The sequence below is a fragment of the Anabrus simplex genome, chromosome 1 (assembly GCF_040414725.1).
Source record: "Anabrus simplex isolate iqAnaSimp1 chromosome 1, ASM4041472v1, whole genome shotgun sequence".
Lineage (NCBI taxonomy): Eukaryota > Metazoa > Arthropoda > Insecta > Orthoptera > Tettigoniidae > Anabrus > Anabrus simplex.
Genome location: NC_090265.1, coordinates 937118226 through 937190314, shown reverse-complemented (window position 1 = coordinate 937190314; position 72089 = coordinate 937118226).

Genomic DNA, 72089 nt, shown 5'->3' with positions numbered 1-72089 from the left:
TTAGTGGTATCATCATGCAAAGAAAAAGCGCGATCCCTCTTTTACTTTTGAATGTGAAATCACAAACAATTGGTGGTTATTACAACAATTCCACCCGCCTTATTCCAAGGGACTTCAATGTATCTTGTTAGACTAAGGATTGAAAAATGCAATGTTAACAAGTTCAAAGAGGCAATTTCGGTCCAGTATCCACCGACTCGGAGGAAACGTGCATATTAACAAATCAAATGGCGTCCACCAAGCCATCTGCGAGCCCCCTTATTGTACGCAGAAAAACAGAAAGGCAATTGTTCACGCTAGCGTTAAGAAACGCGCCTGAAACATTTGTAATATGTCAGTGTGTATAAACCCTATGGCACTTAACGCCCTTGAAAGGGCCTTGGCCTGCCCAGCGACCACTGCCTAGCCCGAAGACATGCAGATTACGAGGGGTCGTTTGGTCATTACGACGCATCCTCTCGGTCGTTATTCTGGGCTTTGGAGACCGGAGCAGCCATCTCACCGTCAGATGGCTCCTCTATTTTGATCACGTAGGCTGAGTGGTATCAGTGTGTATAGTTACGTCGTTAAAACCGTTACTTGAAATAGCTCATTACGACATACGCACCTTCAGACTAACTGTTCCAAACTTCCTTTTCTCTCCGTTTAATGACGAACAAAAGCTGCACAACCTATTACATTTAACCTTCACGTCCGGTATTTTGTTATTTATTTTGTCCTAATATCAATCATAGAAATTATTATGTTGTCCATCTCCTTGGCTGAATGGTCAGCACTGAGTTCTCCACTCAGAGGGTCCCGGGTTCTCTCCAGGATTGTGGACTTTACCTCCGCCTCGTGGGTTGGAGAGTGGATGATTATAGTTCGTCCTAATACCCATCTCTTAATTTACATACGACATCTCGCACTACGAAACACCACAGAAACGCTCATAATGAATATACACCCCTCCACTTTGGATTAGTGTCAGAATGGACAAACAGCCGTAAAACTGGACTAGGCCAACATCAGATGTGTGACATCCATTGCACCCACAACACCAACGAGATCAATTAAAAGCGGCTTTAAAAGAGATAATAATAATATTGCTGCTTTTGCTCTCTCAGGTTATTGGGGATGCCAATATGTCGGAAATGTATTCCTCTGGTATTCCTGTATATGCCAATAAATCTATCAACACGAGGCAGGCTACCTTAGCACCTTCAAGTACCACCGAACTGAGCCGGAATCAAACCTGCAAACGTGCACTCAGAATAACTTTGAAGATAATGACTAAATTGTTATAAAGAGAAGAAATAATTAATAAAAATAATGCCCACAAATGTCCTTAAACATTAAAGTGTATATATCTCTACTCTACCCATTAATTATCTTCATACAACTTTTTGCAATGAAGGATGTGATGTCGATCGCACTTCTCAGCACACACAGTTTTCGTTCGCCTCGTGAAATCACGTGTGTCGTACATAATAGAATCACGAACTACCATTCCTGTGACGTTGTTTTCTTCAGCCCATTTATGCTCTATCATTGCGTCTATGGGGTAGAATTCAAGCCATACATGATCCCCTTTCCTACTACTTTCTTCAAATAAGCGGGCAAGTTGGCCGTGCGGTTAGGGGTACGAAGCTGTAAGCTTGTATCCGGGATATAGTGGGTTCGAACTCCACTGTCGATAGCCCTGAAGATGGTTTTCTGCGCTTTCCCATTTTCACACCAGGCAAATGCTGGAGCTGTACCTTAATTACGCCCACGGCGCTTCCTTCCCACTCCTAGGCCTTTCCTCACCCATCATCGTCATATGACCTCTCTTCGTCGGTGTGACATAAGGCAAAATTGGAAAAGAAAATCTTCAAATAGTTGAGCACTCTTCCTATTGAATGGGAGCGGTAGACGGAGTCTTAAACCCACTACATATATATACTTAACAGAGCTCGTACACTAATCCCGATTGAGAATTCAAATGAAGTACGCATATTATTCGCTTATCTTTAGCTGATATAAGAACGCTCCAGAAAATAAAGTTAACATTCATGATAGAAAAAATAATAGAAAGATATGGTAGAGAGGAGACGAAATAGCCGAGTGATATTGACACTGGCATAAGACCAAAGCGGCCGTAGTGTGTAACCCAGTCAATGCATGTGCTTTTTCCTAATGTCACGTCAATACGGTTCGTGTTTAAAGTAAAACTGGATATACCGTAGTTATTATTACGGTATCAAAATTCAGGCGAAGCTCGTCTGTTTTTTTTTTTTTGCAGTGGCTTTACGTCACACCGACACAGATAAGTCTTATGGGGACGATGGGAGGGGAAGAACTTAGGAGTTGGAAGAAAGCGGCCGTGGCCTTAATTAAGGTACAGCCCCAGCATTTGCCTGGTGTGAAAATGGGAAAGCACGGAAAACCATCTTCAGGGCTGCCGACAGTGGGATTCGAACCCACTATCTCCCGGATGCAAGCTCACAGCCGCGCGGCCCTAATCGCACCGCCAACTCGCCCGGTCGTCTGCTTTTTAAATGATTAGGGAACGTTCTGACGTTGGTTGTATAAAAGAGTATGGCGCATTTTAAATTTCTTCTGAAGGAAATTTGGACATATTGACCGAGAGTCTTTTTATTTGTATTTTTACAAGTTGATTTTCGTAGCAGCAACATGGACAGGCCATACGACGACGCTGGGATAGGTAAGGGCTAGGAGAGGGAAGGAAGCGGCCTTGGCCTTAATTACATACAGCCCCTGGTATTAAAATGGGAAACCACGGAATACCATCTTCAGGGCTGCCGAAAGTGGGGTTCGAACCCACTATATTCCGGGTGTTGTGAATCTGAGTAATGTGACGATGTTAACAACTTAGAAGCCAACAATATAAATAGACTTCTTAAATGTTATCTATTACACTTCAACATTAAAATAAAATCCATGAAAGCATGAATAATTATCATCAACAGAATATACAAACAGAATTATGTAAACTAAGTAAATGCTGGCATGAGGAATTAAAAATTTACTTTCAATACATTCATACTGCATTCATTTAGGATAATATATGCGTGAATATTTTTTAAATAACAGCTTGTTTGTATAGTGCGGGGAGTGGAAGAATAAGTAAACAGTTGATATGGATCAAAATAAACAACATATGGGTGGTTTACCAAGTTTTAAAACGCTTTTACTGTAACTGGTAAACAGAAGTGAAATATCAGAATAATAGAAGTGATTCTGTCGGTATTTCAATCATCAGTAAGTCCACCACATTACAACAACCATTGTTAAAAAGGATCAAATATTTAATTGTAGCTTCACATAAGAGGTATGTGAGATTTTGGTATCATCTTCGTGTATTTATGTGAAGATAATACCGGCCCAAAAGTATAGGAGTAGATTGCCAGCCTCTTGCTCACAGGCCTCGTGGTCGATTCTCGGACAGTTAACCAAGTTTTATCTAGATCAGAGGACTGGTTCTACGTACAGTCATAGTAAAAAGTATTCGTACACTTAATACTGAAACAAAAATTCTTTACATAGTAGGCTACACCAATTGTCATGTACGTTGTATAACATCAATAGGTTAGCTTTCTATACACTATCTAAAGATATTCATATCATAAAACATACAACTGAGAGATGTCTCTGTCATTAATACATAAATAAATGAAAATACTACAATTTCATACTCATAAAAAGTATTCGTACAGTCCGGTCTTACTTTCATTCCCCACTGATTTTTGTGCACATTTTGTATTTTTTTGGCAATCGTTTTGATTTTACAATGGCCTCAAGTCACCTAGGCATTGAATGAACTGGCTTGGAGGTGAAGGTGGGATCAATCTTACCCCATTTTTCCAAAAGAGCCATTTTCAAAACTGGCTTTGATGAAGTATTTTTCTGCTCAGTCTCTTTTTAGGATAAGCCCACACATGTTCAATCGGATTCAGATGCGGGGATTGAGGGGTGCAAACATATATTTCGGTGTGTTTCATATAATCCACAATCGTGTATCTAGGGCCGTATTCTTTGAATCATTATCCTGGATGAATAAATAATTACCAGAAGTCAATTTTTCGGCACTAGATGCTAGATGCTTCTTCAAAACTTCAATAAAGTATTTACAGTCCATCTTTCCATCTATGAATTCTAAGAAACCTACTTCAGCTGAGCTCATGCACCCTCAAACCATTAAACAATCTCCACCGCGCTTCGCTGAAGGAAGCAGATTTTTTCTTCGAGTTCTGTGTTCGTTTACCTCCACACCCCTTTGCCATATTATTGGCAACGGTAAATTTACTTTCACCCGTAAATGTTACTCGATCCCAGAATTCTAGAGGAGCATGTTTATAGTCTGTAGCATATTGTAGTTTTATCTTCCTATTTTCTGGGGTAATTCAAAGTTTTCGTCTGGCATTTCTACAATGATACCCAATCGTATATTAAAACTTTTGAATTGTGGAAGCACAGATATTAAGCTTTAAATCATTTCCTACTTCAGACCTGAGTTTTGCAGCACTGGTTCTAGGACTTTTTCTTAACTTTCCTGAGGATTAGTCTTTTAATTCGATCGTCTAGATTGCATGGACATCCACATCTACGTGCATTTTTGATAGATTTTCTCTCACCATACCTGTCAATAATTCCCTGAATTGTAGATCTTGGTCTCTTCACAAGTTTGGATATTTTCGAGAGCGTTTTACAAGAATTATGAGTCCGGATTACAATTCTTCCTTCTTCTTCTGTTGTTTCTTTCATTTTGCGGCCAATCTTACTGATTGACTGTATCACTTGTTTAGAACGATTGAAGCACAACTGACTTGGTACAAGACGTGACTTTTACTGCTTACCTGCATTGCAAGGGATGTTATCAAGGACTTCGATGTGAGATAAACCATCTGTACGAATACTGGGCAAGGCAAGGCAAGAATTACGATAAGTAAATGCACACCGCAGTGATGATGATGATGATGATGATGATGATGAATATGATGATGATGATGATGATGATGATGCTTGTTGTTTAAAGGCGCCTAACATCTAAGGTCATCGCCCCCCAATGGTACGATATGGACGTCATCGTATGATAATTACAATTTAAGTGTATCCACTCACTAGAATATAAAACAAATGAAGTTGAGCAACGATAGTGAATGTATAATAATCAGTGTCTATTCGCAATGCCTTATTTTCGGGAAAATGATAGATGATAGATTAAGGCAGAATAAAACATTGCCTTAAAATGCAATAATATATATCTTACAAATTAATATTGTAAGAAACACATAAAAATATACAAACACGAACTAAAACAGAGTCAAACTATTAAAACGCAGTGAACAATAATATAAAGACTAGTACGAAACACTGCGTTTGTATGCGATAAAGAAAACTACTATCCCTCATAAGACGGATGGCGAGGTCTGCCGTCTGCTCGCCATCTCGCAGGATGAGCGAGATGGTACTAGGGAGTTTTAGACTACGGCGCAGATCGACCAGGTCCACGCACTTCGTAAGGATATGTGCCACGGTAAGATGATTGCCGCAAGTATACACCAGAGGGGGTTCTCCTTTCAGTAAACAGGAGTGCGTTACTATACCGTGGCCGATCCGAAGACGACATAATACCACTGTTTCCATCCGGAAGCCCCGATGGTAAGTCCTCCATACCTTCGCTGTACCTTTTATCGCTCTCAGCTTATTTGGAAGTGGAGTGGCGTGCCATTCCATACACTACAGTGATGCAGATGTCGAAGTGGTCTGCGGTTGTTCCTCTGACCGGTGCGTAATTAGCATGTGCGAGGATCATTCCGTATCACCTCCATCGACGAGAAACTAGAGGAGAAAAAACTCCACTGGTACGGACCCGTCAAATGGCGTTAATGTGATCAGCCTGCACGGAAAGCTCTTTCCATTGGAGAGGCCGAGGGCGCTAAAGAACAACGTGGTGGCGAACATCTGAAACAGTCTTGACATCCCAATGGCCCAGATACAGAAAGGGAGTGAATACTTTCTTCGGATAAGAAAAACGACCCTGAGTGAAACTCCAAAATGAGAGAGAAAGAGAAATGTTTTTATTTCTGCTTCCTCCATTTGGAGGCTGCCAAAAAGACCAAGCTTACATGAAAAGTGGATTGAAAACTACAAGGATCGTGTAAAATATTTTGTCTATTGCGGTACCCTTGCTGGTGAGGCGGTTGAGTACATCGAAGTGTCGGACCCTTCCTTATTTTCTTTTGATTACTGTCAATAGAGGATGGTTCCCCAGTTGTACTTCTCAAAACAATAATCACCACCACCTCCACCACGCACATATATGTCTAGGGCGAAGCAGAGCGAGAATAGTAGTAGTAGTAGTAGTAGTAGTAGTAGTAGTAGTAGTAGTAGTAGTAGTAGTAGTAGTAGTAGTAGTAGTAGTAGTAGCCTTTTAGTCGTGGTATTACATGATTAATAGCTTTCAGAAGTTTGAGGTACAATTCATCACAATCTCTGCCAATGGAAGGAGCATGTGATTACTGCCTTATGGCACGTGTGCTGAACAGGTGATAAGGATTCATGTACAGTTGTCATGCAGAGAACACCTACCAGGCAAAGCTACTTTGTACTATATGGACGTTTGATTTGCGATATCCTAGAAAGCTTCCTACTGAATACAATCTCTAATAACCTATTAACACGTGAAAGGCTTCCAAATTTAATTTGTAGAACACATTGTAAATTACAAGTAGGTGCCATTTTAGTGGCTCTTTGAAAATATGTCTAAGCAGAATTATTTTCATGCACGGAACATGTTCGAGTTACCATGCTACAATGTTTTTCTTAAACTCTAAGCAGTTTTACATAGTGCTCGCCCGTGAAGATTGCAGTTCCGCAGACGTGTCTCTTCTGTTATTCGCTTGATCGTGCAGCGTAAGGTTCCTAAATTCAAACTCATACGGTGATACGCTTTAAGGGCCAGTGTATGATTTCCGCAAGCATCTTAAAATGCTGGATGTGTGTGAATTATCACTCAATTAGCGTGGTGATTAATCAAATTCATCTGTTGCAGTGTCAACTGAAAAGTTCGAGCTTGTACGAAGAGAATTTGTGTACGACACATATGTAAAAAACCGGCTCGTGTAGAGACATGAGTAAGGAATTTCAAACGGAATTCCTTGGTACTCCAGTTCAAGGTAGAGAAATTTTTAGGCTTCTTCTTAATAAACCGAGAATAACGGGATCACTAAACGTTACGATTCCTAAGCCGAAACTAAGAAATATGACGGAGGGAAACGGTAACGAAAACTGTGCATTGTTTACACGCTCTCCAAGTAAGTCTCTGCGACGTGTTGCGCAGATTTTATTTCAAAAACCTCGTGTTTTCCTGCTACCAAACGTCCTAAACTGGAATCTTACAGAATGACTATCGTGCATGAATTACAACTCCATGAGAACGAAAAACGAGTGAATTTATGTAGTTAAGTTTAGGTTTCACAATGTATTGTTTATGACATTGCTGATCCACATTTGAAGTTCCTTTCTGATGAGACTTGGTTTCATTTGCATGGTCACGTAGTTTCACAGAATAATAGAAAATGAAGCACAGAGAATCCCTGAGTAATTCATGGTTTCATTGTATGCGCGTGGTGTGCTGTAACTGCTACCTGAATAATAATGCATATATATATATTTAATGATACAGTAATTCAGGACAGATACCGGACAATTATACCAGTACCGTTTTTCAAATGTTGTCGGATGATGACAGAAACAACGGGTACTTCCAACAAGATTTTGCTACTGTCCATACAGTGGACCTTTCCTTAGAATATATATATTTTTTAAATGTTTTTGGTGACAGAGTTACTTCTAATTATAGCCCCTCGTTTCCCCGATCCTACTGTGTGTGACGTTTTATTTATGTGGAACTCTAAAAAAAACTAAAGTTGATAGTAAAATTCCTCTCACTACAGACGAACTGCAGGAGAATAATACAGCATTTGCTGTACAACGTACTAACCGTTGTAGGTATTGGTTTGAGTCAATATGTATAATCTCACCTTAATATTATTTGCTCCATTCAAATTATACGTTCGCTCCAACTTTTAAATCTGATGTGACATATTTAAAATAATTATATGGAATAAATAATTTATGACTTCCTCAGAAACATTTACAGCACCATATTATTGACAAATTATCTTGAAACTAATTATTATAGGCCTCTAGTTTTTTTAAGAACCACCGTTATGACAATATCCAAGTACATGACGATGTAATGAAAATCGGTGAACATAAATATTAGCAATACCAATACCGTATTTTAATTTAATTGTCTGTGTTAAACATTTCCAATTACATACAACTTCTATGTGTAAATATTTTCAAACAATTTAAAGTTTTTATCTGCCATAGAAACACAGCAATGTCGGATTCCAACACGAATTGGAATCAAGTACCTAAGATAATATAACTTTCCTCTTGAGGCTTCTTCCGATTCTGTTATGAATGTATCTCAGCTAACAGTGAAAGTGGTCGTAATTTGAGACTTTAGCATAACTTATACTACAGATACGTAACACAAGGCATTATAATTTTAAAGGTGACTCTTTAATCATTCTGCATTGCCTAAATAAAATAGAGAATATATATTTTAATGGATCAAAGTGAAGAGCTGAAGCTGGTTCCTGTTGCTTGCAGCACGTACTGGAGGTGCAACCTAGCCTTCGAATGAGGAGAACGTGCGCTGTTAACTTCGTTGGCTCTACTTCACTTCTTAATCTCTTTCTCGCACCAACTTTACTTTTTCCTCCAACTTTTACCACGTCTCATGTGTCCCCCTCGTATTGCCTCTCCTGTTTTTACCTTATTTCCTGACATTCCTCGTATCATTCACTTGATTTTCTCTTCACGCTTCTCTTCTAGTTTACTCAACTTTGTTGTGTTTCACGACCCGAGTTTTCTTTTTCATTCCCTCGAGGAGTAGTATCTCCAGTATTTTCTAATTTAACAAATTATAACCACAAGAACATAAACTGTAATGATACAAATTTCTGCGTTCGGAGTAAGCAATGAAAAGTAATATCTACATGTCCTCAAGAAGAAGATATACTGCACAACACACCCTGTTGACATTTCTTAAATTAAATATTTGAAGTGCCCAACTTCTGCACGAATGTAGGCATCAGCTAGTTTATTATTGAGTTCTAAACATACCCTGGAATTCCGGACGTAGAACATATTGTCTGAATGACTCCATCATTTGCTCACATAAACATGTAGCAACATCATTCATTCAAGTTAAATTAGTAGAAGTACAGGGTCTCCCATATAAATTAAGACCGAACGCACTGTGTTTGTACTCTGCGCTACGGCAGTTGCCTCAGCCGAACTTACACCACGTGCGGCCGCCCTGCTTTAAACGTGTATACAGTCTTATAAGAAATCCTTCTTTACAAAAGATGCTGGAAGTGTCGTCCTTCCTGGGTTATACGTGGACTGTACCTGGTAACAACATTCTGACAGATGCAAGTGAGTTATGCCACTGTTATTTTTTTTATTTCATTCGTAATTTTTTCCTTTAGTTCCTCCACTGGGAGAGGATTTGTTCGATACACTTTGTCTTTCAGTTTACCCCACAAGTAAAATGTACACTCTGTTAGATCTGGAGAACGAGGGGGAAAAGACTGACACTTCCGAGATTGTAAGAAGGGAATCTTCTGCTGTATGAACAGGGGCTGAATCTTGTTGAAAACACCCTTGTGATTTTTATTCTTCCGTTAACTAACGGGGGAACGGCGTCAAAATGTCATCTTGGTACCTCTATGCATTTACTGTCGTTTCGACGAATATAGGCCAAATTATTCGTCTTGCACTAACAGCACACCAAACACCAATCTTCCTATCATAATGAGGTACTTCATACATACATTACGATTTTGTGCACATAAATACCGAGAGTTATGACCGTTCACACGATCTATAAGATGAAACCAGGCCACATCCGAAAATAACACAAGTTATGGGTCGAATAAACGTTCGTTCAGTGGTGCAAGGTACCTCTCACAATATCTCACTCTTGTTGTTGGATCAGCAGGTTTTAAACAAAGGGCCCGTATAAACCTGTACGGTTGGATGTATAGCTCTGTGTGCAGAAGAAACCGAAACCTCTACCTGTTGTGATAATCTTGTGAGTGATTTATTCGGTGCCCTTTCAAGATTCCCACCAATTTCATTTAGCTTTCACTCTGTTAAAACTGTTCGTGTGCGCGCATGTTATCTATTGAGCACTGAGCCAGTAGTTTCAAATTGATTTACGATTACGTAAGCTCGGGATGGTGGCACATCACCAGATAATTGCTCACAAATGCATCGGGTATCTGTCGAGCCGACTCGTACTTCAAACAATTTTTACATTCGATAACTATCTCACCATGTTAACAGCTGAGATTCAGACTGGCGACTGATGCTTGCGAGGTCGAACACGTGCACGCTGCTTGCAAGGTTAAGAACTATGCGCGCGCCTCCAATACTGCAGCTTACTTGTCGGAGAGTCAAAGCACCGCTTGGACGGTCTTAGTTTTTATGGGAGGACCTGTATGTATTACAATATTTTAACTCCGGCTAATACTGTATATGTGTTCTGGACATTAAGTAGAACGTGAAAGTGGAATAAATAAGAAATAAGACAATCGGGACTTATGGATCATTGTTAAGAGAGCATGGTTGCTTAGTTCCTCTTTTCTTTTAAAAATTATTATCACCAACGTCATCACCAGTGTTCTGAACGCTATAGGTTGTGGTAGGTGGATCACGACGGGTGCATATGCAACGCGAACGGCGGAATAAACTATTCCAACAATCTACACGCCTCAGCAGAACATCTAAAAACTACAACTATTTCATTATTTTCTTTTCAGCTCCGTAGCTAACAGGTTAACATGCTGACCTTTGGTTCAAGGAGTCCCACGTTCGACTCCGTGTCTAGTCGTGAATTTTAACCTTCATTGGTAACTTCCTCTGGCTCGAGTACTGGGTGATTGTGCCATCTTCAACAACCTGGGTAGATCCCTGCCCTATCCTCACGGACACGCAGGTCACTCATGGGCATCAACATAAAAAGATGTGCACCAGATCTCTCCGGATTCCGCACGATATTATATTACTAGTTTCCTTTCCCAAGCTCATTTACCGTTTCCCATCTTTCAACTATCCGACTACGTCAATTGAGTTTAGAGCCTTGACCGTGCAGTATGGAATCGCATACTTTTGTCATTGATTAACAGAGAGACAGGCTTGGAATACAAGGATTGTAGCAAGAAAATGTCTCAAAATTTACGAGGATTTAAAATTGGGGTGAAAATTGAAGTGTGCAGTATTTCAACACTGGCCGTTGGTAAAATTATTACTATTGTAATGCAAAGTTATGTTGTAATTTTAATTTTTTCGAATATATTTCTTGATTTCTTTCTATATCTCTAAAGAATTATATCTTATAGATTTATAATTAAACTTACATCGCAGCGACACAAATAGATGCTGGGTAAAACAAATATAGATATTTCCTATAAACTTCACTCACCTTTCTACCATAATTTGAAATACTTGGTACCGGGCGAGTTGGCCGTGCGCGTAGAGGCGCGCTGCTGTGAGCTTGCATCCGGGAGATAGTAGGTTCGAATCCCACTATCGGCAGCCCTGAAGATGGCTTTCCGTGGTTTCCCATTTTCACACCAGGCAAATGCTGCGGCTGCACCTTAATTAAAGCCATGGCCGCTTCCTTCCAACTCCTAGGCCTTTCCTTTCCATCGTCGCTATAAGACCTATCTGTGTCGGTGTGACGTAAAGCCCCTAGCAAATAAAAAATAAGAAATACTTGGCAAAACCAATCCTTGGATTTGGAGACGAAAACTATGAACTGTTGTTTCCGACATCATCAAGGTTATCAAATTTCCTTCGTCAAAGATATAATGTTGTAGGGTTGCAACTAAACCAGACATCGGATAGACATCTAGATTGCATTCTTGATAAGATACATATTCTATTCGGAGGAATTTCTGTAAGATTAATCCTGCTTCATTTACTAGAATATTTGCCTTCCTCTAGTGTAGTGCACGTTCTATTGATTAAGGCATAACTGTGCTGTCTTAAAAGTTCACAAGCCCGAGTCAGTTGCTCACAATAGAACTCGGCGTCAACTTCATAGCTTTTCAGGATGAATGTGAAGTGAACAGCAACATCGAATCGCATCCATCGTAGAGTATTCCCTTTTACACAAAAGGATTTACTGAGTAAATCTATTTCCCACGAGATGCTTCCTGTTTCTTCTTCTCAGAATTATGCAGTAAGAACTATTCATCATCACATGCCACAACGTTTTTCCAGAATCAAGCACATAGGGGATTTCTGAGGGGTAGTAAAGGGATATCAAATAATCGCTGTATCTGAACAGCGATCGATATTCGTCGACATTTTTTGGACATTGTCGACACAGCAGAGAGGTGAAACAACATGGATTTATTTTAAAAGTTGCTTTACGTCGCACCGACACAGATAGGGAACCATTTTCAGGGCTGTCGATAGTGTGGTCTCTCGAATGAAAGCTCACAGCTGCGCGACCCTAACCGCACGGCCAACTTGTTTGATAAACAGCATGGAGTTCAACGTATCACTTTTTTATAACAGATGGCCGTCCGCGACGGGGTTTGTCGTTAGAGTTTTGTCTTCATTAGTGAAGTAATCTGACGTTATTCTAACTATAGCCTCCTGCTCTCACGTAACCTTATCTCAGCAACTGCTATATTTGCAGAAAACCCTTCTACCCAAGAAATTGATAGAACCACTATATTCACTAATTGTTAGTACTGATGTTGCGGGTAGTGAAAGCCTTTATTGCTCCGGTGAGGGGGAGGGGAGGGGGGGAGCAATGACCTTAGATGTTAAGCCCATTTAAACAACAAGCATCATCACATTGCTCCGGAGCCTACATGGACTGCCTAGTGAACTGTTTGCATGAGTTAACCAATTCATTACTTCATTCATTTCTAAAAAATATAGGACCAATTTATATGGATAATGGCATTAATCAAGGAATGGTCAGTTGTGAAACTTTCATTTCTTAAAACTGACACATTGAGGACTTTTAAAATTGAGAAGAATATCAAAGCCAATGAAAAGTAATTAAAATGGATGACTTCTATAATCCATTCCGGTCGATAAAATCTTCGTAACTCCACAGAAAACGGCATTCATATGTGTTCTTAGCTCACAATTCCAACAAATCTGAAACTGTACGGTACAACACCAGAATTCGTTATTCCCAATTAATTTTCACTTTACTTCTTCTTTTTTGTAGAATGTGTTTTACGTTGAACCGATACAGACAGGTCTTACCGGGCGAGTTGGCCGTGTGGTTAGGGGCGCGCAGCTGTGAGCTTGCATCAGGGAGTCGGTGGGTTCGAACCCCACTGTTGGCAGCCATGAAGATGGTTTTCCGTGATTTCCCATGTTCACACCAGGCAAATGCTGGGATTCTACGTTAATTAAGGCCATTGTCGCTTCCTTCCCACTCCTAGACCTTTCCTATCCTGTTGTCGCCATAAGACTTATCTGCGTCGATACAGCGTAAAGCAAATTATAGGATAGGCTTTATGGGGGCGATGGAGTGGGAAAGGGCTAGGGGTGGGAAGGAAGCGACCATATCCTTATTTATGGTACACCCCCAGCATTTTCCCTTGTTGAAAATGGAAATCACGGAAAGCCATTTTTTGGTCTACCAACAGTCCGGATTGAACCCACTATCTCCCGAATACAAGATCTTAGCTAAGTGACCCAAACCACGTAGCTAATTCTTTGTTCATGTATGCGTGTGTATGTGTGTGTGTATGTGTGTGTATGTGTGTGTGTGCGTGTCAAGAAGGTATTTCAGTGGAAAGTTATACCTGTGTCCTCCATATTTTTCTTTCTCGACTGCTTTTCCCACAGTCGTGGCGTCGCGGGTGCGAATTGTGTCGCACATATGTACACATGGCCTTGTTTTACGACTGGATGCCCTTCCCGACGTCCACCCTATTGGAAGGATGTATTCACTATTGCGTGTTTCTGTGGTGGTTGGTAGTGTAGTGTGTTATCCGAATATGAAAAGCGGACTGTTGGGATGAACACTAACACCCAGTCCCCGAGATAGGAGAAGTAATCAGACACGATATTGAAATCCCTGGCCCGGCCGAAAATCGAACCGGGAACCTCTGAACCGAACGTCTCAATACTGACCATTTAGTCAAGGAGTTGGACCCGTGCTTTTCATATTACTGTAAATGAAAGAAAGAAAGAAAGAAAGAAAGAAAGAAAGAAAGAAAGAAAGAAAGAAATTCTGTCGCCCAATAAGCACTGTAATACATCATTAGTTCTCTGGGAGATGAACCGTCAAATGTCCAACGAACGTGGATTATCAGCCACCTCAGGGAGAAAATTTAACGTGGCAATATAGGCCTACGTTCTGTAAGTGTCCTCCGTTAATCTGGTCAACGATAAACTCTATTAACAGCAATAGTATCTTAACTTACATCGGACACGATATGTTGACTAAACGTAGCCATGTTGGACGCATGGCATCTGCAGGGAAGGCAACATGTGTTTTATCAGAAGGCGAGGGTAATTGAGTGCATCAGAGATAAGCGGCGCCTTGGCTTCAATGCGGAGGAGGTTCTGTATTACCAAACATGCTGTACAAAAAAGGGGGGTGTGGAGCGTCGAGCTGATGATGTATAAAAGGTTACTCAGCAAGTTTAATATACTAGATGATAACCGGAACAAAATAATGATCTCATAAATAATATTACACCATGTCAGGATGAAATAACTTATACATGAATTTCATACGCAGACTGTTTTCCCGGTACTGAAATCGAGGAAATTTTAAACACTACTTCTACTGTAGCGATGTAAAAGACTTCCCGGTTCACTCATCCTGAGGATGTTAACACAGTACATGGGGAAAAGGGTGACAGGGTGCAGAGCTTTTATTACAAATCCGGACTGCTGAAAATTATTATTTACTACTTCTTGTTTAATTACAGTTTCAGTGGTACTGTAGGTCACTGTAGTTTAAATATAATGGACGAACATGGTGTAAAGAAGAGAATTTATCAATTAATATCTTAAAATTGAAATTCTAAATGAGAAACACCATGACGTACTTAGGCCAGACCACTTCATATATACTGTATATTGTACCTTTGCCTAGGACGATACTAGGATTACAGTGTCATAAGCCTACACTTATGAAATCTTAACTCAGGTGGTTTTTTCTGTTCGTTGTAGTCGCATCATCTTAAGATTGGCAAGGTATAGAAGAAGATATTAGATACTTGAAATGAAAGAAATAATTTCCTGTGTTATGATTCATTTTTACAAAACCAAATTGGAAACGGAAGAACAAAATTTTTAAAAAATACATCATGTCGACGAAGAAAATGACAATATCAGAGGAAACCTCATGAAAAAAATGTTATCAATACTTTGGTCTAGCCTAGTTATTGGCCTTATCTGGTTAAAATTTATTTACCGACAAATTGTGAAAATTGTGAAAAAGTAAAAAAACACGAACCTGAAAACTAAGTCGGATTTCAAGTTAACCGTAGTTTAAGCTGTCTGCGTGTGAAGGTTTGGTTTCCAGAACAATCGATTGCCAAACGTCGTCTATGGTAAGGGTGTCTAATGATTGAAGTCGCCAATATGGTACCATAAAATGATCGAATGAACCCGTAACTCCTACGGTCTAATGTCCAATCTAAATTTTTTCATCTCTAATTCGCTTAATCAACATTTGATGAAATCTTTGTGCTCTTAAGTTCGGTCTCTACTAACTGACGATCAAGATTATGCAATAATCTCAAGTTTAAATAAGCAACTGCCCTGGCGCCAAAATTCTCGCGTAATTATGTGGCGTTCAGGTTCCTTTCTCTATCCTGTGAGATATCTTTACTTTAAATTAGCTGGTCTTGTCCCAACAGTTCAGGTCATTGCATTTATGTTAGACACATACTATTTTTCCTCCGTAGGTTTTAGAGGAAACTCCCTGAGCGTGGGTAGATCTATTTCTATACCCCGATATGCACTGGTCATATCTCACCCAAACGCTGTGCAGCTGACCTCGGGGACACCTGGGATGCCACGCGCGGATATTAAGTTTGCAAAGGTCTTACTCTTACTTGTTTCTATAACCTAAGAAAATCATTATTAATGCTATTGCTATGCAGATCTAAGTTCAACACTAAATATTCCATTATATCTTAATATTTGGCCGAAAAAAGTTAATCAGCAACATGAATATAACGGATTATGTGTACCTTCTTCCCCTTTAAGATATATTTCGTGGAGAAAATGTTATTGCCTGTGAGATTTAGCACTCGGGTTGTCTCTCCTTTCCAAATAGTAAACACATGATCATGGAATATGGAGAAAATGTTACGTAATTATCAGAACTCCAAATGATGACACTCTACACATGTAGGAATTATGTAACGTGGTCAATGCATACATCCGTACATACATATATCTGCCTGTCTGTTAGGTCAACAGTCCATAGGCTGGTTCGATCCTCAAATAGCACCACCATAGGTTATGAGGTTATACTTAAACCGCAAAAACCGATGGCAGTGCCAAAGTGAGGCATACTAGTCAAAATGAGAAGTGAGGTAGTTTGTTGTACATATGCAGTGAGTTTCTCTCACGGGTTGGCCGGCAGGCGCGTCCAGGTTGTCTGCCTCCCGTTAACTCATCACTTCCCGTTACACAGGTCAGCGGCAGCACGGAATGCCGGCAATTCGTAGTTCAGGTCCGTGCTTAAAACGTGCATTAAGTGTTGATCTCTCGCACCAACTGTTCTCGAGTTGTGAAGTGTTTCTTCGGGGCATAATTCTCATAATACATCCACATGGGTATACTGTAGATAAAAGGGTATTTATGTACGACAATTATGTGAAAACAGTCTTGCAGGTAAGTCGGTAGGCAATATGCAACACAATTTCCAGATGTACGCCCTCCACGTAGAGAGACCGTGCGGAAACTCATAAACAAATTGAAAGGAACTGGTTCTTTACTCGATAAGAAGCTAAATGTTAAAAAACGTGTACTGTACTTAACGAGAGGGGTGTATTCTGCCCGAAGGCAGGTCGGAACCTCCGAAGAGGGGTGCCTGAGCCGGAGTTTACGTACGGTAGGGTGGCCAGTTCCTTTCCGCTCCTCCATTCCCTTACCCCCCACCAACAGCGCGTGGAAACTTATACAAATTTTCACCACGCCCAATGTTGTTTAACTTCGGAGATCTCACGGGATCCGGTGTTTCATCACAGCTACGGCCGTTGGCTATTTAACGAGAAAAAGTAGGTAAATAATATCGCAGAAAGATTAGATCATACATCTACAAAATCTCTAAGACGACTTGGACGAGAAGCCGGGGTTTCGAAGAGCTCAGCATGGCGGACTATGCGGAGAGAAATGGCCTCAATTACAAGATGAACTTATGCGGGTGAATCGGAGTTTCCTAAGACGATGCCAGAAATGTTTGGATAGAGGAGAACATTTCCAAAATCTCCTGTCATAAGGTACGAACTTATTTTCTTAATTTTAATTGTTATACCATGCATGGATAAAGTGAGCGAAGTGTTGGCCTTGTTGCTATGCCGCGGAGCGGGGAGTGATGAGTCAACGGGAGGCAGATAAGCGGGGCGCGCTTGCCGGTCAACTGATGAGAGAAAGTCACTATACATACATAGATATCTTTCCGCATTTCATATTGAGGGCCGATGTCTTACATGTCAGGTACATAAGAACGACATCCATCATCGCCATCAATCATCAATGAACTACACTGTATACTTCCCTAGCACTAACCTCTTCTTATTTATTGCGTGACCTTCATGAAAAGCCTAATGTAAATGAGAAATAAAATTATTTCTCCTTAGCCGGTTCCGATACCACGAGCATAAAACGGGATTACGGCGGGGTTTTTCTTACCTTCAGCCCCACTCACAATACCAGCCAGGATTCCTCCATTTTAGCTCGAATCACTCGGGTGCATACCGAATGCGTAAAATTGCCTGGCCAACACATATTCAGCTCCGCAAAAATTAAATGTCATTTCCACAGGAGGAAATTATTTTTAATTTCCACAACCTTTACTTACTGATGGCATTGCACAGTTTGGTAACCTTGCATTATTCTCTTCAATCGTGACTGTACAACTATCGGCACATGGAGTTGAAGTAAAAGTTATGTTGGATATTTAACCTAAACGGAATTCTAAATTCCCATGGAGGGAATTAGATATTTTTCCACCAATAGAGCATGTCAAAAAACACATGTAAGGCTTTTTTTCAGGTGTTTTGCTCTATCAACCAGCGTTTCGTCTTAGGTCTGACACTAGACTCATCAAAGTTGGATGTGTCAGACCCTACCCACTAACGCTGTGGTGTATGCAGGTGAACTTATCAGAAAAAAGCCTTACATCTGATTTTTGACATGCTTTATTGGTGGAAAAATATCTAATTACCTCTATGGGAATTTAGAATTTCCTTTCGGAATTGCTAGACGGGCAATTATTCCATTGTAGAGATTTATCTCCCGTATGCAGTTATCAGACTGTGCCTCTTATGATGGGCTTCTGGTAAGTTCCCCTTCACTCGTCTTGTTTTACAAAGAATCACACTCTCGAATTACTCAAATAATTCAGATGAATATTCCCCAAATTTCAGCCTTGATTACCAGAGAGGAATTCTGGAATATTACGTTATTCTTATTTCATAGTTGTGGGGTATCTTTCCGAATCGTATTCCGAGGTTCATTACAATTATTTATTTCTACAAAAGAGTATAGGCAATAACAGAATAATATTTCAAGAATTCGTGTCAATTTTCATTGTTCTTATCTCAGACCAAGCAAAGAGGAGTCAATGATCCTCCCCTTCTACATACTACTACATGCATCGTGGATTAACATAGCAACCATTATACTAAACATTTGATACTTGCTGTAATTTGAAAGATCTGTTTTACTTTATTGCTGTAGGATTTCCTTCCGTTACGTAAACAAACTCTCTCTGTGATTCAGTCACAGAGATAATGTACCGTCATCTGATCCAATTTATCGTCCTACTAAAGACAACAGCATTGAAATGAAAATCGTATATCCTTTACGTATAACGCCTCTTTTAAATAATGTTTCAAGCCTAACATTTATTTTTAAATATTGTCTTCCATTATTATTTCAAGTTCATCACGTTGTTATGCTCTAATATAGCGAAGTGTATTTGTAATATTGTTTGGCATATTCGCGAGTGACTGTCAAGTGAAATTAGGTATCGAACTTCCACATGTCACTGACGGTTTTAATCGTTTAAATGATTGGTTCCAATGAACTAAATTAAGTTATTATTATTATTATTATTATTATTATTATTATTATTATTATTATCATTATTATTATTATTATTATTATTATTATTATTATTTTACTATTTACTTTACCCCCTACCGACAGGATAGCTCTTATGGCGACGATGGGAGAGGAAAGGCCTAGGAGTGGGAAAGACGCGGCCGTGATCTTAATTAAGGCACAGCCCCAGCATTTGCCTGGTGTGAAAACTGGAAATTGGAAACCACGCTACTGGCATGGGATTCGAACACACTACCTCCCGAATGCTATTCTTATTCTTATTCTTATTCTTATTCTTATTCTTATTCTTATTCTTATTCTTATTCTTATTCTTATTCTTATTCTTATTCTTATTCTTATTCTTATTCTTATTCTTATTCTTATTCTTAGCTCAAAATATGGCTTATTTAGAGTTTAGGATGGAGTCTCAATGTTGAATGCTCTTCCTGTCGCCACTTGACATTCCACGCGAAATGTAATGCAGCAATATTTCATCTGGAGGCTATTGACACAACTATTGACAGTGAATTTAATTAACCCTGTAACGTCTAGGCTCATTACAAAGTAACATGATAATTTAATGTTTATTAGCAATACTTCCTATAAACTCAGTTTCCGCTGCTGTGTTAAATTTATACTCTTTCATATGTTTTTAAACTTCCATTTAAAAAAATTAATTTCGATATTCATTTGCGATGTATTTGTCATAAAAAAGCATAGTAATCAATTTACTCCAAAGTAATAGCGTAGTCATTCATGATTTCCTACTTAGAATCATATACATCATATCATGTTTTTCTGACCCCAAGTTGGCAGGTTCGATCCTGGCTCAGTGCGGTGGTATTTGAAGGTGCTCAAATACGTCAGCCTCTTGTTGGTAGATTGGCTGGCACGTAAAAGAATTCCTGCGAGACTAAATTCCGGCAACCCGGCGTCTCCGAAAACCGTAAAAGTAGTTAGTGGAACGTATAGCCAATAACATTATTATTCATATCATGCATATTCATTGATATTAAGCTTGAAACTAATTATTGCATGTATATATCTCCTTCTTCCACCGCGTTTCCCATACCATGGGTGAGGTCACGGGTGTGATCTGTGATGTGCATATGAACTCGGCCCTGTTTTACGGCCGGATGTCCTTCATGACGCCTACCCTATGTTGAGAGATTTATTCAATATTGTTTGTTTCTGTGGTGGTTGGTAGTGCATTGCATTGTGTGTATATTATGATTAGGAATGTGTTGGAACAATCGTCCAGTCTGTGAGTAGGAGGAATTAACTCGACGTTGTTAAAATCCCCGACGCGGCCTGGAATCGAACACGGGAACCTCTAAATCAAGTGTCCTGACGCTGCCCATTCAGTCCAGAGGTGGTAAGATTGCACGTTTACATAATAATAAGCACTATAAAGTGTATGCCAGCATAATGAATAATAATAATATACTCTCAATTGTATGTGGTAAAACTTCTCAATCACCGGGCTGAGGGGCTCAGACGGTTGAGGCACTGGCCTTCTGATCCCAGCTTGGCTGGTTCGATCCTGTCTCAGTCCGGTGGTATTTGAAGGTGCTCAAATATGTCAGCCTCGTGTCGGTATATCTGATCAATCAATCAATCAATCAATCAATCAATCAATCAATCAATCAATCAATCAATCAATCAATCAATCAATCAATCAATCAATCAATCAATCAATCAATCAATCAATCAATCAATCAATCAATCAATCAATCAATCAATCAATCAATCAATCAATCAATCAATCAATCAATCAATCAATCAATCAATCAATCAATCAATCAATCAATCAATCAATCAATCAATCAATCAATCAATCAATCAATCAATCAATCAATCAATCAATCAATACTGATCTGCATTTAGGGCAGTCGCCCAGGTGGCAGATTTCCTATCTGTTGTTTTCCTAGCCTTTTTCTTAAATGATTGCAAAAAAATAGGAAATTTACTGAACATCTCCCTTGGTAAGTGATTCCAATCCCTACCTCCCCTTCCTATAAAATCATTTTTGCCTCAATTCGTCCTCTTGAATTCCAACTTTGTCTTCATATTGTGATCTTTCCTACTTTTAAAGACACCACTCAAACTTATTCGTCTACTGATGTCCTCCCACGCCATCTCTCCACTGACAGCTCGGAACATACCATATAGTCAAGCAGCTCGTCTCCTTTCTCCCAAGTCTTCACAGCCCAAACTTTGCAAAATTTTTCTTTTAGATTTGCTGGCACGTAAAAGAACTCCTGCGGGACTAAATTCCGGCACGTCGGCGTCTGAAAAAACCGTAAAAGAGTAATTAGTGGGACGTAAAGCAAATAGCATTATTATGAAACTTCTCTCAACCTTCAACCACCACTGACCTGTGTTTAGACTTGTCGCTGAAGTGGTAAATACCCTACCAATTGTTTACGGAGTCCTTTGTTGAATAGTTTCAAATACTATGGAAATGTATCGAACATCTGTATCCGCTGGTGAATTATTCCAATCCGCGATTCCACTTCCTATAAATGAATATTTGCCCAAATTTGTTCTTTTGCATTCCAACTTTAACATCATATTATGATCTTTCCGATTAATAAAATCTCCATTAAAGCTTCGTCGTCTGCTAATATCATTCCAGAATGTCTCTCCACTGACAGATCGGAACATACCGCGTAGTCGAGTAGCTCGTCTCCTTACTCCCTAGTCTTCTCAGCCCAAAGTCTGCAACTGTTTTGTAACACTACAGTTTTGTAGGAGATCACCCAGAACAAATTGTGCTGCTTTCCTTTGGTTATTGAGTAGTAATCTGCCGAGGGCAGCATACACTGGGACCATACTTGGGGTCTTACCGGAGTCTTTTATGCTCTCTCATTAAATACTTACTACAACCACTAAATTCCCTCATAACCGTAAGGAGATATCTGTCAAATTTACTTACAACAACCTCGTTAATGTGACTACAACTAAGATCTTTCCTTATATTAAGGAACACCACTGATCTAGCCGGCGCCCGTGATTAGTACCTCTATGTATGAACACCATAGGTCTGTGTTGCCTGTGAGTAGTCCCGTTATGTTTGACATACCATGGGTCTACATTACCTGTGATTAGTGTCACCATGCGAGGAATACCATAGGTCTGTGTTGCCTGTGAGTAGTCCCGTTATGTTTGACATACCATGGGTCTACATTACCTGTGATTAGTGCCACCGTGCGAGGAAGACCATAGGTCTGTGTTGCCTGTGAGTAGTCCCGTTATGTTTGACATACCATGGGTCTATATTACCTGTGATTAGTGTCACCATGCGAGGAACACCATAGGTCTATGTTGCCTGTGAGTAGTCCCGTTATGTTTGACATACCATGGGTCTACATTACCTGTGATTAGTGTCACCATGCGAGGAACACCATAGGTCTGTGTTGCTTGTGAGTAGTCCCGTTATGTTTGACATACCATGGGTCTACATTACCTGTGATTAGTGTCACCATGCGAGGAACACCATAGGTCTATGTTGCCTGTGAGTAGTCCCGTTATGTTTGACATACCATGGGTCTACATTACCTGTGATTAGTGCCACCATGCGAGGAACACCATGATACTTTGTTTCCTGTGATCAGTACTACTACCGGAGGAACATTATGGTTCTGCTTTACCAGTGATTAGTACTATTTTGAGGGGCCGGTGACCTGGATTTTGGACCCCCATTGGACAACAAGCATCATCATTCCAGAAAGTAAGGCATTGTGAATCGGATCCACGAATTGGTTTGAATTCATGGTCATTTGTTCATCATTAGATTTAGATTCTAGTCGGTGGATATATTTTGAAGTTTTAATTACCGTTTCATTTCGTTACACCTCGTATCACTGGGGACAGAGGACCTAGCTGTTAGGCCTTTAAACAACAAACATCATCCTTTCTTATATTGGCACTTCGGTACTACTCACTTGTTTGTAACAATCAGAAATAAACGATTTATTTTAAAGTAATACCGTAAAGTTTCATGATTCCCCAATTAGAATCATGTACATTAATTTTATTGAAAATTAATCTCTCCATGTGCGAAGTTAATTATTCAATTTTTAAATGTTTCATACTAAAATATGTAGGTCTAAAATCATGAATATTTATCAATACGGTCCTTCAGTTCCTGTGTACGTTCAAAAATTTCTCAGAAACATTCTAGAGTACTGAAGCACGGTATTTTTCATAGCAAATGGCGGCCGAGAAAACAATGAACATTATCTAATGTAACAAAAATTCTCTGATCTCTACATCCTTACTACAATCTCTAAATACCCGTATAACCATATAAAGAGATCTGTAACATTTATTTGCAATCTGGTTTATGTGATTACCCTAATAGAGCTCTTTCCTTATATTAACTACCTAGATTCTATTGATAACTGACGTAACAATGTGTAATAAAGGCACACAAATCGATGTATTCTGATGTTTCATTGCATTTCCTCTGGCCCAAACCAAGCAATAGCGTTATCGGTCGATATAAACTTACATACTTATAATACTTTGAGTGACAAATATGCATCAGAAGTTGTATTGTAGTGTTAATGAAAGTTACCATGAATAACTTTTAGAATAGCCAGGCTCTTTGATACTAAGAAAACATCTTTCCAGGAAGAATAAATGTTGAATAGAGCCAGTCAATTGCACAAAATAATAACTTATTCTGTTAGTTTTATATAAATCGTCTGTCCGTCAAGACACTGGCGCTGTCGAAGAGGATATTACTACAGCGACGAGCAAGGTGACGAGGCTACAGAGAATATCCGAGATGTTGTACGTGAAGTATAAATAAATCGTACCCAGTCCCTGGGGTTGCAGAGTTAATCAGGTGCGTATGAGAAAGAGAAAGTCAGTCTCAGCAAGTGCGATAAGGACGGGGAATGTTAAATGAGAAAAGGAAGAAGGAAGGTAAAGAAAATACGGCGAGAGTTCGAGACGCTATTGAAACGAAAAAGAAAGGAAGAAAGGATGGGAGGAAGGAAGGATGGAAGAGGGGAAATGGAGATCATATGGAGGCGATAGCTAGCGAGGTGGAAACTAACTGGGTTAATAAGCTGAAGCAGGCAGGCAGACTTGCTCGAGGGACACCGCTAGCGGATTGAGAGGTTTGGAAATACGATATAAATTGAGCTCAGGTGAGGGAGGATGCGTCGGGTGAAGGTGAGTAAGTACAACTAAGTACACGTTCTGCAACCGGCAGGAACTAATTCATGTCGTCTTAGCAAGACGTGCATGGATTGAAAATGGATTCCCATGGTAATTGAATTAAACCTGCTTGAATTTGAAACTGAAATATCAGGCCGAATTCATCGTTATTAATGTCAAAATATATGGCATAGTATTTCACGATTTGAGAAGCTTCCCATGTCTCGAGCTAAATTCCACATTTCCCATCGACAAACTAACAACTGACGAGTCAACTGGTACGCTAAGCTGGTGATTTCACGTTTGAAAATATCTAAAAGGCTTGAATATTTTTAACATTATTAATCAATGAAAGTAAATTATGGTTTCCATCTGGGAATTTTGTTGAAAAAATGCCAAGCAGAGGTATACATACCTCCCCTAGTGCACTGTCCTACATAGGAGGTTTGCAGTGGTGTCAACCCCTGGGGAAGATGTAGAGTGGACTTCGGCCTTTAAGTGGCCACGGCCGATCCTTGTTCCGACAGCTCTGTACTCTGATCGACCGAACAACCAAGCAGAGAACCGATAGCCACGGCAATTCCGTACATTCGGGAGAGGTTGAGGTGCTGATCCCAACCGTCAGCTGTCCTGAGAATGGTTTTCCGTGGTTTTCCATTATCCTGCATTAAGGCGAATAAAGGGTAGTTCCTACTGTAGAATAGACCACGGGCATCAAACACACCACCTTCTCCTACCTCAAACCAATTTCTCATATTTCCTTGGCCTTGGAGAGGCCTTCTCAGAGGCTCGAAGTACGGAATGAAAATATTTTAGTAGTAGTAGAAGAAAGAGTAGTGTCTATCCGACTGACGAAATCACTACTACACAGAGGCAAAACACTGATAAATTCACATTTAAAAACGCTTGAAAGCAATAAAAACTGACATCTGCCTCCTTCTACATGTCTCTTGGCATTATCCTTAATGAGAAGTACTCGTATGTCACATTAATGATATAAAGGTTGAAGAGAAAACTGAAATTGAACAAACTAATCAATAATGTGGTCTACAATGAGATAGCATAAAAAAGTGACAGACATGGAGCTCTACTTAAAATCAATCAGACAACATTCCAAATAACAACAGAGAAAATATTTGACTAAAGAAATCCTTGATTTGTATTCTAAACTGCTTCTAGATTCTAATCAATTTAATGAATATGGTGAGAAATTTACTCTTAAATTAATTCAAAATACTCTTGTCTGTTGAAGCAATTGTATTGCAGGCACTGTGCCACTGAATATGTTAATATTAAAACATTCTATTGAATTTTCCTTCCTTGGATATCACTTATAATTTAATATTTTAAGCTCAGGATTAAATTCCATTTTGTATTTTAGGGGTTGTATATCTTTCTTCAGAACGTGGGTTCGTTTATCAGTTCGCTCAGCTATATTAATCGTGGACTGAAGACTGAAACGGGATTCATCCATCTTCGTGAGGTCAGCTGCGGAGCTATCTGGCTGAAAGGCAGATGAGTTGGTTGAGGCAGCCAAGCTGAGCTGGTAAGGACGTCTTCATGTGGATCGCGTTACACTTCAATCCCTTCACGCTTTTACATGAAAATGCACTATTTAATAAAACATTACAATCAATGGAATTAAATTATGTATTCCTCCTGGGAACTCAGTTTTTGATATAAAGACCAAAGGCAGGCATTTATACAAGTGTAGGCACATGCTACCCCTAACGCACCGTCACAATATTGTCCCACAAAGGTGGCTTGTAGTCCTACATCTCTGCATTCGGGAGACAGATAGAGGTTGGTCCCCATCATTGGCTGTCCTGAGAATGGTTTTCCGTGGTTTTCCATTCTCCTGTACTAAGGTGAATGCCGGGATGGCCACGGCCGCTAACTCCAACACCTTTTCCGAACAACTCCTTCACCGTATCACATCTTCCTGACCTGAGAGTCTGCGTTACCGCCCAGGAGGCGCGCCGGCCTCTTCAGGGATGAAATGAAAATATTTCAGTAGTAGTAGGACGGTTGCATATTGGGCTTCGGTCTTCAGGTAACCACGACTGTTCCGTGTTTCGACGTCTCTGCACTTCAACCTACGAACCGAGCAGGCGAGGGATGGCCGCGGCTCTGCCGTGGCTCTACGCTTCTGCATTCGGGAGACGGGGAGGGGTTGGTCCCAATCTTCGGCTGTTCTGAGAATGGTTCTCCGTGGTTTTCCATTCCCTTGCACTAAGGCTAATGCCTAACAAAGGCCACAGCCGGCAACGCTCTTACCTTCTCCACACATCTCATTCACCGTAACAAATCTCCCGGCCTGAGAGATGGCGTCACCGTCTAAGGGGTCTACCTCCCTCTTAAGGGGAGTAATGAAAACATTTTAGAAGTAGTAGTGTCTCAACGACGCACTAGCCGCCAACGTCTTGGAAAACAATCCAACTGATGAACCCACTACTACACTGCGGCGAAACGCTGGTAATTTCATGATTGCAAAGGGTTAAATAGCATAAATAATTTTAACACTTGCAATCAAAATAAATTATGGTTTACTTCTAGGAACTTAAATTTTGATATACTATTTTTGTTTCTTGCAGTAATCGAGATTTGGATGTTAGTTGAATAAAACGCCACAGAAGTAGCTCAGTCCTCTTCTTGTATTACAGTAAAAGAAATACCAGAGCATACGCGAAGTAGGAGAGTGGTATTTAACTAACTAGACACCTTGCAGCACCGGAGTACCCGTAGTGTGGCACACTGGCGCATCCAGAATACATTGCTCCTGTCGAATGAGCATCTGGACAGTTTGATCAGCTAGCAGCAGTCCCCTGGAATCTAGAAAGGAAAAATCGTTAGGCTATCGAAATTAAGAAACTCCGAACAAATTCTGTTTTGGGCTTATACTTGTAGAACTCTCTGAGATGAATCAAACGACACGTGCTACGTCTCTAGAGTCCAGAACGACAATAAATATTAGCCACGCGACTCAGCGATTTTAAAACCTCAATACAGCTGCACTATTGTATCACCAACTGACGTTAAAACTTTCCTGGGTTTTTCAAAACTCACCGGCCCAAGTGCTGTTTCAAAATCATATACAGGTTCTACGTCAAAAAAGTTTGAGAAAGTGATCGAATGAAAAACTTTACAAAAATATATGTACTGGCATGGAACTCTTACAAAGGATTATTTGAACTTGTGAAACTTGAGGGTAACTGTTTAAATATCCAAGGTGATTATGTTGAAAAACAGTGTGCAAAGATAATTATTAGGGGCTATTCTGGATTTTTGAACTACATTTTCTTATGTGGATGAAATGTGATCTGAACCTTAGTTATCGGAGCACCGCTCACACTTTCACGAAGTACGAATTTGGTGTTTCAACCTCACATTTTCAAATCACAAACCCATCTTTAATATAGTGAATTAACTTTTCGCGCCTGCCATGTCCATTACCTTATAATTACTTTCCATCGGAAGAATCTGAGCAATAGGGTCATGAAGAGTTTCCCGTTTGGTTATGAGAATGACTGTTTCTTTTACTTCTACGAAGTCATACTTGCCACTGTAGTGATATACAGCGTGCTTCATAAGTGTTTTAACCGAGCTCGATAGCTGCAGTCGCTTAAGTGCGGCCAGTATCCAATATTCGGGAGATAGTAGGTTCGAACACCACTGTCGGCAGCCCTGAAAATGGTTTCCCGTGGTTTCCCATTTTCACACCAGGCAAATGCTGGGGCTGTACCTTAATTAAGGCCACGGCCACTTCCTTCCCTCTCCTAGCCCTATCCTGTCCCCTCGTCGCCATAAGACCTATCTGTGTCGGTGCGACGTAAAGCACCTAGCAAAAAAAGAAAAAAAAGTGTTTTAAGTGCTAATACAACGTTAAGAAAAGTTAATATATAATTTGATAGAAGTAAAATTTACTTTAATGATAAAGAAAATGGTTTTTCTTAATATGTTACAGTTATATGTTACAATGACTGTACAGTGTACTTATTCGTAGTTAAAGGAAGTGTTCAAAAATTCATCCTTTTACCCGGATACAGGCAATCCTGGAAGGTGATACCGATAGTAATTCCGTCCAATGAGTTTATTTCGTAAAATGTACGGCCCAATAATAATACTACCACCTGGTACCCCTGGCCACATATTCAATGAGAAACGTCGCTGATGTGGTGACTCGTGCACAGCATGTAGGTAACATGGTGAGTAAGACTGTTTTCTTGCTCATTATAAACAACTGCACTTCTACCAAAATATCTAACAACTTTTCTTCATGTTTTATTGGTACCTTTCCCTAACTAGGATGACGTTTACACACAACCAAGTCAGTGGTGACTAGTGACTAAAAATTTTGAATTATTCCTGATTTGTGGGCCCATGTTTACTAGGACCTTTTTTGTTTCTAGTATCGTATACTTATATCTGTTTCAATTTGCGCTATTGTTATGATACACCATGTATAACTTGAATTCCCTTCTCTCCTGAAGCGGCTGCTAATTTAGATTTTTTTTCTTTTGCTATTTGCTTTACGTCGCACCGACACAGATAGGTCTTATGGCGACGATGGGACAGGAGAGGCCTAGGAAGTGGAAGGAAGCGACCGTGGCCTTAATTATGGTACAGCCCCGGCATTTGCCTGGTGTAAAAATGGGAAACCACGGAAAACCATCTTCAGGGCTGCCGACAGTGGGGCTCGAACCCACTATCTCCCGATTACTGGATACTGGACGCACTTAAGCGACTGCAGCTATCGAGCTCGGTAATTTAGAATTTTTAATTCCTTGGCGGCATGTTCAATGAGAGTGGAAGTTACTGATTTGCAATTCTAACTTGCGTTGAAAAACTTGTTGTAGAGACTCGTTTACATTGGCATTAGGTTGTACTAATTACATTTACGGTTTTCATAGAGGCCGAGATGATGGCATGTGGTATCACAGGAGTTCTCCTACGTATCAGTATCAACACGAGGCTGGCGTATTTTTGAACAGCATCGAACTGAGCAGATTTCAAACCAGCGAACTTAGAGAGAAGTAAAGAAGCGAAGGAGTGTCCTCAAAATAGGTCAGAGAACCGGTAGAATTGGAAGTGGTTACTCCTGGTAGATATAGGGATGGTTACTGTAGCTTGATAGTATAAAAGTTGTTCTTGTTTGAAGAGTACTTAACATGTCGAGAGCTTCATCTCAACGGTGGTTTCAGCTTAAGTGCCCACCTGCTCTAGTCAAGTGTTTACGCGAATATGTTCTATTTACGAGAGATGCAACCGACGAATCGAGCAAACATTGAAAAGAGTTTCTTTCTCTCGGTAGAGATGATGCACTGCCCATATTTATTGCACTACACTTCAAGATATAGCAATCAAATATGCTAGAAATGAATCTGTGAAGGGCTAAGACATTGTTTTTTGGTCACCAAGCCTTTCATCTGGAAAACGGTAAAAGTGTTTATGACATCGATTCATGTAGGAGTTCGGGACATTAGGTGGACGCAAGCGCTAATGACGTGAACGAGTCTCTACAGCAAGATTTTCAAAGCAAGTTAGAATTGCAAACAATGAACTTCCACTCGCGTTGAGCATGTCGTTAAGGAATTAAATATGCAAAATTAGTAATTCGAATTAAATATCACTACAGTGGTAAGTATGACTTCGTAGAGGGAAAGGAAACAGTCACTCTCATAACCAAACGGGAAACTCTTAATGTTCCTACTGCTCAGGTTCCACAAGTGGAAAGTTATTACAAGGAACTGGACATGGCGGGCGCGAAAACATGATTCACTGCTTTAAAAACGGGTTTGTGACGTGGGGGTAACATTAGGGCCCGCAGGGCCTGCAATGCAGGTGGGCCCGGTCTCTAAAGGGGCCCTGCAGACTCCTCGCAAATAATAATATATATCTACCCTAGTGTCACCCTGCACGGAAATTATCAGGGCGGTTTTGCAGAATCAGTCGAAATACTTGTTTGTATTTTTACACTTTGTACGCAGAGAAATTGCCACTCGGTTGCACCTAGCAGCAGAGTGTAACACAGCACAGATGTAAACAATGATTGCTTGCCCTTTCCGTCTTTCGTAACACCGCCACACGCTCCTTAGAAAATACCTGCACCAAATTATTGACACATAATTACAACAATGAAAATTGATGCCAAAATATCATATTTTAATTAGAAAATGATACTTTGATGATATGTAGTGCATCTGAGATTGAATTATACACAAATTTTGCTGAGCATTTAACTTCTAACACATTTTTTCGACAGTAATGTATAATACCAATGAGAAATTGGCGTAGTAGCATTCAGTCAACTCAGTTTCGACCGAGCTCTACTCTGCGCGAAGTTAATAACAGGCTAAGCTTATCAATTGCGCGGTTCGTTATTTTTCAAACTTTATTTGAACAGTTTTTCACTTCGGTATCGATTACAGAATGTAGTTATGTAGTTACTGAAGAATGAAATCCAGTAGAGTAAAGTACGAAAAACTAAGTTGTGCATGGTTGGCAGTTTAAACAGCTTAGCCATCAAATCACGAAGGCAATCAAATAAAACCCATTAAACATTATGTTTCATGATCGTAAGATAACGAATAATCCATCTGTGTATATAACTTGACAATATATTCCATTACTTCCACCTGCTGTGATAAAATTTATAATAAGTTATTCATAGGATTTCACGTTTTATTTGAGGGAGCCCGAATTTTTAATTGAGGGGCCCGTATCGCATTTGATACGCCCCTGGTTTGTGATTCCTACATTTGCAGTTGAATCATGTATACCTTTGTGTGAATTATGTCAAAGCAAAATGTCACAACCAAAAAAGACCGGACGAGTCGGCTGTGCGGTTAGTGGCGCGCGGCTGTGAGCTTACATCCAGGAGATGGTGGGTTCGAATCCCACTATCGGCAGCCCTGAAGATGGTTTTCCTTGGTTTCCCATTTTCACACCAGGCAAATGCTGGGGCTGTACCACGGCCGCTTTCTTCCAACCCCTAGACCTTTCCTATTTTATCGTCGCCATAAGACCTATCTGTGTCGGTGTGACGTAAAGCCACTAGCAACCAAACAAGACACGATCGATAACTCCTGAAGATTTCAATGTTCGGGGTTAACTTCAAATAGATTACGAACAACGTTACAAAATTTCTTCTGCTTAGAACTCTGCAAACTAAACGGGCTGAAACAGTATTAAAGGTACTTCAGATATTCTTAATATGCATTTTCTTCAGAGTGACAGTCCGGCTCCATGGCTAAATGGTTAGCGTGATGACCTTTGGTCACAGTGGTCCCGGGTTCGATTCCCGGCAGGGTCGGGAATTTTAACCATCACTGATTAATTTCGCTGGCACGGGGGCTGGGTGTATGTGTTGTATTCATCATCATGTCATCCTCATCACGACGCGCAGGTCACCTACGAGCGTCAAATCGAAAGACCTGCACCTGGCGAGCAGAACATGTCTTCGGACACTCCCGGCACTAAAAGCCATACGCCATTTCATTTTTCATAGTGACAATGGGAAAGAATTCCCAGCACCAGTAGTCAAAGAACTAATGCCACTTCGGCTGGGCAGCAAAATAATGCACGGGAGACCTCATCATCCTCAGTCACATGGCAGCATAGAAAGAAGCATCCAAGGTACTGAAATTATGTAATGTAATGTAATGTTTTATTTTACCTGACCAGATTAAGGCCTTCGGACCTTCTCTTCCATCTAACCAGGCACTAAAATATACATATATTACATTGTATCACTTTACAAAAATAGATTTAATACTAATTAAATTAATATTATTACGAGAATGATGAGTGGTAAGGTTAAATGAAGATGAAGTAATTTAGGTATAATCAAAGGTTAAATTCTTAAAACTAATATCCTACATGTAAAATAATGTAGTTCATAAAATTTAATAACATTCGAAAAACAGATCAGGTAAGACTAATCTTCTACCAGAACATTCATGACAATAGAATGGTTGTAAGTAGCAGCATCAAGTTTAAAGATGAACCTTACTGGTGCATAAAATGTCTCCACAGAGCTTCCTTGAAAGTGCGAATAGGGCTTAACCCTCTGATACTTTCGGGAAGGGGGTTCCACTCCCGGCAGGTAATTACCGTGAATGATTTATCGTAGATGGCATATCTATGGGTAGGTAAGGCAAGGATGGAATTATTAGAAGATCTGGTGTTAAGACTGTGATAAAAAGATAGGTATTTGAAATATGAAGTAAGGTAAAATGGCTGTGAAGTGTGAAGGATTTTATGAAGATGGAATAGGGTATGAACAGTGCGACGGATTTCTAGTCGATCCAGATAGGTGGTTATATGAAGGAGTTACATGGTCATAGTACCGTGGGTTACAGATGTACTTCACACACGTATTTTGACCATGTTGTAATCTGCTCCATAACTTGTAACCTGCGTCTCTATAAATCACGTCACAATAGTCGAAATTATGGTAAACCAGAGCTTCTGCCAACATTTTTTTTATAGTTTTTCAGGAAATACTGTAAGTATTTATACCCGCGCAGCATGTGCAATGCAGAGAATATTTTCTGATTGATGTTCGTAATATGCGTTTTCCATGACATATCATCATCGAAAGTAACGCCTAGGACTTTTACTGATGACATGAATGGTATGTTAGTGTTACATAACCTTATAGATGGAATCTCTGGTCGATTGACCTCCGCGAGTAGTTTCGGGTATCCAAGAATGATGGCTTGCGTTTTTGTTAGGTTTCTCGTACGACCACATCTCAAAAACCAAGAAGAAAACGATGTTAGATCCTGATTGATTTTGTCTATGGCCGAAAATATTCGATCTGGAGAAGTATGGAGGTACATTTGTACATCATCAGCGTAAATATGGTATTTGCAGTGCGTTAGGTTTTGGGAGACATCATGGATGTAAATAGAGAAAAGAAGGGGTCCTAACACCGACCCTTGGGCCACACCACACTGCACGGACCGCCAAGTTGATTTAACCTATCTGTAACACACTGCCGACGGCCATGCATGTAGGAATGCACCCAAATGAGGGCACTGTCCGAGAAATGGAGGTAATACAATTTCAAGATAAAAATGTCAATGTGAACAGAGTCGAAAGCTTTGCTCAAGTCTAGAAATATTAAAACTGTCACTTCATTGTTATCCATTGCTTCTCGAATGTCTTCTGTGACTTTCATTAGTGCCGTTGTAGTACTGTTTGCTTGACGAAAACCAGGTTGTAGTGGGTCAAGTAAGTTGTAAGTTGCCATGTAGTCTGTTATTTGTCTATGAGTGATGAACTCTAGCGCTTTGGATAAAGCAGAATCTATGCAGATGCCTCTATAGTCAGATGGTTCAGAAGGGGAAGCTACCTTTTTTAGAGGACGTATAATGCCCTCTTTCCATGCTTCGGGAAATATGCTGTCTACAAGGGAAGAGTTAATTATGTTAACTAGTGCAGGTAATATCACGTCCAGAATAATTTTTATCATCTCTATTCCTATGTTGTCATTTCCTTTCGCCGTTGATATTATCCGATTTATAGCAAACCTGACTTGAGAGTGGGTTGCTGGACGGAAGTAGGAGTTTTCTCTATCTGTTCGCGCCTTTGCATAATTCCCGACAAGAGCTTCCAGTTTCAGGACTACATTTAATGTGCAGGTAGATGAAAAATGATCGTTCAGTTTTTCCAAGGGTATATTTATTTCGTCGTCGTCTCGTCGTTTGGTAATGCCAAAGCTCTTTATAGATTTCCACAACACAGCTGTTGAAACATTTGGTTGAATTAAGCTATGAGCGTGTCGTAATTTTTTTACATGGATATGTACATGACAATAATGCCACAAAGGAGATCTCTGTACAGAGCGCTCTTCAGCATGAAACCTTGAATTGATCTCAAGTCATCTAGTCTAACAGAGTGTCTCATGGTCGTCAACACCGAAGAAGAAATGCGAAAAAAATACGAGAGAGCGTGAAAATAGTGAAGTAAATGAAAATCTGAAGCTCAGAAACTATCAGGAAATCACACTTCATGACATATACTCTCTTGCTGCGCGTGCTTCAAAGAAACGACGAGTATGCACTTTATGATTTCCAGTTCCTTTAAAGGGTAGTGGAAAATACTTTTTCCAACAATCATGAAAAGTAAGGGCTATGAGAACGATTTCACTGAGCCCAAAATTAACATAAAATTGGAGTTAGCGCCTATTTTTAACATAACTACCTAAAATGCCTAAAATTCTAAACTTGTTCGTTATATGGGTTTGTTTTTGAATACCCTTATTAAGACAGAAATATTGTTAGCCATTCTTCCAGGTTGTAAATGGACACCTTATTCAATAGAATAGCACAAAATTATTCTGAAAGATATTCATAGTTGCGATGGACAGATAATAGAACTTGATTATCACCTTCTGGATTTCATTTGATATACATATGATACAATAATACAAATAATACCTCAACCAGCATTCTTATAATTTCACCCAAAATTTCAGTTTTTACATTTGGAAGCCGGTGCTGATTGTTCAATTCAGAGGGATTTTAAGCGACAGCTCAAGTACCAAGGAATGGTTAAACGATCGACTGCTACATTGTTTCTGATGTCACAGGTGTTTCAAGGGACTGTTTCAACGTTTCTTAAGGAAAGGAAGATTTATTTATTTCGAATTTCCCCAACTGAAGATTGCCCCTGAGGATTAAGTACAGAAAAAATACAATATGAATATTAAAAATAATTGTGAGTTGCTGAAATTTCTTTTATTACCGCCTGGTTGAGGTTAAATGATTTGCAGAACTAACGCAAAAAGAGAAGAATTGTTCATCTAACACCAGCCATTCGTGTGATGATGAATTGTTCATGGCCCATATATTCATTAATGCTAATTTCTTCACGCGTGTAGCAGAAGTATAAACTGCAGTACTCATTTTCTTATATAGCAAATTTACTCTATTGTTACTACTACTAATAATAAAATGGGGCCGATGACCTTCGATGTTAGGCCCCTTAAAACAACAAGCAACAAGCATCAATAATAAAATGCTTTCAGGAGGGCTTCCTAGAGGGTGACACCTTCTCTCAGGCTTTTAGTGCCGGGAGTGTCTGAGGACATGTTCGGTTCGCCAGGTGCAGGTCTTTTGATTTGACACCCGTAGGCGACCTGCGCGTCGTGGTGATGATGATGATGATGATGATGATGATGATGATGAAGACACATATACCCAGCCCCCGTGCCAGAGAAATTAACGAATGTTGATTAAAATTCACGACCCTGCCGAGAATCGAACCCGGGACCCCTGTGACCAAAGGCCAGCACGCTAAACATTTAGCCATGGGACAGGACCTTCTCTCAGGCCAGGATATGTGTTGCGGTGATTTAAAGAGCTGAGAATATAAGAGGGGAGCGGTGGTTGCCAATTAAGGAACATTCCCGGCGTTCGCCTTTGTGAGTAAAATGGGTAAGCACGGAAAACCATTCTCGGGGCAGACATCGGTGGGAACAGCCCACCGCCTCCCGAATATATAGTTGCCGGGCTGAGTGGCTCAGACGATTGAAGCACTGGCTTTCTGGCCCCTCCTTGGCAGGTTCGATCCCAGCTCAGTCCAGTGGTATTTGAAGGTGCTCAAATACGCCAGCCTCGTGTTGGTAGATTTACGGCACGTAAAGAAACTCCTGCGGGACTAAATTCCGGCACCTCGGCGTCTCCGAAAACCGTAAAAGAGTAGTTAGTGGGACGTAAAGCAAATTATATTATTACTATTAATACAGAGTTGTAAGTCCGCGATAAACCAGTGGCCACTGTCAGCCGAAACTATTGTGTTCGGTGGTACTGCTAATAAAGTCATAACTTATTACAAAATAATGTCTCTGAATTGTATCTCTCTATGATTGTGCTCGCTAATCTCAAGAACCACGGGGTGGACATAGATACGGTTTTCACCGTTGTACGGATCACGTATCGAGGATTGTTAAGGTTTATGAATCGACAAGAGTGGGCCAGACACTGGCGATTTTAGTGAAGGAACTCAAAGAACAAAAACGGCCATTCCAGTTATTTCGTGGTTTATGACGCCTAAGACGTCATCAATATACTCAAATATGCGTGGAGAAATTGTTTAGCATGAAGGCCTCTACAGGAAAAGTATCCAACATTTTAGATCTACCTGTAAAAGATGACCTCAATAAGAAATTTTAGTTCGAACCCCACTGTCGGCTGTGGATGTACCTCAATTAAGGCCATGGCCACTTCCTTCCCACTCCTAGGCTTTTCCTATCTCATCGTCGCCATAAGACCTATCTGTGTCGGTGGTACGAAAAGCAATTAGTACTCGTGAAAAGAAAAGAATTATGTTATATATTTTGCAATAAAAGATTAACTTTAAAATTAGAAGCAATATTTTAGTGTTCATCACGTAATCCGTATCAATATAAATGTTAGACTCGTTGGCTGAGTGGTCAGCTTACTGGCCTGCGGTTCAGAGGGTTCCGGGTTCGATTCTCGCGGATCGGGGAGTTTAACCTTCATTGGTTAATTCCAATGGCCCGGGGGCTGGTGTGATTTTGCTGTCCCCAACATCCCTGCAACTCAAACACTACACATAACTCTATCCTCCACCACAATAACACGCAGTTACCTACATATGGCAGATGCCGCCCACCGTCATGGGAGGGTCTGCCTTGCAAGGGGTGCACTCGGCTGGAAATAGCCACACGAAATTATTATTATCAATATAAATGATTTATTCACTTCAAAAGTCGTATTAAAATATCCTCATCGGTTTCGGCCTAAAATATGCGGAGACGTTTTGGAGTAATGGTCGTTTTGCTATAAGTGCAGGAATGGTTTAAAAATCGCATGACGAGAAAGTAGCAGCCATCAGGCGGGTTTTCAGAAGGACTTTGGAGGAACATTGAACTGAGCTTTGTATATACATTAAGAGGAATACAACTAACGCCGTCTACTAGGAAATCTTGTAAGGCTCATCGCCATAAATTGAAATCTGATGGCAAGTTCAGAGTTGTGAAAATTATTAAACTCAAAGGAGGAGACACAAATTTAATTGTTTTAGTTTTTTATCTGGCCCTCACTTGTCATTCTAATTTGTTCCATGGAACTCCCTATATTTCAGTCAAATATTTACGCTACTTACCGAACTTCGTGAAATACCGTGTTATTCGTAATTTACGAAATATTACAATGAGATTAAATAGATCTGTTTGGTCGGGTGCTAATCGTACTACATCAGTTTCCAAGAGTTTGGATAGTATATAGTACAAAGCACAGCAAATTATACCCTCGCTCAAGTAGAGCAAAATATCACAGAACATTGGAATTTAATATTTACTGTATAGTGGATTTTAACGACTATAAAATTGTCACTGATGTAACTGAAAGAAAATGTTACTTACGATATATAATTCTTTGAGGTGATAACATGTAACACGTAAAAGAGCTCCACTACGCTAATGAAAGGTTTTAATAGACAGGCAACTAATAGGTAATGCGACAATGTAAGTATTGCAATATTAGTGTTGAGAATAATATTATTTCCACACCTCTACATATGAAAAGAACAGTAAACATTAAATTCTATCGTCAAATTGCTAAAGGCAGCTTTTAATATTTAGAACCTTATTCAGAATTTTTGTAGCTTATTATAGGCGCCTAAAACTTTTTTCTTTCAGGTCTTTAACCGGACGTCTAGAAATGACTTCTTTAATCGAGTCATCAATCAAATCCACACTTGGGAAGCCCAGCGGCCAACCACTGGTCGAAACACACCATTTTGGCATGTAAATTCTTTCACTTCATTTTCACATTTGGGGGAGTTGAAGATACCGCTGATGCAGGCTACGAATACAAGAAATTCATCTTGGCATGCAAGAAGATTTCTATGAATGACACATCGACGAAGCGGAGTGCTCGCATTATTACTCCACCTGCGGTAATAGGAGGAAGGAGTTTCCTAGGTTAATTAACAAAGGTCAGATGAATGTAGTAGAACGGAGGAATTAATCACCGTCTCCCCTCCTGGCAGAGAACAATAAGGTGGCGGGTTAATTGTGTTAATCAGTTAAGGTGACCTGCGACACGTCTGGAATGTTAGAGCACCTTCATTACAAGCAGCATACCACCACCTTGAGGTTACCCCATGAGCAATGAGGCAGCAGTAACCTCTTGAAGGAAGCTTTTTTAAATGGTCGATAAACTACTATTGATTTTTGTCCCCTGTCTTCCTTACAAAGCATGACATACGTCCAATCAAAAAAGCACGCCGGGACACTAAGTGAGCCAACTAGCTGAGGCTTTATATCTAGCTTTAAAACCTTCGATTTCAGATTCTATTCCAAGGGTATTTAATAGCGACAAACAGTTAAACTCAGTACGCCTTACAGAACTGCCCTTCGATTATCGCAGTGAGTTAATGTTCAATAGATAAAGATTGTGCATGTATTATTATTATTATTAACAAATACATCGCAACTGGGAAATATCCCGGGGGCAATGGCCACTTTCAATATTGTGATGATAAAGTAAAGTTCATAATTACCCAACAACATTCTAAATCCTGCATCATCATACACAAATTCACACACAACTGAAGTATTTCCAGTGCTTAACACTACGGCTTACAATACTAGAGGTTGAGCTTACTACTAGCTTAATATTACAAGTGATAATAACGTAAAGTTGAAATCTAACTTCTCGAATTATTTATGAGCCAATGCTCGTTGTATTTGATCCATACACGTACATTCGTTTATTTAGTTTCAGAGCTTGAGTTATATTGCTTCCCTGTTTATGTTATTCTCATTAACATTGTTGATACTTACCGGAATTTGTGTCACGCCTAATCAATTTCGTTTGAGCAACAGGCAGAGAATCGATATTACGTAATCTTTATATTTATTTAACATTTGTTTCTTATTGATGTTCTTATCTTTTCTGATTCTTATCGCAATGGGCAATCGATACTACACAGTCTTTAAGTTTGTTTAACATTCATACATATGTTAACTCTTGTTAATAATATTGATTTAATGTTACTATTGTGGTTACGCCGGCGAACTAGTCTTAGCGGTAGACTGTGTGGGATTCCCACCACCTAATATCCCTGAACTTGAAAAGGGGGTGCAAGAAGTTTGATATGTAAATCAGTGTTTCCAAGATAAAAGTGATGTCAGAAGGGAAGTAACCTAAGAAGACTGAATTCCATGTTGGGAATACAAATCTCAGGTGAATTATTTCAAATCTTTACAATGTGTATTTCCCAGGATGGTGGTATACTGAGTGAAATTGAATCAAGATGCAGCAAAGCTAAGTAAGTGTGCTCGCTAACGGTGTTCTGTAAGAAAGAAGTCACCTTCTGAAGGAAACTGCCCTTACGTCGGTCAGCTTTGCTGTACTAGAGCGAAAGCTGGGTGGAATAGGGAATAAATATGATGAATTTAGTGAGAATGATTGCTGGACTTATTAAAAACTATTTACAGCAATATTACGATAAAATACGCCTTCTCAGTGCGCTTACTGTTAATGAAACTATTTATTCATCGAACATATTTCGAGAACAATACACATGTTCGATGAACATTTACATTAACAGTAAGTGTATTGACAAGGCGTATTTTAATGTACAATAATACAATTTTAAATAGTTTTTAATACGTTTAGAAAACACATATAAGAAAAAACCTGATTTCTCCACCAATTCAATATTATGTAACTCAATCTATAAAATTGATACAAGTTAAATTAATATTGTTGACATGTTTCAGCCCGTTTGAGACATCATCCACAGTAAATATATTAACACTTTCCAGCCCAATGATGCCATATGGCATCATGATATTTAACGTTTTTTCTGTGCTTTGAAAATTATCTTGAATGCCATATTACATTATGGTAGGATACGTTGTGGTGTTAGGAGTTCATTGGTAGCACTGGAGCAGTTCATTAGTTGAACATCGCCGAAGAATAATGCATGTTCTATGATCATGTCGACTTGGAATTGGAGACTCCTTCACACCGCACTGCATTATAACATGTTTTATTGTAAGTACTATTCATTTTTGTTTCAAATTGTGTTATTTTGGAGATACAGGATGTAATATAAATATTCTGTATGTAATTTTTTGTTATGTTAAGCTTGACAGGTTTTCTGTGTGTGTAAATATATATGATGTCATATGGCATCAATGGGCAGCAGCCATGTCTTAGGTTATGTTTATCTGAGGCAATTAGATTTTTATTCAGCGGCCTTTCTCATTATTACTGGTTGTTTTGCGATATTATATAAACGCTTAACAGTATATTTTGATCATTAAATGTAAGAAAACCTGCTAATAAACAGCACAACTGAAATAAGTAGCCTACTATTCCAAATTATATCATAATAAATTTTTGTTAGAAGTTGCATTTCAAATTGTTGTGTACTATTTATTCACTTTATTTTTCTAGATGAATCCATTAAGTGAAAACTTTTATCTGAGAAAGAGGTCATTCTTCTTCCGGAAAGTGACATATCTGACGTTGATATCAGTAATGATGATCACAAGGAAGAAGTAACAACACCAAATACAGTTGCAGAACCAGTGCCAAATACTATTCCGGAAGTGGGGCTGAATTTTGAAGTAAATGTTGAACCTAATTTGCATGAAGATGTAATACCGTTGGCTCATCGACTTCAGGCAAAAACATCTACTTCTGGCTCACCAGTACCCAATGAGAGGCAGAAGGACTCAAGGTTGCGGTGTAAAATCTTAGAACCTATTTATTCAGAGTGCACAGTGAATCACTCTGTTCTACCAGGTGAAATGACTCCATATGAATATTTCAAACAATTTTGTACAGCTTCTCTCATAGACAATTTTGTAGGCAACTCAAATTTATACTGTGTTCAGAAAACTTGATCCTCACTGAACACAAATAAGAATAAAATAGAGCAATTTCTGGGAATTCACATTCCGTCAGGCATAGTCAGGATGCCAAGTTACAGAACGTACTGGGCACAAGCAAGCAGATTCCCCCCAATTGCTGACATTATGTACCGCAATAGGTTTGAAAAACTCAGAAACTTCTTCCACATCAACGATGATAATATGAAGTCACGTGATCATCCAGAGTGTGATAAACGTTTCAAAGTCAGGCCTTTTATTGATGCCATCAGAGCTAGATTCGCTGATATTGAGCCCGAGGAGTACAATTCTGTAGATGAAATTATAATACCGTTCAAAGGGCGAAGTTCATTGAAACGATACATGAAAAATAAGCCTCATAAATGGGGTGTAAAAGTTTTTGCTCGAGCTGGTTTTAGTGGTATTGTCTGCGATTTTTAAGTGTATGTTGGTAAAAGTACTATTTTATAGTCAGGAGAACCGGTTTTAACAATGGAGCATTTATACAAATGGTATTATGATTGTATTTCAGGTTCACAATTTGAAGAACATTTCATGAGGACTTGCATCGCGTGTGCCTAATGATGCCATATGGCGTCACAAAATTTTGAGCATATGAGAGTCCGACAAAAATTAAATATTGGTGGTTTCATGTTCAGGACGCACATTTTAGATGAAATTCACAGGAAAATATTTTTTCCATCACTGCAGATAATTTGGGCTGGAAAGGGTTAAGACATTCAATTAACAACTGAATCTAAGAAATCTCCTTTCGAGAATTACAGTGTTGGTGTTCAGTGCCCGTATTGAGACATTGAAAGATTAGCATCTTAGTACTAGAATCAACGTCAAAACAAGAAATACTGATTTCTAATTTAGAATTAGGGAGTACAATTGAACTGTACAAGCAGCATTTTACTACTCTCCATAGTGTATTTTCAACATATCATTTAATTTTAATATCAGAAGCGAAAAATATTTGTAAAGGAGATTTATTTTTAATTTATCATGTTGCTAATCATTCAGTGTCTTAAGGTCTCAATATAGACATTAAACACCAACATAGTAATTCTCCACAGGAGATGCTTTTGCTTAGTCCTAGAATTTATTGTTTCAGCCTACACTACATCATCATCATCATCATCATCATCATCATAATCATCATCTTAGCGTTTTTTTCCGCAATGGAGCACGGTCCGCTATTTTGCCAGCCGATCTCCACTTGGTTCTATAAAGCGCATCGTTTGGAACAAGATGAACATTGCGCACATCTTCTTGAAAGCGATCAAGTCGGTGTTTCTTGGGAGGACCACGTGGCCTATTTCCAGACGGCGTAATGTGAAGTGCCGTCTGTACAATAGATGTACCTTCTCTAATCATTAGGTGGCCATATCACCGAAGTCTGGTCTCATGTATCTTGTCTGCAATTGAGAAAAATACCATGATTTTCCGGATTTCTATGTTGGTGATGTGATCTAACCGGGTCAGGCAAGTGGCATGAAGTGCATGTTCGTGCTTGACTGTAGCTGGCCAGCATTCAGAGCCATACAAAGCGACTGGGCGAACAACATTCCTGTAAACATTGGACTTCAGATGGATTGGTATCCGACGATCGCACAGGACACCAGTAATATGCCGCCACTTCATCCAAGCTGCAATTACTAGTGCACGGATATCTGGAATTGTGTCTCACTCAACGTTGACCAAAGAACCAAGGTATTTAAACCGTTGTACTTCATTGAGATCTTGGCCATCTCTTTGAGTGGTTCCATTCGTCTGTAGACCGCACTCCATGCACTCCGTTTTCTTGGTATTCAGTCAAAGCTTGTGCTGTTAATCGTTCGTTCCACTTTTGAACCTGCTATTGAATCAGTTGACGCTCCTCAGCAGCCGGTAGAACATCGTCAGTATACTGAAGTGAACTTGGGGGTGATGACTACATATCGGAGGTGATTGTGTCCATACACACAATGAAGAGAAGTGGTGACAGGGCCAATCACTGGTGGACAACAACCCTAATAATCAGACTCCTTTAAATCATATCTACAGCGCGACAATTAAAAACGTACAGTTATAATTACAACTTCCTTTTATTGTTTGAAGGGATCAGCTGCTTCCCAGTCAATATGAGATGTCGCAAGGAAAGAGTTAAACGCGATAACAAATAATATCAAATTATAACTTAAAATTAAACACATAACAATAACTTTAATTATAAAAAAGAGGCTGTAAAATATCTGTCAACGTCACAATAAAGAAATCTCCAGAAATTCACTTCAAATAGCTAATACAAATCGTACAATGAAACATTCGAATTTGCAACCGAGCAGAGACGGTATTACAGCTAATATATTTACATAAATTTGTCACTTCTACATTTTTCTGAGATAAAACTAATAGTTTCAGTCAGGCTTCTTGGCTGAATGGTCGGTGTAGTCGCCTTCGCTTCAAAGACGCCACGTTCGATTCCCGAACGGGCCGGTGATTTTAACCACGTCTTGATCATTTTTGTAAATTGGTGCCTATTTACCACCGAAGAAACACGCAATAGGGAATATAACCTTTCGCAGAAAATTGGTGTCGGGAAAGGCATCCGGCCGTGAATCCGGACGTAATTCACGTATAGTTTCCACCTGAAATAGTTGAAGAAAAAAGGTAAAGATGAAGATCATTTTAATAGATTAATCTGTCTCCTTGCCCTACATAATTATCCTACATCTTTTAACACTTCAATGAGTGATGAAATTTCTGCCTTGACGTTCTAATTTTCATCTTCTCAGGACTACATACTCCACAAGAAAGGTCATCAGCGCGAGAACAGTAGTAATGCCAACCTCTAGTTTTCCTCTTTGCTTTGAGCGCTATTGGTGGCCTTCATTGCACAAAGGAAAACTTTACTCAGAGTAATATGAGGACCATTTACATACCGCAATGTGTCTGCTTTAAGAAGGGTTGATGTGTGAGATCAATAGATCGGGCCAGAAGCTGCCCCAGGTGCCGGTATTGTCTCCAGGACTGACCGCAGCCAGCTATTTACGACTGCTTGTCGGTTCTGCGGTCACGTCAACTCCCATTAAGTCTTGCAGCCGACTTGTAGGCAAATTTGTGGAGCTCCCTCTTCTCTAAGTGGGTTTATCTGCGGCAGCTTGTGCCAACTGGACACACAAGTTGTTACTTATCGCGCGACACTTACTTCCAATCTCACAGCGCTCTGCACTGTTTAATTAACAACACGATGAGTAGAGAAATGGTTCGTTTACGCGACAGTCAGAAAGTATCTTAACAGAAAAGAGGCCATGAGCTTTCGAATAGATGTGCAGAAATGTGGTCCAAGTGTAGCGTCTAATAAAAGGACGTCCAAAGTACGATTTCAAGACCATCTTTGCCGTTCTCGTCTTCATCATAGGAACACTAAACGCTTCTGCATATTCCATCCAGTAGTAACTCATTTTAACAGTCGTTTAAGAAAGCGATTTGTACATTTGAAGTGGTAATAATAATGTAACGGCTTATGGACTCCGCAGAGGCCTGCTGCACATCTTTAAAACTTGACGTCTGCAATCTGCGCATCTGTGAATATGGGGCCCTTAATTGTGAAGAATTTTTAATGCCGAAGGTAACACACACATTCAGCCCCCAAGCCATCGGAATTAAAGTTTTTGCTCAGACGGGAATCGTATCCGAGACCCCTAGGACCAAAGGCCAAAGATTTGAACCTCTTTTGTTCTTACCGAGAAAGGATCGCAAACATAAAATTTGGCCTGAAACTTTCATACGGATGGGGGCAAGTTTTCCTTAGGAAACAGGAGTATAAGGGATTGGAATAAATTACCTACAGCTGTCTTCGATAGATTCCATTCCGGTATCAAATATTTTAATAAGATCATTAGTACTAGTGTAAAGAAAAAAGTTCGTAAATGAGGGGCATTGAATTCCTGATTACCTAAACATTTTTCTATGTCTGGCTATTTTTCACCTTTTCCTGATATACAAAGGCCTAGATATAAAATGATATTATATAAGACTAGCTGATTTACTCGTGCCTCGCTACGGAATTCTGCATAGCATACAGATTTCTTAATCAGGTAGTGAACACGTTATGAATTTTCGCGTTACTGGAGAAACACGACGGGAAGGTCGCCATACGTTGTTTCTCATACGAAGACCGTTTAAGGGAGTTTTCAATGTATTGGCAGGCCCTCTTGCCTATTGCCAGTCACGATCGAGTTGGGGAGTTTTCACTATGATGGTAGATTCCCTTGCTTACTGCCAGTCACAATCGAGTTGGACATTAATCATTATAATTGCACGAAGAAAATTATTAGTCAACTGAATCTAAGAAGAGAACAAAACAAGACAATACACCAAGGCTAATTCCAACTAAAATAAAACAATGACGTCAGTATCATCTCTGAAATTATTTGTAAAATTCGCCTAACAGCTTCCTTTCCCCTAAATCACGCCCAATCTACAGGAAAAATTGCACTGAAATTTGGTGTAGGTATATCTTCGATATTCATTTTAACCACAAAACTATTTTATTAATTGAATTGAATTGAATTAATTGAATTGAAATGAATTGAATTGAATTGACCGTTTCAAAATGGCAATAATTTATGTGTATATTCCGTATTTACTGAACGTAAACATGGTTTATCTGTTAAAAGCCAACAGAAAGGACAAGTTGGTAGTCGTATGACAAAATAAAGCCTACCACGTGGGCTTAAAGTTCCGTTTTCTACAACAATAGAAAGCAATATGCATTTTCCTTGTAACTCTATTGGTTCTTCCGGAAATTACGCGTTTATTTGTTAAAGCAGGCGTTCAACAACTAGATTGCACTGCCTCACTTTTGGTAACTGAAGCGTTCCTTGCCACTTATTCTATCATCCATCTCCGCTAGATTGTATTACTGCAGCAAATGCGCAAAAACTTACCCATTAACGAGAGGTATATGAGCTAATTCTGCGAATATACAAATGAGAGAAGAGTTCCGACATACGAGCACAGCAGGAGACAGCAACGTCGAGACGTACGAGCGTCAAGGGTAAATGGAAATTTGGATAAATTAACGTAGACACTAAAATAATACAGGTTACCAGCCAGACGTGACACGTACTAGGTACACACACTATGAACAAAGAGTCACATGTTTTTCATATGAACCACGAAGAAAATATAACAATCAACAGATTAGGTCGTCTTTCCTCCAGTACACTTCGCGTGATATAAATACACATACCATCCAACTAACAAATTTGTAAAACCCTCAAGTTCAAGATCGTCAGTAGCCGCAGAATCGCATGTTACACGCCATTTCTCTATTAGTGTATTTCCAACACTACCAACCTTTTACTGTGTAATCAATTACTTACAGCTCTCTGCCAGAAGTGAAAAAAATTCATAAAGTAGAAATGTCCTATAAGTCGCCTGGTAGGACGTTTCACAGTTAACACATCATATTTTAGTAAACCAGAATCATAAACAACGGAATAGCAATGATCAACACTGAACTTCAATAAGAAACAAGGAACCATCATACAGGGAAAATGTGAATAAATGCGAGCACCTGGTAGAAGAAAACGCACTCGTAGATTTTGTCCACTACACGGAAAGGCATAGACTCATTGGTACGTTTCTGCCTAGAAGGCGACAGAGCGAGTTCAAATCCACAATTCTATGCTGAAAGTTAGGAATGCGGTGTGTTTAACTAGCTGGCATATCGTCGCAAACATGCCCCGCTTCCGCTACATCCAGTACTGTATCATGTTGGGAATAGATTCGACGGACGATAGATTCCGATAGTACCTGCCGGCCATAAACATTAGGGTTATGATTTTTTGTGACACCATGTTCCTGTGCCATATATCGATGAACGTTGGCTCAAAATTAAAGAATAATACATTATTACTAATTATATTTTGAAAAAGATCACCCCCAAACTAGAACTTGTTTTTACCATATACACTGACTGACAGAGCAAATGCAACATCAAGAAGGAGTGGTTCGAAAGGGATGAAAGTGGGGGAAAAAACAGAGACGGCACGGTCGAATAATTGATGTTTATTTCAAACCGATATGCAGGTTACACAACGCGCACGGCATCGACTCAGTAGGATGTACGACCACCGCGAGCGGCGATGCACGCAGAAACACGTCGAGGTACAGAGTCAATAAGAGTGCGGATGGTGTCCTGAGGGATGGTTCTCCATTCTCTGTCAACCATTTGCCACAGTTGGTCGTCCGTACGAGGCTGGGGCAGAGTTTGCAAACGGCGTCCAATGAGATCCCACACGTGTTCGATTGGTGAGAGATCCGGAGAGTACGCTGGCCACGGAAGCATCTGTACACCTCGTAGAGCCTGTTGGGAGATGCGAGCAGTGTGTGGGCGGGCATTATCCTGCTGAAACAGAGCATTGGGCAGCCCCTGAAGGTACGGGAGTGCCACCGGCCGCAGCACATGCTGCACGTAGTGGCGGGCATTTAACGTGCCTTGAATACGCACTAGAGGTGACGTGGAATCATACGCAATAGCGCCCCAAACCATGATGCCGCAGTGTCTAGCGGTAGGGCGCTCCACAGTTACTGCCGTATTTGACCTTTCTCCACGCCGACGCCACACTCGTCTGCGGTGACTATCACTGACAGAACAGAAGCGTGACTCATCGGAGAACACGACGTTCCGCCATTCCCTCATCCAAGTCGCTCTAGCCCGGCACCATGCCAGGCGTGCACGTCTATGCTGTGGAGTCAATGGTAGTCTTCTGAGCGGACGCCGGGAGTGCAGGCCTCCTTCAACCAATCGACGGGAAATTGTTCTGGTCGATATTGGAACAGCCAGGGTGTCTTGCACATGCTGAAGAATGGCGGTTGACGTGGCGTGCGGGGCTGCCACCGCTTGGCGGCGGATGCGCCGATCCTCGCGTGCTGACGTCACTCGGGCTGCGCCTGGACCCCTGGCACGTGCCACATGTCCCTGCGCCAACCACCTTCGCCACAGGCGCTGCACCGTGGACACATCCCTATGGGTATCGGCTGCGATTTGACGAAGCGACCAACCTGCCCTTCTCAGCCCGATCACCATACCCCTCGTAAAGTCGTCTGTCTGCTGGAAATGCCTCCGTTGACGGCGGCCTGGCATTCTTAGCTATACACGTGTCCTGTGGCACACGATAACACGTTCTACAATGACTATCGGCTGAGAAATCACGGTACGAAGTGGGCCATTCGCCAACGCCGTGTCCCATTTATCGTTCGCTACGTGCGCAGCACAGCGGCGCATTTCACATCATGAGCATACCTCAGTGACGTCAGTCTACCCTGCAATTGGCATAAAGTTCTGACCACTCCTTCTTGGTGTTGCATTTGCTCTGTCAGTCAGTGTACATACACACGGATAAGATAACGAAATCGAAATATTTTCAGCAGTAATATATTTAAACTATGATGATATAATTTTATAACACGTAGTCTTGAAGCAATTAATAGTTAATTGTTATAAAATAACACACACAATTAGAAAGAATCATAAAACCACAAAATTTACTATCGATTCTACAAGTAGCAATAGATGTATTGAGCTGTAATGACTGAAAATGAGTGTTTAGCATAATATTAACGTAATGTGAAGTCATTATTTTTGTTGGACAAAATATATCTATACGGTAGTTTATCCACTTTTTACAGATGCCATGAAGGTCTTGAATACACTTGACTGCCCGTTCTTTACTGATGTTATCTGGGAATTTCCAATCTTGAAGATTCTTCATTTCTATACCCTTTCACACTATGTAATGCTTTTTCATAACCCGGCGAGATGCTGTATACTTCTACTAATCATATAAATTGTACATTTGTTCAGCAAATCAATGGTCTGCCCAACTGTAAGAGATAAATCTATAAAGTTTGAGTAGGGAGGTTTCTTTCTGGTCAAATAATAAATGTCAAAAACATATCAGATTTAAGGCTTTTCAGGCGTTTGCTCTATTAACCAGCGTTTCGTCTTAGGTCTGACACTAGACTCGTCAGAGTGGGATGTGTCAGACCCTATCCACTGAAAAATATCTAATTCCCTCTATGGGAATTTAGAATTTTCCATTCGGAATTGCTAGGCAAATATGTTTGTTATATGTTTAAACGAGTGATACAGTGTAGCTTCCATACATAAATATGAGGTGTCATAAATCCCTGCATCACATCTATCTTTCATTGCCATCAAACATTTCCTGTACGGGAGCCTAGTCCTGGACACACCATTTTAAATCAGAGTATGGTCGATGGAATGGAAAGTGTGATGGTGCTTTATTTAGCTAGCAAGAATTGGATCTCCATCCGAATACCAATATCGAAATAAAAATAATGATATCCCATGGTGGCTTCGTCATTGATTTGGATGGAATGTCAGACAACCCTCGTTAAATTATAGGTTATATTTACTTGGAATATCATCCTAGGGATTATTTACATTCCATTCAAATCAATAAATTTGTTAACCCGGGCCGTGCAGAGTCCTTCGGTCGTATAAAATTGTGTGTCCATTCCACATCACTAATTTGAACTCGGCTGATCATAACAACACATGCTATCAAGGTATTAAAGGGAAACTGGCATTATTGACATCGGAAGCAGGGGGTATTCAAGCCCTTACAATGTCTGCCATGACACACGGATTAGAAGAAAAATTTTCAAAGTTTACAACTAGCATTCATTGATGAATTATGCATTGTGTTCACAGGGTTCCAGCTGAGTCTGGCACTGTTTCACGTTTATGCTATCAGACTCTTCTCTGTCATATCTTCAAGTGGCATCGACACTGCCTTCCTATTAAGGCTGCCGTGGTTCGTATACCAGTCAATGCATGTGAGACTGTTGAAGTGTCTCGTCCCAGTGGTAAGATAATACCCATCTCCCATTATCTTGGAAAGTACAGATTAGGAGGACCGTGTTGTTTATTGGAAACTGTCTTATGATTGGATACATGCATTTTACGCTCATTGCACTGATATAGAGGCCGATAGATTGAAGGGCTGATTGATTCTCTGATTAGTTTGCTTACTTATAAATTAACTGATTCACATACAGATCTATCCGATCAATGAATGACTGACTGATTCCCCCATGCATTAACTTACTGCCTCACAGAAAGGCCTACCGACTGAATGGCTGACTGAGTTACTCACTAATAAACTGTAGATACATAGATATAGCACACAGTCGCTAATGTATGATACACAGTCTAATTGGACTGACTCGATAAATGAGTCTACTATTCATCCAGTCAAAATGTTATTTAAGAATATTTTAAGAAATATTATTTCTGCCGTTACCTGTGAGAAGTGAAGAAAAGACCCGACTCATTGAGGAATGCTGTTGTAGTGAACTTTGAGCGTAATGCCCATAATGAAATATTAGGGAATAATACCAATGATAATCTTCGAAACGGCATCCACGTATGTTCTCAATGGATCACCACCAATTTTTTAATCATTGCCGAGTTTACATTGCTTCCTGATATTTAGGCCTTCATTTGTTAGTTTTTACTTGCTCTTCAATTATTTCTTCGTTGCTATGTGCATTGAATTCATCTGTCATTATTTTATGTCACTATTTCTTTCCCTATCCATCAATTTATTTTTGCACTCCATAACCTGTGCATGGTTTTCCATTATCTCTACTAACATGTTTTATCCTCTTCGCAAACGTTATTCTCCCATCGCACATCGACATAACCTTATCCACAGCTTCAAACAAAACGCGCAAACACAACAGCACACCGCGAATAATTAACGCTACTTTTGTAGTAGTAACAAAAAACTAAACCGTATTTCAGCTCTCCGACATACTGTAAATCCCGAAGTAAATAACTCTTGTAGTCGTTTACTTGTGTATTATACACTTCTTTGGTAGACACTATTTCCGGAGCAATACACTCCAAGATGGTCCACGCCACCCTTTTGATATAGTTTTCACGCCCTCCATGGCCCACCCTCTTTGATGATACATTTTTGAAGGGTGGCAACTCTTCCATTTATTCGTTTGATTAATATTAACACAATGTCACCTACTTGGTACAATTGTCAGCGTAGTACAGGGTTCTGGATTACAATCTCTGTTACGCCAGGCATTTTAGATTTGTCTGGTTATTTCATAAGGCAGGGGATCTGGGTTCTTGTGATAATCTTAATACAAATTTCTTCAAATTAACACAATATCAACGACCAGTAGTGAAACACACTTTGTTCTATAAATCTCTGTACATAGGGTTGACGGCAGGAAGGGTATTCGAGTGTAAATGCGAGCCAAATCCACCTCTAGAGCCAACCCAATGTATCATTGCGAAAAAGGCCAGAAAAAATAAGACTCGTGTTGAGAGGGTATGTTTCCAGAGTTATCCTTTCCACTAAAACAATAACCATCACCACCACCACAACCACCAATGTGTGCAGTGAATAAACCACAAGTTGACCACCAGTATACTGTACGTTCTGAAAATGACGTATTTCCACGAATTTAAATATCAGGTTAGAATGATACCTCCCTTACCAGTTTTTAGATATCACGTACTGGGAGAGAGTATCCATTGTGCCGTGTCCCTTGGGAATCCCCTTTGCCGGTAATAGCAACTCAATATTTCACGCGCTTTCCATACATAAACAATTGAAGCCCCTGGGTCCAGACTCGTACGCTGATCGTCAGCGGTGTCAGCTCGATCGCCCAAAATGCCCCAGCTAAATCAATATTGAATACGTTTACTGACATTTATGGTAGGATGAGAAATACATATGCTTATTTTAGCATATTCAATATTCCTGATGAGCCACGCAATACAGTACTTACCGATTCAATGCGAACTGTTGCTTCAAATGACGATGATAAAGCATTAAAATAGACAGGTCTCACGAGCGAATAAATTTATTTCAACTATTCCTGTTTTGGAATATAAATGAAGTTTTTCTAAAAGTTCATGGTTGAATGCAACCCGTTTTTATGAATATCATGACGATGGGCTAGAATCATTTTGTGCTACAGCGTGCTATGCATTGAACTCCACGTATAAATTTGGTAACCCATGCTGGTTATAAATATAGAGCATAAAATGGAAAGCTGATGGAATGAACTGGATATTTAGAATGAAGTTTGACCGACTATTGTTGGAGAGCAATAGTGAGCTCACTCCAGTTTGTACCCTTGAAACATACTTGGTCTCGAACTTTCCCAATGGTCTAACCAACTGTAGTTCAAACCATCTCCTTCATGGTCCGTGTCGATAAGTTAATCAATAAATCGAGGAGATAAATTGTTCCAACTAATCGATTGTTTTAGTTTTGCCTCTGGAAAAATTTGATTTACAAGTAGTAGTTTCATTTAGGTAAAATCAACATCATCAGCTACACATTTTTCGTTTAGGTAGGAATTGTTAGATGTACAGAGACATATTATTTCACGGAAAACTTAAAACAATCTCCAACACATTTAAAAATGAAAGGTTGAACTTTTGAAAACGTGGGAGGGGACAAGGGTGGGGGGAACGGGACGAAGACATTTCTGGTCATAACATGTTTTAGAAATATATATTAGTCATAATTTTTAACCAAAATAAACATAGCTAAGTTCTTAACCCCCTCCCCTCGACCCTTCCCACGTTTTCAGAGGTGAAACAATTTCTCTGCTATTTATTGAACTGTCTTCAGTTCTTAGGTACAATAAATGCCCGAAGTATTTAATAGTATAGACAGTACTCTCACTTCCAAAAAGGTAGGCCTACTTTCAAAACACAGCTGCCAAAATCGTAAGCCGCAATAACTACTCGGTGTGCTTCTGCATAAGCGCTGGCTGAGTTGTTTTGTTTTTAGGTACGGTCTTCTATATGATTGAATGTTTGTGCCCCAGGGCGGTTGAAAAGCCATCAACTTAGATCAACAATCAGCTATCCGGCTCCATGGCTAAATGGTTAGCGTGTTAGTCTTTGGTTAAAGGGGGTCCTTGGTTTGGCTCCCGGACTGGTCGGGAATTGTAACCATAATTGGTTAATTCCCCTAGTGCGGGACTGGGTGTACGTATTGTCTTCATCATTATTTCATCCTCATCACGACGCACAGGTAACCTACAGGAGTCAAATAAAAATACCTGCACAAAGCCTTTCCTGAGGCTACAAGCCATTAATTATTAACAGTCAACTTTATAGGGGGTGCTCGGAAACAACGTGAACAGGGTACAGTATATGAGCGTTAGAGGGTTGTTCACATTGATAAATAATTTTAAGAAAATCGATGTCTCACTCCGTTGTCATTTTATCAGCCGATCAGGATGCTTCGCGGGCGAATTCAATTGGTCTTTGCGAGGCGGTATTGCTAAATCTGCATGAGGCTTCTTCTTCATCTTCTTCTCTTCATGGGGCCTCTAAATATTAGTTCCTAATTAGCGTCGACCTCTAAGGTCATTTTCCACCATGTTTTTCCTCCATTTCCACTTAGATATACCTGCTCCCTTCAGAAAGCTGCAGATTGTTCTTATTGGGTCTTCTTGGGTTTCTTCTCTCTCTTCACCTGGTAGTCCTTGAGTGGCGAGTCTGATTCTACCCAGCGCCTCACATTCGAAAATTATGTGTTAATTACTTTGCTTCATTGCATTTCCTATATATGTTGTCTCTTATTACTCCAATTCTATGTAGCTGCTTTTTCAGATGGCAGTGCCCTGTCAAAGTCCAACTACCCATCTTATATTTTATCTTCTGAGTTTCAACAGTTCTTTAGTATGATCCTTGTTTGGTCCTTTTATCGGTTCCTTTGCAAGCCTGCAACCTGGAGTAATTTTCCAATTTTCCATTTGTTTCCTTTATACCCAATTTCCTATGCAGTATCGGGCTTGTCCATAGGAAACCCCACATGCAGGTTCTGGGCCTACAAAATGTGTTTTTCCCCTTTCCTGGCCAGTTTATCTGCTTTTTCATTTCCTTCTATACCTGCATGCCCTGGTGCTTAAGACCGGCTTAGGAGCATCGATCGAAGACGACTTGCTTTTCAATGTGAGTCCAAGTATACTGTATCCCCGTCACATGGCTCCCTAACGAATATTTCTGCAAATGACTGATCGTCTAGCAGGTATTAATGCCGAGAAATCAGCATCAGCTACAACACACCGTGAGTGTCAGCCAGTGTCACCGTAACGTACTTGCCATGGCGTGATCCCGTCAGTTCGGAGGTCCGTGTTCAAATCTCTTCCTTCAACTGGTGCTCTCACGCCGGTTACACCTATTTTGCTTTTCACCATAACACAATACACAAGAACCTTGTTTATCCGGTCCTCATTAATTCGAATCTCCGTTTTATCTGTATCGAAAATTATAAACAATTATTTTTACTTGTACAATATTTCTTTTACGGGGTCGACTCTTCTTGAATGTTTTTTTCCGCCAAGGATAGTTAAGAACAAGAATTGGAAGTAATTTGTCCACGGTCTATGAACGGTACCGACCTGGCATTCACCTGGAATTGGAAATGGGAAACCATAGAAATCCATTCCCAGGACGGCTGAGTTGGGATTCGAACCTACGCTCTTCTGAATGCAACGCACTACTAATTCACTGATGGTGAATTTGAAAATGAAACCGCCGTTCCATCAGAAGAAGCAATGACACATGCAGATGCAACAGTGCAGCTGGACGAACTGATGGCCTATTTAGAATCCCAGACTGAAATCACACCGGCAGAACTGTTAGTAAAATGCCTTCGTGATCGTGCTGCGCGCAAACGCTAAATAAACGTAAAACAGAAAACATTTACACACTATTTTAGTGCATAAAACAGATTCGTAAATGTAAGAAAAATGTTACATTTTTTGTACAACTAAAAAAGGTATTACTGTACAACTTATATAACATGTACTTTATTTTTTTATTATTTATTTTTTTCTGTATTATCCGGATTTTCGATAATCCGGATCAGTTCCGGTCCCACTAATAATAAAAATAATAATAATCGTATGGCCTCAGCTACCGTTTGCAGACATTTCGATTTGACGCCATCTGGCTGTCTGCTCGTCAATTTCGACGTTCTGGTTTACTCTGTCTGCCATCTAGCGGACCTAGAGTAAACCAGATCTCTCTTGGGCGTCTATGGCTGAGATTTAATTAATTTTGTCGGGTAAATACCAAGTGTATCACCAGAGATCTTTTACATGCCGACATCGTACGACATGGAGTGTCGAATGGATTTTTTCCGCCCTTCAAAAATCCGACTACCTCTGCCGGGTTTGAACCCGCTATCTTGGGATCCGGAGGCCGACACTCTACCACGATAAACGAGGTTCTTGTGTACATTTTACTATTTCATAAAAGGAACAGTCATACGGATTCATTTCACAGGAAACTTAACGTTCGTAAAATATGAAGAAATAAGACCATTTTTATAGTTTACATACTCGCTGGCTAATTGGTACAATCGACAAATTCATATCCCTCTATGTCTAAGGAAGTATATTATGTAGCAAAACATTCTTTAAATTGGTCTTTCCTGAATAAATGAAGGATATTAATATTATATTAATTACAAATACTAAACTTATTCAATACAAAAGTAAAGATTTTTAGGTGAGCAAATTACATAAAAAGCAAGTGGCATAATCGAAAAAGGAAAACCCACACTTCGAAAAATATACCCGTAGAAGGAACAGCGACGAAGGGCGAGAAAATGAAACTCTCTAAACCACGTCAGCCTAATATTGCCGGGGTCGGAAAAGAATAAGAGCTGAAGAAGGGAGTTCGAATAGAGAAAAATATAATGAGTCTGGAACAAGCATTAGTGAAAAAAATCCACAGCCTGTTTCCAGTCATTCGACCGGGTCAGGAATGGAATGAATGAAGCCCCCATCTAGCGGCGAGGATAGAAATTGTGCCGGCTGCCGGAGTCTGTCGCACTCCTCTAGGGCAATGATTAATGACTGACAGATGAAAGGAAATGATATTGGAGAGTGTTGCTGGAATGATATATGACAGGGAAAACCGGAGTACCCGGAGAAAAACCTGTCCCTCTTCCGCTTTGTCCAGCACAAACCTCACATGGAGTGACCGGGTTTTGAACCACGGAACCCAGCGGTCAGAGGCCGGCGCGCTGCCGCCTGAGCCACGGAGGCTTCAACAAGCATTAGTACCAGAATTATTTCATTTCTGTATTCATTAATGGTGAAAATATCCCTATCACACATGAACGTTCTCCTTTTACTTCCATTTATTTTAAAAAATGGTCTCTTGAAGGAATACAGAATTACTTCATTCTTGTAAAAATTAGATACCTTTATTGGCATTAATGACATGTTTACGCTATAGTTGTACTAAAACGAATGTGTCATTTCCTACTTTCTCCCTCTTACGTCTATATGTTGTACAAAAGTGGACATATTATGTCCACGATAAACTATGTGTTTTCTACCACGAAATAACATTTATTTATAACAATGAGGAGATTTGGATAACCTCAGCCGGGATGTTTTCAGCACGTGGGGCCTCAAAGCACAATTATTTCACAACACATGAGCACCAAAACACACAGATTCCAAGAAGAGGTCCACTAAGGGTGAGTAGTTTAGTTAGGTCAGTTTCAATACACACGAGCCTGGCCTGTACTGTTTCGAATGAATAAGTATTCACCTTATTGGTATGATTTAAAATAGTTGAAAGTGATAGGTGTTGGCCCCTGATCAAATGATTTAAAATGTGGGTTTAAAGTGATACATATCGAATAAATGAAAGAAATTTTCAACAAAATATTAAAAATGTAATTGTAAATATACAGTCTTGCGTAGTAACTTTCAAATCGTCACTGTGATAAAATGTAAGAGATAACCCAGAGCACTAACCTCGTCAGGTACAAAGGAACGACATAAATAAATAAATAAATAAATAAATAAATAAATAAATAAATAAATAAATAAATAAATAAATAAATAAATAAATAAATAAATCGTACCACCCTGATCGTAATTTTAAAGGAATTTGCCCTAGACAACAAAACCAGAACAATCGTCCAACAAACATTGACCAACACAAGTTCGAAAGTGAAGTTCAGGGGAGAGATTTTAGACGCCTTTGAAATCAAGACAAGTAGACGGACCATCACCTACACTCTTCAACTGTGTCCTTGAGAAAGTCATCCGGGAGTGGCGCAAGGAGCTGAATAATCAATGATTTCAACTCGGAGTCAGAATAAGGTGCAAAAGCAAAAATTGTGATGTTGATTGCCTATCATTTGCAGATGATCTAGAAATTTCTCCAAAAACTCAAACACAGACTTGGAACAGGTTATACAGCTTAAAACACAAGCAATGAAGACAGGCCTATAGATCTATGTTGAGAAAACAAATGTTTAACTAATATCAAGCTGGCAGCCAGAGAGATCAGAGTGGGACAAGAAAAAGTTATACTAGTAGGCAAGTTCAAGTATCTGGGAGAACTGATAAGACCAAACTTGTAGGAGAAATAAGCCTTTACAATACGGATCAACGGAATGAAAATGGTGTACCATTTAACCAAGGCGTCTACAACAAAATGTCCATATCTTTCAAAGCAAAACTGAGGCATTACTGCAGTGTCATCCTTCCACAGGTATTATACGCTTCAGAATGCCTTGAAATGAACAAAAGAGTCCTGATCGAGAAACTGGAGGCCAAAGAAGGATCTTAGATTCCGTCAAAGACAATGGGGAGTACAGAAGACGGCATAACGACGAAGTATACAGGCACGCAGAGAAGATTACCGATACCATCCGAGAAATAAGAATTACCTCTTAGTGGCATGTGACACGAATGCACAACCGCATCATTACCTACTTTCAGCTGAAGAAAACCAAACGGACTTGGTTCATTGAGCTGGATAGAGACCTTGAATTATTGGAAATCACACATAATGACTTCCAGGACCGTGTCCCATTTAAGAAGAAACTTCAAGCGTTCCGGGGTTTTCGAGACAAGCCAAAATTAAAAAGAGGAAAATCATGGACGCAGTAGAGGAAGTAAGGACACCGAGAACGCATGAAATACTGGGCAGTCATGAAAGTCAGAAGTAACCAGTTGAAATGATGTGGTCCAAAGTTGGCCGATACGACATGAATGAACGAAAAAAAAAAACATAATTTAAAAATTAACCCCGAATAGCGAGGATAGGTCCATTGTTAGTGCCATTTTGAACCGTGTACTCTCCTGTAACTGGCATATCTTTCATGAAGAAGTGTGTTTGTCGTGTAGCCTTGCACGGAGGATACGTACTAGGGGTTGAAAAACCCAAGAATATGGTGGCCGAGTGAAGTTTGTCACTATCAAGGACGTGAGCAGACTAATATGGTACTCATGTGGTAGTACGTGAGTACTCAGGCCGAAGGATGGTTAGATCCTCTGAAATCTACCTTCAGCTGTCATAGATAACCTAGTTGTCAATGAAGAAGCGTACTAGGGAAATGAGGATTGAGGTGGTATCGCGTTGTTTTTATCACCGTGCCAGAAGGTGATATCACATATCAGTCTGCCAAGCACATTGAAAGCACAGTCCGCCTCCGTGGCGTAATGATTAGCACTATTATCTGCCATTATATATGACCAGGTTTCGACTCACGGAACTGCCAGCAATTTCATACTGACGGGAGAAATGGTATGTGGTTTAAATGGTACATGCAACTTACCTCCAATCGGAGGTTGCCTGAAAAGAGCTGCACGTCCTCGGGAAGAGGACACGAGTTTACTTTTCTTACTGAAAGCATACACCAACGAACCCTCGGAGCGACACGTTCACACCATTCATCACAGGGACTGGCTGCAAAAGGAACATTGTTACCACCCATGCTCATACCTCAGTCACTTTCACATCTTCAAAGCCAAGGATGAGCCTGACTTATGTAAGCAATGAAACTGATCTAACCACTACCACGAGTCACAGAACACACTGCACAGCGTATCTCAGCAGAAATGGATCTAAGCAGACATGTACTGGTACACATTACAATATAATGGTCGTGTACTACTTTAATTGATGCTCACGTCCTATTTAGTGACAAAATAATAATAAATTAATTGTCATTAAACCACACATTTTGACTCAAATTACAGGATATTCGTGAGGCAAATAAAAATAATTTTGCGGAAGGTAGAGATAAAAGTCCGCAGTTCGTAAAGATTTATTTTTTAAACATTTAGTGAATGGTATATCCTAGGAAGGATCATGAATTAGAGTGCACTGTTTGTGAAGTACGTAGTAGCTTCGTTTGCCTCTCGGCTTATACCACTCGGCTACCATTCTTCAGGCAGCGTGCATGCGTAGTGTGCAAAACAAGTTCTAAGTACATCAAAGCGCTGCTGCTGTACATTGCACTTCATTGTGGCTTCATGACTTATGTACCTGTAAAGTGCAAGAATCGTACATCACTGCAGTGCAGTGCACTGCGACACCTAACGTATTTACAGTGACTTATATATGAATACTGCCTAGTGTGCGTATGCTCTGAAATAGCATAGTAACAATAAAATGTAGCATTTAACACCATCACATTCTCCAACATCCTCTCCACCCTAATCTATCGCAAGGAGAATGACTAGCTTGACAGACCGTGTAAGATATTTTCCGTACGAGGTGCGAAGCATAACAGTTTTAGTCCGTCCATTACGTCATTCATGTAATTGTTCGGCAAATGCCACCTTCCATATGTGTTTTGGTCATGTGTTTTCTGGTAGTAGAACTAGGTCACAAACTCTAATTAATCTTTGTCTCGACGATGATGAACTTCGTGGTAATTCGGAAATAGCAGCAAGTACTCTTTACTCCAAGGTTTCCAGAAGTCGTCAGCTATTTGCTGGAGTGTCTGAAGCCTCGTCCAAGGTCATTCTTATGTGCTTCTGGTCCGGTGGGTGCCGTGGTGAGTCGATCGCCAACGAAGAAGTGGGCTGGAGTCGGTACGTCGCCATTGTCGTTATCTTGTGTCAGGGGTCTTGTGTTTAATGCGGCCTCTATGCTGACCAAAACAGTCCATAGTCTTTAGTTGTCAATAGTAAATAGCTGAGAAAATGATTAGACTCAAAGGAGAAGACAAAAATTAAATTTCCGTAGATTTTTTGACTTTTCTTTTTAATTTGTTCCATGAAAGTTCCTATCTTTCAGTCAAATATTCATCCTACTTACTAAACTTTGGCAAATACTGTATTATTAGTATTTTTCAAATATTACATTGGGATTAAATATTTCTGTTTGGTCTGCTGCCAATCCTACAACATCAATTTCCAAGAGTTTGTAAAGTAAGTAGTACAAGGTGAAACGAATTATACCAGCGCTCAAGTGAAGCAAAATATCACAGAAATACTTCATGTAATTCCATTTTATCTAATTTAACTCAAAAGAGAAATTGAAAATCCTCAATGGAATTTAATGTTGACAGAGGAGTCAATTGACTATAATATATTCACCAACGTAAATGAATGAAAATGTAACTTATGTTTTATAATCTGCATTAAACAGACAAGTAACACATTAAAGAACACCACCGCAGCATAACACCGTAGCAAGTAACAGGTAATGCAACAATGGAAGTATAAAAAGTTTAGTGGTGAGTAATAATTTTCCACATTTGTAGAACGTCCAAGTACCTTCCGTAGGCATCGCTTGGTGGAGCCGATCATTCTTTCCCACCATCCACCATCTGCGTTGAGAAGCAGATCGTGATCGTGTTAAATGCGTTTTATTGTTAATATTCTATTTCTAAGGTTACACCTTCTTACACTAGATAGCATTCGTATCTAAGGCACTATAAACGCCGACAGGTGTTGCAGTTATTTATTCTCCAACAGTACGCATGCATAAATTCTATGAAAACGTACATACAAGAAGCGAACGTTTTCACAGTGGAAAATATTCAAATTTGTGTTAGCGAATCCTTAAGTCATTCGTCATTAAATTCTACCTGAGCTGCAAACATCAAATGTTCAACTTCATTTTGTTTACTTTTAAAATAGGACATCATTGTGGTGTCGTATTCCGGAGCCTACCAATAACCAGCAGAGAAAAGGTAATAATTTTCCGATCATTATGTACAATAATATTAGGTCTATTTTTCTCCTCAAGCCACTTGGAATCACACTAAAACTTCATTTCTTTCTCTGTGTTCAATTCGCCTTAATGTGTTCGCTGGCCTATTTCTGTTGTTCTTCTTTCCAGGATCTTCTGCTGTTCTTGGTTCTCCCTTCGCCTTGAAACCCTTCAAATTGTTCACAGTGTTCCTAAATGTTTTGTGTCTAATATATGCACCTCCTCGTGTCCACGTTCCCGTAATCCATGTTCTAGTGGTCATCTCTTACCATAAATAATCAAATACATGCTTGGTAAGTATGTTTTCGTTCATTCTGTACAAAAAAATGAAATGGCGTATGGCTTTTAGTGCCGGGATATCCCAGGACAGGTTCGGCTCGCCAGGTGCAGGTCTTTCTATTTGACATCCGTAGGTGACCTGCGCGTCGTGATGAGGATGAAGTGATGATGAAGACAACACATACACCCATCCCCCGTGCCATTGGAATTAACCAATTAAGGTTAAAATCGCCGACCCGGCCGGGAATCGAACCCGGGTCCCTCTGAACCGAAGGCCAGTACGCTGACCGTTCAGCCGACGAGTCAGACGTTCTGTACAAATGTCGTAGAAATACCAACCTCCACCCCCCCTCCTGTTCATCTCCATGGATAAATGTTTAGCGTGCTGGCCTTTGGTCACACGGGCCCCGGGTTCGATTCCTGGCAGGGTTGGAAATTCTGACCATCATTGGTTAATTTCGCTGGCACGGGGGTTGAGTGTATGTGTTGTCTTCATCATTTCATCCTCATCACGATGCGCAGGTCGCTCATGGCGTCAAATCAAAAGACCTGAACCAGGCGAGCCGGACATGTCCTCGAACACTCCCGACACTAAAATCCATACGCCATTTCATTTCACCCCTCCTCTCCATGGTCTCCACGATTCCCTTCATTTTCTCGTATGCTTCTTGGTTACGTTGAAGTTTCCATCCGCCTTCTATACACCCCATATGTGGACTCAATATTTTGTATAATATGTCAACAAGTGTCTGGACCCTTCCACCATCGCCATTCTTAAGTAGGTTTCTGCTCTGCGATTAGTGGGCAATCATGTGTTTTGAAATTATTTTATTCGAATTTCAATCCGATTGTTTAAAAACTCGTACTTTTTGAGACGTAATCGTTCAGCCATACTTGTACACTGTTGTTCATTTATTCTTATACTATCTACAAGTCCTGATAGATGAAACTTCGTTCCCGAAAGATGTAATGAAGACCGTGGACACACTGAAAGACCTGTAATTTGTAACCTGGATTTATATTAAAATAAGTCAAAAGGCCGCGTTCATAGTAGTCGACACTGAGTCTGAGTGGGATATAAATTATAGGCCTATACAGGGGGAGTCAGTTAAGATGTCCAAGTCAAAAATCACATAAGTGGTTCAATATATCGAAAACCTGATTTAACTTTCAATAATGTTACCAAGGGTCTTATAATAGAGCTTGCAGAATTCTCTGCTGATATAACAGCACTAACTTTGTTTTCCTTAACGGAACTGCACCAGCAGATGTTTAAAAATACGTAGCGAAATTGTAGATTTGCATTCCTCGTATATAGTGTGGACATAAAGAATATATCAACATGCTTCTGGAAATTTGTAACTTCTTAGAAGACATATCACTAGCACTGCCCACGAGATGTACTTCATGCACAACGACGCCCCTACACATTTCAGTTTGTGTGTCTGTGAGCACATCATCCTGATCACTAAATAGGTAGATGTGGGCCAATTTCTTGGTCTCGTTGTTCAACTGATCTAAGCCATTGGAATAACTTGGTTTGAGGGGTACTTAAAGTCGTTGGGATACATGACTGCCAATGTTTTTGCAGGGTTGAAAAGCGATACGATTAACACACGGCACTTTTCAGCGTCTTCGAACTCAATGAGACGACAAAAAGAAGGCTTTCTTCATGGCGGAGATTGGATATCTCGCCCAATTTTTTAAGGTTACGAACGGAATGAATAAGGCAGGAAATTCAAACTAAAGTCTAGCAAAAAGCTAACGATATTCGAGAGACCGATCGAAATCTCTGTAACTACGGATTTTCGGTGTCATATTGATATAAGTTTCTTGCCTCCTCCAAATTATGAGGAACCCAAATCTTCAATTTTTGAAATATCCTGTGTATTCCATGCCTTATATGGAGTCAGATCTGTAATTATTTTCAAAATATGACAAGTCGTTCTCGAAAAATTTGAATATGTCCATACCTGCTTCATTTGCCAGGCTTTGGCCACTCTGCTCGAATGAATCACTATCCAGGCGGCCAAAGCACGCACCATGTATGAATTCTGAACCTCTTCTCCGACAGAATTGCCCAAAACTCTGAAAGAGGTTGCCCAACAGAATTCTGGTTTCTGTGAAATTTCGTGGAGTAAATCGGAATGTCAAAATTGACCCGCAGACAGCTTAAATGGCCTCAAATCAAACTGCTTGCTCACTATAGCTGAAGTCCTAGGATTTATTGATAGTGTTATTGTCTATGCATCTTATGATGATGATGATGCTTGTTGTTTTAAGGGGCCTAACATCGAAGGTCATCGGCCCCTAATGGTACGAAATGAAAGAACAAAAAATTCAAAGGCATCCACTGACCAAAATAAAAATAAAATGTCATGAAGAATGAATGAATGGATGGACAGGAACCCAACAAAACACAAAACAAACACAAACCAGTGGAGCGGACTCAATGCAGATCGAAAATAACATCGTTACCGACCATGGTTGCTGCTGTGATGATGCTTGTTGTTTTAAGGGGCCTAACATCGAAGGTCATCGGCCCCTAATGGTACGAAAGGAAAGAACAAAAAAATCAAAGGCATCCACTGACCAAAATAAAAATAAAATGCCATGAAGAATGAATGAATGGATGGACAGGAACCCAACAAAACACAAAACAAACAAAAACCAGTGGAGCGGACTCAATACAGATCGAAAATAACATTATTACCGACCAAGGAACCACTTACAAAGCACAATGATGCTTGGTGTCTAAAGGGGGTGCAAAATCCACGTCTAAGGCCCCACAGAATGGTACATTTCGCGAGTAAAATAGAACCATGGTATGTGTCATGTTGGGGTATTAATCAGAAGTAGCGAAGACTCACGGTGTTCCACAAAAGATGGTACTACTCACAAGTACTGTACTTCGTACAGGTAACGCAGACCTATGGTGTTTCGCACACAATGGCGCCACTTACAGCCAACGCAAACCGATGAGTTTCCTCACCTAGGATACTAGTCACGGGTGCCGGTCCCAAGGGCCCCGTGGTGTTCCGCACATAGTGAGTACTAATCACAGGCAACGCAGACCCACGGTGTCGCTCATATAGTGGTACAACTCACAGGCTACGCCCAGACCCGCGGTGTTGCCCACATGGGTACAACGCACGGGTACTGGAATCCACCAGGCCAGGCTTTTCACTGCAACGAATCACAAACATATTTCGTACCATGTTAGTGATACTACTCGCAAGTACAGGCAACCTATGGTGTTCCCCGCGTGATGGTACGATTCAAAATTAGTTACATGGTTCTAATTCAGTCAGCCCTTGGTCGCCCCTGTTAGTCGCCTCTTACGACAGGCAGGGGATACCGCGGGTGTATTCTACATGTGCGTCCCCCACCCGCAGGGGGTATGCATCTTATGCAAATACCTGTAAACTAATTTCAGTAATAAATGAATACTGTCACCGTTCGATCTAACTATCGTAGTTCTATTGGTATAACATAAACATGCAAATATTGAAAATCCGCGTTTGTTTATCTTGCCTGGAAGCAAGGAGGAAGAAACTATTTTTTCATTAAATATTTTGATTTAAAGTGGATGATATCACTGTCGAGTGTGGATGTGGACAGATAAATTTTGCAGTCACTCTATAATAAATTGAAATATGCCACAGCTATATAAACGGAAGTGGGGAGAATTAAATGCCATCCCATCTTCCAATTAAACGTTTATGACACTGTTAAATGAAGCGCGATATAATAGCATTTCATCAACTTCTGTTGCAATCCTTCTCTCTCTCTCTCTCTCTCTCTCTGTACTTTCTCTCTCGCTCACAGTGACGCACGTACTCCCTCTCTCACTCTCCCTCCCCACCTCACCACCCTAAACATACATACAAATTACACTAAGTTCCAAACTTTCAGAACTGCTAGAATGCTAGTCTAAAGGAGAATATGTTATTAAAGCTAGAATAGAAGAGGACCTCAGTGCGAAGGGCTGAACTTTCACTGTAGGGTGCTTAACGCACAGACATTCATTCTAATTGCAGAAAATGAAGAGTTCTGAACACCTAAAGAGCCAGAACACCATATAAGAAAAGGTAGATCTCTTAAGAAGATACGAAATAAGGAATTATCCTAGTACTGTAAACTTAATGGAATAAGGATAGTAGGGTAGAAATGACAGAAGAGAAGTTTGAAAGAGCCCGATGTTTGGAAATATTTTGAACACAGGACACATATTGTACATACATACACACATACAGAATGCAAGGGCGACACATGGAAAGCGTTTTATACAGTCCTATAGCGCACGCAAGAGCAATGTCGTTGTCATAGTTACCATAAAACATTAATCACAATGAAAAAATAAGTCTATATAAACATTACATGTTTCGTGTCTGCGTGTATTTTAGGCACTGTTAGAACAAATACATAATAATTGCCAATTAAGATAAAATTAGAATAGTATTAATATTATATACACATTGTAATTACGTAGGACATCCAGTTTCCCCATTTCTTTCCTTGTAAGGTAATCATAGGCCTATTTAACCGAAAAACATGAGCATGCGTGGCAGATCTATCATGTAGCAGTCATATACCGGCCGGATAAGTCCCCACTGGTGTCAGTAGCGCAGCAGCAGTGGCTCGACTTGGTGGCTCGTATTCTTTCTCACACCGTCTGCGAGGTTCGGTCTGTGACAATTTCTGCGGAAACTTCGATGGGCCATTCAAAACTAGAGGCGTGAAATGCTCAGTGCAGGTGTTGTGCTGATTCATGGAAATGCTCGCTCACATACGTCTCGGCGCTCAGCAACTGTTCTGCAGGAGTTCGACTGGGAGGTGTTTGATCATCTACCATATAGGCTTGATATTGTTCCCAATTATTTTCATTTTTCTTGCACCTCAAGAAATTCCTGTCCTGCTGTCAGTATTTTCACACGGACGAAGAGCTGAAGACGAATGTCACACGCTGGTTTCATTCCCAGGCTTGAGACTTCTACGACTCCGACATAGAAAAGTTGATCCCACGACATGGAAAGTGTCTCAATACTGGTGATATAATGAAATGAAATGTCGTATGGCTTTTAGTGCCGGGATATCTCAGGACGGGTTCGGCTCGCCAGGTGCAGGTCTTTCTATTTGACTCCCGTAGGCGATCTGCGCGTCATTATGAGGATGAAATGATGATGAAGACAACACATACACCCAGCCCCCGTGCCATTGGAATTAACCAATTAAGGTTCAAATCCCCGACCTGGCCGGGAATCGAACCCGGGTCCCTCTGAACCGAAGGCCAGTACGCTGACCGTTCAGCCAACGAGTCGGACACTGGTGGTTATTGTATCGAATAATAGCTCCAACTTTGCTGTATCGGGTACCAATATATTTTTCCATGTAACTATGTTGTAATTTAAAAATAGAGGGAAACTAAATTTCTGGATGACCCTCATAGTCATCCAACATACTGAGTGAGTTGGCCATGCCATTCGGCTCGTACAGTTGTTAGCTTATGTACAGCAAATGGTGGGTTCGAAACTTATTGTCGGTAGTCCCGAAGATGTTTTTTTTTTTTTTATTCTTTCCTATTCCCACACTAGGTAAATGCTGCGGTTATATCTTAATTAAGGCCACGGTTGTCTTCTCAGTTCTTTCCCTGTTCTCCTTCATCGTAGACATAAAACCTATCTGACTTGGAACGAGGAAAAAGTACTAATAGAGAATAATTTGTCGGGGCGACGAAAAGGTACTAATAATAATTGTACTGGTTTTGTGCCACACTAATTACACTTTTACAGTTTTCGGAGATGCCAAGGTGCAGGAAATTAGTTCCGCAGTAGTTTTTTGATTGTCGATTCGAACGACGTGACGCTATTGTATTTGAGCACCTTCAGACGGACGGAGCCAGGATCAAACCTGCCAACGTGCAGTTAGAAGGCCAGTGCTTTACAGTCTGCGCTACTCAGGAAGGTGAGCAAACGAATAGAAAAGGAAAGAAAGTATGTAATATCAACAACACCATAACGTCCGAGGTTAATCTCTTGACAGTTAATGCACGGGATATGGGAAGATTCTTCTAAAGAGGAGTGAGTAATGTCGGATAATAAAATATTTTGAGTTTAAAATAAAATGAAATAAAATCTTTGAGTCGTTTCATTTTATCACAATCTTATTCTACAACAATATTTTCATAAATAATGTAATTAATTTTGCTAGTGTTTTAACGTTCAACTGACTCAGATCGGATTTCGGTGGCAATGGAACAAGATAGGGCTAGAACTTGTAAGGAAGCGACCTACGCCAAAAATTGAAACCAAGAGGAATCACCTTCAGGGCTGTCGATTGTGGGATTTAAATCCACCGTATCGCCAATGCAAGTTAACAGCTATATGGTCCAAGTCGCGTAGCCAACTCTTTCGCTCATTGTTGATGAATATTACGCTTGCTTGAGTTTTTTGAAGTTTACCAATTGTATATCGAAATTCATAATTATTTTTCAGAGGAGGAATGAATTTGGTTTGGTATCCTATACTGCATGGTTACCAGTAGTTTGTTTCGGTATGTACAGCGGGTTTCTCTCGTCAGTCGGCCGAAGAGCGGGCGGTGTCTGTCTGTCGCTGACACATCAGTTCTCCCTCCGCCGCATAGCAACAAGCACGGCAATTCTCACACTGTCTGTCTTGTGCTCCGTGCTTAGAACGATTGACATGTCTCGATCTGTAACTCCACCTGTTCTCGAGTTATGAATTGTTAGTTTGGGGTATAGAGCCTCCGTGGCTCAGACGGCAGCGGGTCGGCCACTCACCGCTGGATACCGTGGTTCAAATCCCGGTCAATCCATGTGAGATTTGTGCTGGAAAAAGCGGAGGCAGGACAGGTTTTTCTCCGGGTACTCCGGTTTTTCCTGTCATCTTTCATTCCAGCAACACTCTCCATTTTCATTTCATAGCATCTATCAGTCATTAATTAATCACTTTGGGAGTGGCGACCCCATCGTACTAACAGCCTATATATGAAGTGAAGCTTCCACGGTGTGAAGAATTATTTAATTTATTTTCCGGGTTGAACCGTGTTGTACTTGTACGCATATCACGTACAGTTTGCCGACGTTTCGAATACATTGCAGTATTCATTGTCAAGGCGACTGAAATACCCCTACTCGATCCGAGGTAATCAGTCTCCCAGGCAGAATTACACTACTAGAGTGGCCTTGATCTTGGCCTGTTATATCCTAGCCTATCTGGCTGACGTAAGCCCTGGCTGTCTCGCGAGGCTTCTGGAAAGTTTGTGTCACAGCCAGGTAGTGGGGGCTTGCCCGCGCTGTTATGTAATGGGGTTGGGGCCCGTGTGTTTATGTTGTGGTCTGTATGTCTTAAACTATGAATGATGGGCATCCAAGAATTACTGATTTTGTATCCTTCTTCTAAATTTATGTTATTCGGATGTTTCTTGATTTCGATAGCCTCGCGGATTTTTCTTTCCAGATTCCAAGGGATAGCTGCTAGGATCTTGGTCTTGTCAAATGATATTCCGTGCCTTGTTTCGTAGGAATGCTTGGCTACTGCTGAAATATCTGTGTTTTGGTTCTTGGTGTGACGGATATGTTCTTTTAGTCGGGTGGAGATCAGATGTTTTGTCTCACCTACATAACAAGCTCCGCAGCTACATTCAATGTGATACACTCCAAGGGCCTTTAATTCTATTATGTCTTTTACTGGTGGTAGATAACGGGCTAGCTTACGGCAGTCGCCTTGACAATGAATACTGCAATGTATTCGAAACGTCGGCAAACTGTACGTGATATGCGTACAAGTACAACACGGTTCAACCCGGAAAATAAATTAAATAGCCTATATATGATTCATTCATTGCATCCCTGACCCGGTCAAAGACTGGGAAACAGGTTGTAGGTTTTCATTTTCAGTTAGGGGTATAATTTTTGCAATGCCTCCACATGTGTACGCAGTACAGAAAATGATATTTAGGTACGGTACGACAGATATGTGAAAACAGAGCTTTGCAGGGAAGTCGACAGACGAGTCATAACACAACTTTCATGTGCACGCCGTCCAGAAAGAGATATCGTGCGTAAACTCGTACATAAATTGAAAGAAACGGGTTCTTTACTCCATAAGAAGCATAGGGTAAAAAGGAAGGTTCTTAACCTTCAGTTGGTCGCGCGTCGCTCCCTTCGCCGTCGTTTTTCCTTCACCCAGTGATAACACTGGATAGAGTCTCCTACAGTGCTGTTTCCCACTGTCGCTTCAGGTCATTTGTTAAACCATAAATTATGGTAGAAAAGTATGGTCGATATTGTATATATTCGACTAAAGTGTTAATAAACACAGGGTCGGTCGTTTAGATCGCGGCGCGCCTTTTAAGGAAGGTGAGATTTTTATAGAGATGGAGTGTTTTCCTTCTGCAATTCGGAGTTATACTTTGTACATTTTCTTTATAGTTTGTGGACTTACTCGATTTTATCACCCCTTAACAGGAGATCCTTGATAAAGACGATATTAGTGGATAAGAGGCGGGGAAGAAGATATTTTTCTAGAATATGATCATAACATGTACAACCAGAATGAACTTTCTGATGAGGAAGCTAACGGTGGGAGTGATTTATCAGATACCGATAAGAATTTCCTTTTAGGAAAGGAGAATGCGACAATATGGATCAATGTACCCCACAATTGTTTTTATCATCAACATGGTGATGTTCACTGCGCACACAGGAAGAGGGGGCGATAACAACCCTAAGAGAAAGAAAATGTCGTACCATTTTTGAAACAGTTTGTACCTCATTTTTTTAAATTTTCTTTATGACTTACAAGTCACTGTTAACCAAGTGTATGATGTAGCTGGCAATTTCGACACAAGAACCAAGGGTAGCGAAACGACTGACATACGAACACTAGCGTTATAGAATTAAGCGCGTCTCAGTACGGGTTAATAAGGTGAAAGTAAATGAAATCGCAGAAAAATCTTAACATACGCCTTCTAAATCCGTACGATGACTTGGACAAGGAACCGGGGTTTCGAAGAACTCAGTAAGGCGAGTTACGAAACATATCAAGAGAGGTATAGTCTCACTTACGGAACACAAACTAATGCGCATGAATCGCAGTTTTCTAACACGATGTTAAAAATGTAAAAGGAGAACAATTTCGATAAGCACCCGTCATTATATTGACTGTTATGTCATATCATGTTCGGACAAAGTGGGAGAAGTGCCGCATCGGTTGCTATGGCTTGGAGCGATGAATCATCGGCTAGCAGGCACCCCTGACCAGAGACGGCACGTGGAGGACAGGTGGTGATTCTCATTCTCACCTACAAAATTAATTTCTTTCTTTCTTTCTTTCTTTCTTTCTTTCTTTCTTTCTCTTTATTTATTTATTTATTTATTTATTTATTTGTTTGTTTATTTATTTATTTATTCATTACACACTACAGGAACTAGTGTCCCAATTATAGTGGAAACTACGTCAGATAATCTACAATTAACATGGTGATATTTATATCTAAACTATATTCTACAATCTAACTTCCTATAATATTGATGTAATGTATCAAAATATTTTTCTAAAAACTAAAGAACCTTGTGTTAATATGGTGGAACAACACACGACAAAGAAAAATGACAAAATAAATGAAGCAATACACGTACAAACATAATATTATAGAACTTCACCTTACAATTTCCCCCATTTTTAGGACTTCATACAATTTCGCGATGAAGTTCAGTTACAAAGTCACGCAATGGCAGACTGAAGTCAAGGCCATTATTTTTCTGAATGGCACTGTTGAATATACTATAGAGCCTGTTTACCGGCGAGTTATCATGGACACACATCCTGGTTTTTTCATTTTAAAATGTTACGTTATTTCTGGAATTGAAGCGAGGTACATGGAAATATAGGAAAGACAGTAATTCAGGATTATCAATGGCATAGTCTACAACTTCAAAAATCAATTTCACTGCATCTGCGAATTCCTAAACGCTCCACTCCGAAATTTAAAAGGATATCACCAATGGGTACCATACAGGGATAACAGCCAGTTTTTTATATTGTAAGTACAAATATATTAAAAATCTTTTTTGTAATTTTTCAATCTGATAGACATATGAATGTTACCTAGGGCTCCAAACGATGCTGGCAATACTATGGTATTGAACAGATGAACGCAAGTTTGTGTGTCTTTGAAGTGTTTTATATTCCTGATGATGAATCCTAGGGTCTTGTACGACTCAGCTACCACTTTCAGTATATACGAATTGAATATAAGCTCGTGGTCGAATAAAAT